Source organism: Prinia subflava, chromosome 17, assembly GCF_021018805.1.
Source record: "Prinia subflava isolate CZ2003 ecotype Zambia chromosome 17, Cam_Psub_1.2, whole genome shotgun sequence".
Taxonomy (NCBI): domain Eukaryota; kingdom Metazoa; phylum Chordata; class Aves; order Passeriformes; family Cisticolidae; genus Prinia; species Prinia subflava.
In genome coordinates this window covers 16,095,194-16,166,130 of record NC_086263.1, presented here as the reverse complement: position 1 = coordinate 16,166,130, position 70,937 = coordinate 16,095,194, and the positions used below count along the sequence as shown (strand labels likewise).

At 52.3% G+C, this 70,937-nt stretch overlaps 1 protein-coding gene across 1 annotated transcript; it reads right to left on the bottom strand.

The window, feature by feature from the left end:
• Positions 1 to 10,334: 10,334 nt before the first annotated feature.
• On the bottom strand, positions 10,335 to 69,508 carry HS3ST4 (heparan sulfate-glucosamine 3-sulfotransferase 4). The gene is made up of 2 exons (XM_063414460.1): positions 68,790 to 69,508; positions 10,335 to 11,784 (listed from the first exon to the last, which is right to left on the bottom strand). The coding sequence occupies exons 1-2, from the start codon at positions 69,428 to 69,430 to the stop codon at positions 11,148 to 11,150; spliced, it is 1,278 nt and encodes a 425-aa protein (XP_063270530.1). The 5' UTR covers positions 69,431 to 69,508; the 3' UTR covers positions 10,335 to 11,147.
• Positions 69,509 to 70,937: the final 1,429 nt, after the last annotated feature.

The window sequence follows — 70,937 nt, the reverse complement described above, 5'->3', positions numbered from 1 at the left end:
GGGGGCATCCCTGGCTCTGCTGCCCGAGGCTGCTCCGAGGGGCGCACCAGGGACGCTGAGGGTCCGGGCAAAGCCGGCTGGCAGGGCCGGTGTCTGTCCTGTCTCTGCTCCGAGTCGGAGCTGGCAGCGCAGTGTCCCCCGGCCTCGCACCAGGCGTGACCCCTACGGCAGTGCCTGAGCTGCTGCCCCTGGGAGATCCAGAGCCGGGATCAGCATTCGGCGTGGTTTTGCTGAAGATTACTGACAACGTGCAAGCTCCGCCTTGATTGGAAAATAGGTATTTTAATCTGTTCAGGGGAGTTTTTTGTGTCTGGTAGCAGTGGCTTGGGGTATTTTCAGGTCCCCACAGGGCTGGTGGTAGCAGCTCCTCTAAGCAGGGGAGTGGGTTCGATGGGGGCTGCCCTGGCCCCAGGGTGTCTCCGCTGCCCAGGGTGATCACACATTATCCCCTCCCCAAAGGTCTGGCCCCAGATGCTGGGAAATCCCTGAGGGGACTACCTTGGCTGTGGGGGGAGGTGACGGGTGACAGAGAATCAGCCAAGAAGCAGAACGGGGGTGACTTCCTCCTGCCTTGCAGTTATTTAAAACAAATTGACTCCTTGCCCTTCGCCTTTCCTCTGTCTCCCGATCAGCAGCTTGTCCCTGAGGATAAGCCTCAGAGCAGCACAATTTCCTGCAGTCCCCTGGAGCTGCAGCCCTCTGCACCAGGATAAGTGAGAAGCCTTTTATTCTGTTTATTTGCTCTATATAATTTTTTCTGCTCTTGCTGACCCTTCTGGGAAGCATTCCACCCTTCAGGCTCTCTGCTGGGTGCCAGAATTACTGAGCTTAGGCTATATTTGCATTTCATATCCTAGTTAAACCAACACCATCAAGGTCAGGACACTCTGCTGAGTTGGAGGAGGCTCCCAGGCAGCAGCCCCTGCTCGGCAGAGGGGCACTGCCAGACCCAGCCCCTGCTCCGGGAGCGCCCGCGCTCCTCCCGCTCCCTCCAGCCGAGGGAAGGGAATTCTGCTGCGGGAGAGGCCCAGCAGGGGCTGCTGCCCTGGGGACATTATTCTGTGTCTGTGTCCTCATTGTGGGAAATTCTCCTCTGGTGTCCAGACGGACTCACCCTGGGAGGAGCAGGTATCTACTTCCCCTTGGCTTTTCCGTGTGACTCCTTGTACAAAGGTGTCTTTTTGGTTATGCCCCATTTCAGGGGCACAGCCTTGCTACCCCCAGTGCAGGGAAAAGTGATGTGCATCTCCATGGATGCCTGTGTCCTACAAACAGGCTGTAACAGGCAGCAGCTGCAGAGAGCACATAGCTGTGCTATAATGATTTTTACATCCGTGAACACTGTCTGTTTTTCCTTTCATTAAGGAACATTTCTTATGAAAAAGTAGCTGGATTTCTGATGTGAAAAAACAATTCTGCTCGAGACTGAGAGCTGTTTAGAATAAACGCCAGACGCTGTGTGATGGAGACATTGCATGGAGACTTAATGCTGGTCACATCCCTTCTCTGCCAGTAAGTCAAGGATGTGTCTTTGCTATTGTATTTGGTGACTCATCTTTCAAATAATCATCTCTGGAAGAATTCTGTGCCAAGATGAAAAAACGCCCGAGTCCCAGAAGCATGTGTGTGTCTTCCTGTGAGCACAGTCCAGGAGGGAGCTGTGGGGCAGCTCTGCTCCTCCTCCTCTCAGGGGCCAGGGCGATGGGACACGGCTGGCATGGTCCCCTGGCTGGGGCAGCCCTGGGCAGAGGACAGGAGGGGAAGGCCAGAGTTTTGGCAGGAGGCAGCGCTGCCTTGTGCATGTCCCATTTTCTGTGGTGTGGCTGGAGAACAGGGTCAGTCAGCTCCCCTTGGCCACTGTCAGACCCACACCTCTGCCCCACACCTGCCCATGCCCACCTGCCTTAGGGCTGCAGCCCCAGGCACCTGAGCTTCTCACCAGCACCTGGAGGTTTTCCTCACCCTCGGAGAAAAATATGTAGATTAGGTGAGTAAGTGAAGTGCTGTATGCTAATGCATTCAACAGAGCCACTGTTCCATAACATCCAACCTACACACAGAGGATGTGCTGGAAGTGGCTTCCCTGGAAAACATTTCCTCACTGCTTCACAAAAAGTTACATGAACTCATTAAACATAAAACAAGATGGTGAATAGCAGAGAAACTGTAGGTGCTGTGTGGACTGGGTCCCAGCAGCTGTGCCCACAGAGGGAGCTGGATTCCTAGGTGGCATGGGGAAGGATCCAGCAGCTGGCGTATGCCTGGTGATGGTGAAACGTGGCAACAGCATCTTATTTGTAGCCCATGGTGTAAATGGCCCCCAGCCTGGCCTAACCAGACTGTCAGGCCACGAGCCAGCCTGGCTGCACCGCACGTGGCCAGTGCCAAGGATCTGTCTCCTTCCCACAAGAAGGTGCAGGTGAGCCTGTGCACTCCCTGTGCAGGAGGAGGAGTCTCCTCTGCAGCAGGGTTTGGGGCACTGAGGGTGCCTGTCTGTTGAGGGCGCTGGTGTGTGCACAGCCCCCTCAGGAATGCCCAACTGCATGGGCACATAGCTCCGAGCTCCTCTTTTCTGGGTTTAAAATAATAACTGAAGGCTACAGTTTTGACAGGACCAAGAGCTGACTGGCTGGTCTGAGAGTTCTGCTGTGCAAAGAGAGCAAAACAGATGGACAAGCCAGTGGCACATGCCATTCCCTCTGAGTTACATTTTCTGTATTAGAATGGGGCAAAACCGCAGTTTTCAGGGCAGTAGACAATTTCTAGCATATGTCTCTGGGAGCACTGCCTTGGGTTTGTTTGGTTTTTTCCTTTCTGAGAGTAATTCTTATACCATAAATCTTACAAATCAACTTTTCCATATAAGTTGTCATATCTGGAAGGAAAACACCAGACTTACGATTTTATTATCAAATCTTGCTAGAAAAAACATAAGTTAAACTATTTTTCTGTATTACAGAGATGCAGAGATAGCCCTGGACCAAATGGATGAGGCAAGTGCTTGCTGCTGTGCCTGCTCTCCAGCTTGGGAGCTGCAGTTCTCCAGGAGCTGTGAAGCCCCTCTCAGCAGGACTCTCCTCTGCTGTGAACTCTGGCAGATTGTGTGAACTGGAAAATGCTCCAATTGCAGCTTCTTTGCACAGTCACTAATGGAGTGTCTGGGCAGCCTGGTCTCATGTCAGGCAGGGCCGTGCTGGTGCCAGTGCTAAGGACTAAGAAATGGCACCATCAGGGGATGCAGTGGTCTTTTAATACAAAGCAAACTTCTGAGCAGTAAACCTTTGCTAGGCAGTAAATATCTGCTGGACAAACAGGCCAGCCCACAGGGCAGTCAAAACCGTCAGCATTTGGGCAAAGCCCACTAAATCATTTGCCCTACTCCAAGGAGATCATCTGCTGTGAATGCCTCACATCACTGGCCAGGTCTGGAATCTTGTTGCTCCAGCAGCACCCACTGTGCCTCTGAAACATGGGACAGGGGGAGCAGACAGCCATAGCATTGATAAAGTAGATTAAATAAACATGAATTAACTGTGATGAGATGCTTCTTCACAGGTAAATTTGGAACACTGAGGAAATGAAGCCCTTCTCCATCCTCTACCACAGCAGTGGGCAGGGAGATGTTTCTGGTGCAGGCACAGCATCCAGCCCTCCAGCTTCACATGTCATGTGAATGTAAAGATTCCCTGGAAAAAGCTGAATTTGACAAAGGACTTGCTCTCAGCTGCTTATTCTCTCAGACAAAAATCCTTCAAGAGGTGAGTGAGGTCACCCCCACGACCTGCCTCTTCCTCACTCTTCATTAACTGCAATTTATCCTGCAGTAGCTTTCTTAGATCAAGGCAAAACCCTGTCATTAGCTTTCCCTTGTTGAACTAGGGCTGAAACCCAGCCAGCTCTACCTGCTCATCACTGCTGGGTGCTGCAGAGGGTCCCCTAGGAGAGGGGAGGCTGTCAGTCCCTGGGGGGGGACACTTGAGCACTGCTGACCTGCCAGGGCTGAGCTGGCAGTGAGCAGTGGCTATGAGAGCACGGCTCAGCTGGCACTTGACAGGATGCTGCTGCTGCTCTGGCAGTGCTGCCAGCTGCACTTGTGGCTTCCCAGGTTCTTCTGTCCCTGGGAAGCGTCTCCCTTTGCCACTGCCAGCCTTTGCTTTGTCTCTGCTAGTGAGGGGCTCCTGGTGGCTCTGCCATACCTGCTGCTCAGGGCCCTAGCTGCAGCACCAGCCCTTGCCACACGCTGGCCCCACAGCCTCTCCACAAAAGCTTTGAAGGATGCTTACACTATTAATGGGGTATATTTATACCTGTTTATCTCTGTCAGTTGGGTGGAAAATTGCCAGATGTACCGTTTGCCTTCCTTACACAGACATCTCCTGTGTCATCTGGATGAGTGCGCTGAGTGGTGTCACTGCCAGGGAAAACCTCATTGCTCCTTCGTGGTCTGGCTGTTTGTGGGATCTGCCTTGGTGACTCCAGAGAGCAACCCCGTGGAGGCAGGTCTCCATATGAGACAGATCTCTGTCCCACACTGCTCTGGATTTAGCCCATGGGAGGCAAAAGGAGCAGTGGAGCCAGGAGCTCCTCCCTGAGGTCCGAGCAGCCAGGGCTGCCATGGTCAGGCAGTGCAGGGGTGCAGAGCAGGACCCTGCCCCTCGGACAGCCAGCACTGCTGGGGCTGACAGCATTCCTGGAGCTGACAGCATTCCTGGGGCTGACAGCATTCCTGGGGCTGACAGCATTCCTGGGGCTGACAGCATTCCTGGGGCTAAGAGCACGAGCCACCCACTGCTGCTCTGCAGGCATCAGGAAAGCCCGACAGCCTCTGCCTGCTGTGAGGGGTGCCCATCCCTGCTGGGGATGCCCCACCAACAGGAGAGTTGCCTCAGAGCCAGCAAATATCCTTTCCAACAGAGAACAAGGCAGAAAGATAAGAATGGCTTAAAAAGAAAGAAATTGCCTCCAAATAAAATGTTTTTCCTCATTTCCCATGATACAGTGAAATTTCTTCATGGGCGGATAGTCAGAGTAGAGTCCATTACACTCCACACTTTTTGCCTTGAAACATAAATAGCTGCATCTCATATAAGTGTTTGTTATGAGGAAAAGCATGTGCCTAGAAAAGTTAGACATTAAAACATTATTTCATGCAGAAAGATATGCTAAAGGGAGAGGATTACTTACTATATTAATTCTGTCTTTCAGCTACCCGTACGTCTCTCTGCACATAATGACTTCAGTCACAAATGAGGTGCTGCAACAAATCCAGTTCCCTCCATTTCCCTTGCCTTGAAGACTGTGTACACAGTGACCCTCCCTCTGGGCCCTGTGGGGGCAATGGGACAGCAGAGGGGAGAGCAGAAATCTGTTAATCTGTAGGTACATCTGTCAGCCTCTGTCTTTGCACAGGGTACATATGGGCAAGTGCTGATATCTGGTATTAGTCCTTATATTGCAGCTAAAAACTTCAAAATATCCCTGTTGGTGGCATAAAGTAATTGTGATGTGACCCTCAAGTATTTCTTCCTGTACCAGAAGTAAGAAGAGCATCTTAAAAGGCACCAAAAATTTTCTAATCATATCTTTTTCTCAGCAAGTGACTCATAGAGGGAGATTTTCAGAGGTTAGCAAAACCAAAAAAACCCCAAGCACAGGGGCCCAGGAAATCTGGGATGTGAAAGATTGTTTAGCTGTTTCTAGGATGCCACAGGCTGTTGGCACAGGGTGCCAATGCCATGGCAGTGCAGGGTCATGAGCACTGGCACTGTGCCAGGGAGGCAGTGGTTGAGGTCAGGGTCATTCCTGCTGACCAAGCTGTAGGAGGTCACTGCAGGGTCACCACCTGCCCAGATAAATACCCCCCACAGCACCATGCCCCTGGGTGCACAGACAAACCCCTGGTCCCACAGGAGCAAAGCTGCTGGAGGATCTCTCACCTGACTGTCCAGGCCCGGTGTTTGCTGGCACTGGTGTGGGAAATGCTCCGAGCTGCATGCAGAAAAGGGAACAGCAGCGAGCAGCAGGGCCTGATATCACCACCCGGTCAATCTTGGGCATAGAGAACCAAAATGATAGTATTTGGGTTTGGGGGAGTTAGGAGGGGTCAGAAGAACTGCATCCTTGGATGGCCAGAGGGCAGGCTGAGCTGTTGAGGAGCCTGGCTGACAGAGTTACTTGGGAGTCTTGAAGGGCACAGAATTCCTCCAGGAACTGCAGGCCTCTCAGCCTGACCTCGGTGTTGAGGAAGCTTAAGGACCAGGTCATCTTGACTACTATCACACAGCACGTACAAGACAACCAAGGGATCAGGCCCAGTTTGGACAGGATATTAGGAAAAAAATTCTCCATGGAAAGGGCTGTCCAGCCCTGGCACAGGCTGCCCAGCACAGTGACAAAATCACTGTCTCTGGAGGGATTTAAAAGCCATGTAGATTTGGCACCTGGGGACATTGCTTGGCAGTAGCCTCGGCAGTGCTGGGGTAATGGTTGGACTTAATGGTTTTGGAGACCTTTTCCAACTTGAACAATTCCATGATTCCATGAGGCTGTGTAGTAAGTCATCCTTATTCAAAGGGCTGTGTTTGAAATCTGGCATCAGCAATACAGAACATGTTGCATCTTTGCTGGTACCTCTTCAATCTGGTTTGCAAGACATCCTGGAGGACATGACCTTGGAGGCAGGCAGCATATCGAACCTGCATAATCCGAGCATCTCTGCACCACTGGCAGCCTGTTGGGTACCGGGCAGTTAATAAATAATGAGGATGTCAAAGATGACAGCAGGAAAGTGGGAGCAGGTAGCAGCTTTGCAGCCAGCTCTCTGACAGCCGCTTGGCAGCCTCCAATTACGCGGCGTGCGCCGGCGCTGATCCCGGCACGGGAGCGGCGGGGCGGCACCGGGGCCGGGGTGTCCCGGGTCATGGGGAGCGGGCAGTGCGGACAGCGAGGGGCCGCAGCCCCGGGGCACGGGGAGCGGGCAGTGCGGACAGCGAGGGGCCGCAGCCCCGGGTCACGGGGAGCGGGCAGTGCGGACAGCAGGGGCCGCAGTCCCGGGGCACGGGGAGCGGGCAGTGCGGACAGCGAGGGGCCGCAGTCCCGGGTCACGGGGAGCGGGCAGTGCGGACAGCGAGGGGCCGCAGCCCCGGGCACGGGGAGCGGGCAGTGCGGACAGCAGGGCCCGCAGCTCTGCCCTGTCCGGCAGGTCCCGGGGCACGGGGAGCGGGCAGCAGCAGCGAGCGCCGCAGGGCAGCGGCCGCCGCAGGAGCCGCGCTCCGCTCTGTGGCGGGGCGTGCCGGGGCTAACCCTGCTGGCAGCAGGGATGGAGGCGTTGCAAGAGAGCTGCATCAGCTGAGTACCAGAGCCGCTTCTCCGGGGCTTGCGGGAGAGGAGGACCCCGGCCCCGCTGCTGGGCTGCTCCGCAGGACATCGGCTCCTTTCACAGGTGTTTCCTTAGAGGGTTGAATTACATCACACGTCAACTCAAAGATTAGGAACCTGAGGAGTAATTGATCTTCTGATGGCTTTTTAAATATCTGGTGAGAGGGGGCTGCTTTCCGAACAGCAGAATCTACACCAAAATGATCTTGATTTGAATAAGTATTCCATCCTTGTTTGGTAAATATACCCACTGTTAATGGTGCTTAATGGTGCCTGTAATTGGTGTCTAAAGTTATTTAAAAGTAAATTTACTAGAAAATAATTAGCAATTTTATAGTTCACTACTTCCTAATTTTGTCGATAAAAGTTTTTCCGTGGTTTTTATCAGATGACACAATAGGACCATGCTGTGAAATAACCTTTTTTTCAAACAAGCAGGAAATTGTGCACACAAAATAAGATAAAAAAAATTTCCTCTTAATTTCTTTAGCTGGCAGCCAGCCCTCTCTCAGCCCTCTCTTTTTACTAGCCACTGATTTATCCTTAATCAAGAGCAAATGAAATCTCCCAGACATTGCTCTGGGATTTGTTCTTTGTGACCTTGGGAGGTGCACCCCAAACTGAGAGGTCAGTGAGAAAAGCTCACCCCCACAGCAGGACCTGCAGGGTGGCCCAGGTGGTCGTGGTCCTTGTCCTCATGCAGATCCTGGTGCAGCATGTGCCCTCCCCAGCCCTTTTGGCCGTGGGGGCCATGGCCTGTGGGGCCAGTGACAGCAGCCACCTGGGCTGGCAGGTCACGGCCAGCCTTGTCCTGTTGTGGCTCCTGCTCACGGGCTGTTGCTGCTGCTGGGGGGCCAAGAGAAATGGAGCCAAGAAGTGCCGCTGCTACAATGATTTATTGTTTAGTGCTGGGGGTTGCAGGGTTCAGTTCAGGACAGTAACATCGTTCAGGTACAGACACTGACGGACAGAGACGCACTGGGGAGGCAGTGACAGCACAGCAAGTAAGGTTCAGAACAGACCTGCTCTCCATTTCCAGTCTCTGAACCAGAAAGTACCAGCTTTTCCAGAACAATGAATCACTCAGTCTGTGTATAAAATTAAATATAATTTATGCTTTGCTAATTGAAACCAAATACAAAATTCAATTTCCTGTGTATTCTAATGCTGACATTTGAATAGTTTTTTTTAAAAAAAGTGTTATTAACCTGACTCTCATTTGGCAGGCCTCTCTCTGGCCAGATAGAAAATAATCCCCCCATCCAGCCCCAGCTGTCATGGGGCATACATGGGGCACATTTCTAAACAACAAAACAAAACAACACCACCCCCCACCCCAGTCCCCATGCCCCCAGCCCACCCCAGGGTGACTGGCATGTCCCTGCTCCCTCCCAGCACTGCAGTGCTGGTAGCACCACAGCTGCACCTGGGGAGAGGCTTGGGGGGCTGGAGGGTCCTGTCCCACCACGCTGAGTGGTTGCTGTCCATGGAGCAGGCACTCAGGGCCGAGGAGCAGGGTCTCTTCTCCCAGTGGGCACCCATCAGCTCCTGCCGAGCTGGAGATGGCATCTGGTATAAAAAATAAACCTCTGAATATATGGCAGAAACAAGGAGAGCGAGTGTGGAGGGGGCACAGGGGGAGCAGCGTGTCCTCAGCCCACCCAGGGGCCACCATCCCCCAGAGCTGATTCCCTCTGTCAGGCAGCCAGAGCTGCCAGTCCCAGCACTCAGCCCGGTGCCCCACGGCCAGCCCCACACCACGCTGGGGGAGGAGCACTCTGGAGACAGGCAGAGATTCCCAGACATCCCTCTGGTGCGGGGGACACTGGGCCTGGAGCCCCTTGTCCTCCATTCAGCATCTTGCACCAAATTATGCAACAACAGGGTTCATGTAGGACCTGTTCTGGTCTTTTAATAATGTGTGAAACTGTAAGATTACTCTTATTATATACTTCAAATTTTCCTGTAGTAATTTGGGAGTTTGTGGGTTTGTGAAAAGTATGTCAGGGGCTGTTTTTAAATCTGACCAGGCTGATGGGAACTGATGTGATGTCAGCAGGGGCCTCGCAGTGCCCCTCCAGCACGGCCACGCAGGCAATGGTCCCAATGGCTTCAGCTCTTCTCATGCAGTCCAAGGCACTGGCATCATTTCACGGCGTAAAGAGCCCCACAACAGGCCCTGGAACCCTGGGCAGGGTCACCTTGTCACCCAGTGAATGCAACAGTGATTCCATCTGGCTAGCCGGAGCTGCAGGGAGCCCTTTCACCTCAATCAGAGCCGAGTCCTGCTCCTCCCGCAGGAGGAGCTCCTCTGCTCCTCTGCTGGGGACCTGCCCAGTGGGAGGGGGCTCTCATGTGGCTACTCCCCTAAGCTGGAGGTAGTCTTAACCCTCATCAGAGCAAAGAGAGCTGCCAGCAATATCTGAGTGCCCTGAGAAATCACCATGCGAGGGAGAGTTTCAGCAGCTCTGCTTTTCACCTCTGCTCCCCCTCCGCCTGGTTTCCACAGCAGTGCAGGTGGAACTGTGCAGTTGTGTGAAAGCGCTGCTCTTGTTGCCTGCTGGGTCCAGCAAACAGCTCTCATGACACTGGGGGATCGAGTGGGGATACAGGTTTATTCTATACTTTCTACCAGGATTTGCAAATTTGGGTGACTTGGTCATTTCCACTAGAAGCGCAGGTTTTGTGCGCTGAGCAGTGCTTGCCTGGGGAATTGCTCCTTTGTAATTCTGAAGAAAGATGAAGGCTGCTTCCCTGTTCTGTGACCATAGCTGTCCACAACAAGCAGCAGGGATTGCATTTCCAAGGTGCAAACGAATGGCAGTGCCAGGGGTCCTGACTGTCAGAGCCCGTGCCAGGGCTGTCCCCAGCCTCCACCCTGCAGCCACCCCCTTGATCCCCCCTGGCAACACCCAGCTCCAAACCACGGAGCAGGACACGGCACAGCCTGGGCAGGAGGTGCTGCCTTGGCAGCCTGGGCAGTGGGAGCCTGGCTCACTCCTGGGGAGCCTGGGAATGTTCTTTCAGCTTCCAGGAGGGTGTGGAGACCTGGGGGGACCCCAGTTCTGATCTCACTGAGCATCTCAGCAAAGAACAAACAACTCTCTTCCATCAGTGGAGATGCACCCTTCAGTCAGAGGAGAATTGAGGCCAGGTGTCTGTGGCACTTGGTAAATTCTAGTTGTAGTGCAAGAAGTAATTGAAACTTTTGGTGCAAATGAAGTTCCTATACATAATTCCTTTGCAGCATAACTGGCTTTATTCCTTCCACACACAAAGACCAGTGTGCATGTGAGTGCACAAGGCCTGAATTTACCAGATCTGATGCTGCTGTTTGGGCAAAACTAAAGTGCAGGGCAGGAGAAATCAAATCTACGGGTTTGTCCCAGTGCTGGGAGCCACCCTCTCGCCCGGCTCGCTGTGGCAGGAGGTCAGTCCTGCCTGCCCAGCTGCAACGGGGACACCAGCAGCGAAACATCAACACAAAGTGCCCCATCACCCTGAGGAGCCCTGCTCCCCTGCCTCCTCCTCCTCCTCCTCCCACCTGCCCCTGCCCCCCAGCGCTGTGGTGGGGACGGCCCGAGTGCAGCCCGAGGTGACAGGCCACTACAGTTCCAGAGGTGGACCTGTGGGGCGGCTTCTGCTGCAGCCCTGACAGCACAAGAGCCTGTTACACACAGGGCTGAGCCTCTGGCTCCAAGAGAGTTTTGGGTCTCAAATGATGATTCACACCCCAAAAACAAAAAATATTTTTTCCTGATTTTGATGTTCTACTTATCACTTTCTTCTTGCTCCCACTGGAAATCTTGGCCTGTCATTTGGTAAAACATGACATTGAAGGGTTTGTAAAACTTCCGCAGTCTGTGGATGACGTCTGGGTCTATTTTGGGGTGAGTTCGACCCTTGGACTTGCCCAAACACCGGGGAGCACTGCTGTCCTCTGGCTTCTTTAGACAGGGAAACCCCTTCGTTTTATTAAAATAAAAATGCTTCTCTGTCACAATCCTCTTGAGGCCTAAGAAGTCCTGGACTTTGGCCATTTCCCCAGCTGGGTCAGTGATGAGCCTCTCACCACTGACAAACAGGATCTGGGAGAGGGGGAAGTACTGGAGCCAGTTTTCCAAGTGCAGGGCATAAATCCCAATGCGGATAGCACTCCAGGAGGCGTCAATCAGCCCCAGGGTCCGGTTCTTGAAGGCCAGCACCTCGAAGGTGGGGATCTCTGGCTTTTTGGAGAGGGTCTGCGTGTAGTCCGAGATGGCGCGGGTGACGGGGTTCCGCACCACCACGATCAGCTTCGTGTCCTTGGCCATGGAGTGAATGCGCCGCGGGGCCTCCGCGGTCACAAAGTAGCTGGGGGTCTTCTCCATGGTGATCTGTCCCTCCAGAGTCTTGGGCATCACGTTCCTGTGCAGAAGCAGAGGAGCAGGTTAGCGAGGGGTGGGCAGGGGTGGGCACCTTGTGCAGGTGTTGGTGGGACACACAGGGGGAGGGATGCTCTCACTCCCGTGTGAGCCCCAGGTCCTTCTGCCTTTATTCCTTCTCAGCCGCTGGCCACGGTGGGCACCCAAAATGTAAAGTCAGCCTTGGTAACACATCATGCAGACAATTTGCCATAGGTGTACGTAGACCAAAGCTAATTGACACTAAACCTGCACAATACCTGCCTGTTCAGAAGCCATCTGCTCCCATTTGCTCAATTAAGCCTATTCACTCCAGAGCCGTGTACGGAGCGGCGCAGTTCAGATTACACAGGACCTTTTTGTTATGATGACATGCTTTTAAATGTCTCAGCTAATAAAACTTAATACAGAATAAGATCCCTTGCTTCTAGTACAATAATTAAATTTATTTACTATCTTGTGTGTGAGAAAGAATGACTTTTCTTTTATCTCTAATTCACATGCTCTGTCAATAATTAATTGCTGCTGGGTTTTGAGCTTCCTGTGCAAGCACTTTTATTAGCCAAAAGGAATTTGCCTACTGGATAAATTAGCATGTAGCAAGATTTTCCTGGATAGCACATTACCATATTGTAAAATGAAACTGCAGTGAGATAGCAGTTATGTCTAAGAAAATGAAGAGGTAAATTCTTGTCCCAGTGCCACCAGTTAAGGATTATCATAGTCAGCCAGAGGGTTTTAAGTGATCACAGAATCACAGAATAAGCTGAATTGGAAGGGACCCACAAGATGTCCCCTGCAAGAGCGTCACAGCCTGGTTCACACCTGTTGTGCTGCCGGGTGGCACTGGGGCTGGAGGCTGTGCCACACCAGGGACCTGCCTGCTGCCCACACCCACCCACACCACGGCCCTGGCTGTGGGCAGCCCCAGCCCTGCCACAGAGCCAAGGACAGGAACGGGGACACTGCCCTGGGGAGGCACTCACGGCCCTGGGCAGATCTCCTGTGTCAGACACGGAGGATGGCAATGCCCACGGCCTTGCAGGATTATCCCTTTGTATTGTGACTGTTTCTAGTACAAACATATGGTGAGGAAATAACGTGAATAGGCTTGAAGTGGCTCTGTGAGAGCACCTTGGGCAGTGACAGCCACAGTAGCGCTGACGTCAAATCCTGGGCCCCGGGAAGACCCATTTCAGGGATAACACAGCTGAAGCCTGGAGCAGAAGCAGAAGAGAGGCACAGCCCGCTAGATGTGCCTGTCAGTGTCACCTCGTGTTTGACTGCTAAAGGCAGCAACTGGCTTTAATGCCCCTGCAATTTCTGTATTCACTGCTGGTGTCATCCAGCCCACCAGGCTTGTCCTGCTGAGGTGCTTCTGGGGTGATGAGAGGTCTCCTGCCAAGGCAAGAGTGAGGGTGGGTTTGGTGCTGGCACAGGGCTGCCAGTGTCCTCAGCATTCTGTGTGAAGAGGCTGGCAGTCCCATGGCTGCCCCTGCCCTGTTGCAGAACCTTTCCTGCTGAGTGCCAGCAATGCAGCCTGCAGGACTCCCTGTCTCAGGGCCAGCATGCTGGTGGCCAGGCTCATCAGGGAAGCCCACCCCTCCGGCATCAGGTCCTGCTGGAGCTGCCTTGCCAGGCAAGGCACCTGCAAGCCTGTCCTCTGCCCAGAGCACTCCGGAGCTTCATGCATGCCTTGCATCAGCCACTTGAGCAGCAGTGACACGAAGGGAGCAAGGATTAGTCAGAACAATGCATCTTGAGGTATTTATTCCTTTAAGACAACCCTGAACAAATTAAGAGGGAAAGGAGCACTTGGGGACTGCAGATGCTGCAGAATTACAGACCAGCTTCCCTGGGGAACCCCGTACCCAGATTTAACAGCCCTGTGGGAAGGAAGCAGCTTTTGTGGCTATGCACATCACAGCTAGACCCAGAGGATGATCAGAGATGAGCCCTGGGGCCGCTGCTGTGCTGCGGGGGGTGGAGGAGTGGGAGGTGCTGCCACCGGCAGCGCTGCTCCTGCCCACCCTCACAGCCCGGGGCATCAGCTGGGAGGGGGCCATGGGGAGAGACCCACCTGCAGCAAGGACAAGAGCCACAACTGTGTCCTCCGTGCCCCCCAGCAGCACCAGCTGCCTCAGGGCATTTGGGTTGGTTTGTATAAAACAAACACACTGGGGGTTTATGAAAGCAGCATGAGCAAACGTTAATTACAACTGCCCCTTCAGACGATGTTACCACAATAAACAGGAGCCAAGAAATTGCAGAGCTAATAATCTGGAAGTATTGCTACATTTAAGGACTGTGTTTAACTCCATGCACAATAAAGATAAATGGATGGATGGGGTGGCCCTGAGGAGAAGATGGGGAAGCAGTGATCAAGGAAAAGAGCAGGAGAAGCAGATTCAGCTTTTAGCTTTTCATATGCTAGCATAAAGCTGGAAGCCACAAAGTGTCCTCAGGACACGCTGGCCCTGCAGAGCCCGGAACAACTGTGGGTGTGGGACATACACACAGAGAGGCTTAACCCAAATTCTGCTGTGTTTGAGAGCCCCTCCCCATGTGCTGCCCCACTGGGGCAGGCCCCAGGCTACACTGTGCAGGTGAAGGAGGCTGCAGCCCTCGGGTCAGGTGCCCTGCGTGCAGCCAGTGGCACACGACAACTGCTGCCAAACAGCGAGCGGCACACAGCACGGCCAGCTCCTGCTGCTGGGAATAACAAGGGTGTTAAAGCTGGAGCAACCGAGCCTCTGGCACGGCAGGAAAGCTCCTCAGAGCAGTTAACCTTCACAGAGCTGCTGCCATGTGCTCTGCCCTAATTGCGTGTGTGCCGATGGAATTCTAACCAGCTCTGTGTGTGCAGGCAGAGCGACGCTCCGCATCACTCTCCTGCAGTGGCTGATGCAGAGCAGTTTGCAGTGTGGGGCTAGGGCTTTGCTCCCTCTGGAACACACTTTGGCTTTCCCTGCAGTGTTTTTGTCCCTCTCGAGGCCAGTCTGGTTGCTGAGGATGCATGGACGCAGTCACTGCACCTGACGTGCCTCCACAGGGCACTGCAGGAGGTGAAGTGCTGGAGTGGGACGTGTCTACTCATGGCTCTGCCACTGGTGTCTCCCCACATGCACTTTTTCTCTCTCCATTGCTGCTCACCTGAAAAAGGGGAGCACTGACAACAATCCACTGGCAGGAGCTCTGCTGACACAGCATGAACAAACGCTCTGCTCCCGTACGGGACAGGCGCCATCCCCTTGTGCTTGTTGGTGCAGCATCACTACTCTGTGCAATGCCAAAACTAAACTGTCATGCTGGCCTTGGACCCAGGAATTACCTCCTCCTCCAAGCAGATCATGCAATATATATTGTTGAGTACTTGCCTGGGCTTTTGATATTTCTCTCCTTTCCTGTCCAGTGCTTGCCCTGAGGCTGAGGAGGGCCAGAGTGCTCTGTGCACCCCTGGCACCCCTGAGCTGCACAGGGGCTTGCTGCTGTCACTCCTTCAGGTTTCTGCTCTGTGCATGGAAGGCCCCCAGCCACTGTGGGTGGCAGGCAGGACAGCTGGCTCCCACCTGCCCTGGCTTGGAGCAGAGGCCAGCTCTAAGCCCTCATTGGGAAAATGTGCTGTTGTAATTGTTCTTAACTGCTGGCTTCAAAAAAGCTCTTTAGTTTCAAAGGATACATTTTATAAATTTGCGAATTTGCATGTTGCCAAAATCCCCTTGTGGTTTATTTAAATCCAGATTATCTTGTTTATTCCTTCAGTCACAGCTGTCATTTATCTCTGTGTAGGCAGCTTGTTCACGATGTTGCAGGTTTCCTGCAATCCCACTCAAAAAGAGTCTTTGTTAACTGTATTTTCATGTTCTCAACAAGAGAAAAAAAGTTCATAGCAACTCCCAGGGCTTGGGGAATTACAGAGGAGGACAAGGATTTGCATGGCTGCCATGGAAAGAGGAAATGGCCAGGTGCTGCAAGTGTCACCTGCCCACAGAGCTCCCCTCTGCTGCTCCTTGGGGTGGAGCAAACAGCTGCTTTTGTCTTCTGAAAAGACAAACATGAATCCTTTCTCTTTTTATTATTAACACATTCCAGTATAATTGCTTGAGCTGTCAGCTGTGACCTGCCAGTAATTCAGCAGGCGTGGGACTTTCAAGGGGAGAGCGGCATTGCAACTGAGCCCGCAGTACGCATTAAAAGCAGAACCCATTTGCTATAAGCCCCCGAGTCAAATCTCTTGTTGAATTTGTTCAAACATAAATTTACAGCTGAATTTACATAGGTTTAATGTTTTATAATCTTTTCGTTCTGTGAATCTATATTCGAGTGAGTGCATTAGCTCAGAAATATTGTGCTTAACGCTGAAAATAATTTTAATCTCTCCAAAGTCCAATCCTTTGCACATCACTAAACCTCAGAAGCCAATCCCTTCTAATAAGAGACAAAAAACTTGCATCTGTCGTTGCCTAATAGATTCACATTGCTCTAATTCAAACAGCTCACATATGTCTGTTAAAGAACACTAAACGCAAATTATAAAGCCCTTTCAGAAAAGCGGGTCTAGTTCAGACTGGGGGCCAAAGGAGCACAAACCATCCCCAGGAAACTCATTGGAAGAGTTTAATGGTTAGGAATCCGGTGGCTGGGAGAAGAGGGTGAACCATCCCCCTCTGTGACTTGTGTTCTGCTTTTGCAGGGCTTATAACCCCAAATTAATGGCTGCCTGTACCACTGGTTTCCCTCTCCAAGAGAAGAAGCTTTACCTCTTCCCAGGGTTGCCGAAGCCATTCACTATGCACACAGAACACTCTCATGAGGGGCAATCTGGGATTGCAAGGACACGTCCTCGCTGTGTGCCAGCCATGACCCTGCGGAGCTTCTCCCCAGAGTCCCCCAGGCTGTGCAGGATGTGGGAGCCCAGGACGCTGCAGCTGGAGTGGGGGCAGCCCCGGTTCCAGTGCGACCAGGAACAAGAAGCAGCTGGGGCTTGGGAGTGTCTCAGTGCCCCTCAGTAGGGCCAGCCCTCCTGCAGCGCTGCCAGGGCTGCTGGAGCCGTCCATCCATCTGTCCGCAGCACGGGCCGGATGGAGCGGGTCCCGGGTTGCCATACCAACGCCGGTGCTAACGCGCGTTGACTAACGGAGAGCTGATCTGATCGGAGAATGGCAGCTCCAAGCTGCCATGGCAACCGAGATGCCAAATTGGAAACCCAGTCAATAGCAAAGGTATCCGAGAGGCGGCAAGTGCGGGCAGGGGCAGTGCCTGGCGGGGCTGCAGGCACCCCAGTGGGGACCTGCCCCAGTGATACCTGTCCCAGTGGTACCTGCCCCAGAGGTACCTGCCCCAGTGATACCTGTCCCAGTGATACCTGCCCCAGTGGGTAACTATCCACACAGGCTGCCCGTGGCTCCTGCTCCTGGGCTGGTGGGATGGCTCAGGGCACCCCACGGCAGCCTGGCTGCATCCCAGGTGCCACCCCCAGCACCTCCATTTCACGGGGCACAGCTCCCCTGCTCCGTCCCTCCCCGTCCCCCTGGTCTGCAGCCGGGGGCTCGGTGCCGCTCATCGCCGCAGTCCGCAGAGGACGTGGCTCCGCAGCCAGGCGGGAGATGCCGCTCAGGAGCACCATTCCTGCCACACCCCCAGACACCGAGGAAAATGCCTCTGGAGCACAGCCTATTTCTAATGTGATTTTTCACAATATCGCCTAGTCTAGAGTCCAACAATCACAATGAAAGGGCTTCTGTGTCTCACAAAATGCAAAATCTTTAACGGCTCATTGGCATGTGCTTAAGTTGGCCTGGATGAGAAGTTACTCCTGAGAACCTGCTATTGATTCTGTCAAGGATTCAAAGGTTTTATAGGCATCGCTCAAGATCTCTTTAGTACTTGTACCTCCTTAATGGCTCTCATCACCGATAGAACTGGAAACATCCCCCAGCACCCTGGGAAGCATCTGTCTCTGTGCCCGGGTAGGACCACGCTGCTGTCCACGAGTGTGGCCACCCTCCCACAGCCGGCCAGGCCTCCTCGGCACCCTGAGGGGACAGTCCTTCTGTGGCTCCTCCGGGGGCTTTCAGGAGGTGGGGCAGATACTGGAGCTAGGGAAAGGGGCGGGGGGCAAATTGCACCCAGGAAGTCTCCTCTCCTCCCACCACTATGCAACAAAATCAGTGGGCAGGTGGCTGAGTAGCAGACAAAAATATAAATATGCTCTGATTTCACTGGGACCATCTGGCTCAGGCATGATAGGTGGGTAGGAATGCTATAATCATGGAGCAGAGTACTAAGCTGATCCATTAAAGTCTTTTAGCAGAAGCAACTATGGAACCTGTATTAATCCTGCAATGCTTTCTGAACAGACATCACAAGGGTAGATCCATTCAGCTGCAATTAAAACCAACCCTCACTGATCAGGCTAGCTGGGAGACCTGCTGCAGCATTGTGTTCCCCAAGGCCCTCATGAGTATAGACTGTTGATACTTGCACAATGTAATCTGAAATTATGATCCTAATGCTAAATCTTGCTTTCTTCTGTTCTTTCCTCAAGTGGATCTCCTCTGGGACGTGGCTGCTGCCTCGTGCTGAAATCCCTTGCCTGCCAGTGCACAGCTCTCACACGAATTGCACAGGCTCAGGTGAGGGCTGTGGGGCTCCGGATGGGGAGGGACCTGAAGTGCTCCCTGATGGGGACGGCCCTTCCCCACCAGCAGCTGTGGGATGTACAGGGGCACGCTTGGGGAGCTCCTGGCAAGGCTGGGACACATCTGTGCCAGCACACACGTCCTCGGGTTCACAAACAACCCTCAGCACCACCTGGCTCTGGCTGTGCAAAGCAGCCTCAGCTCTGTGGATGGAGATGTGTACTCAGTGTGACATTGTTTGACCAGGGATAAATTTGGCCCAATCTCTCCAATTTTAGTGCAAGATTTATTGTTGGTCAGCAATCATCCATGGAACAGGTTGTAAAAAAGGCTGGAAATGCGTATTTTTAACCCCTCTGCTGTCAAAATTATTTTGATGACGTCTCACTACCATTCTCTACAGAAGCACCATGATCCTATTCACTGGGAATCTCTTAGTGTCGTCTACCAGATTTAATGACTATATTATTTAATTACTATATTAGTCACAGTTCTAGCAAAGCAGCCCTAGCCTGAGCTTCTCGCACAGCGCTGGAATGAGGACGCACAGGCAGGCAGGGGTGAGTCCTGCCTCCTCTTACTGAGGGTGTTCAAGTCTAGTCTGCTCCCAGTCCAGATTTCCCTTCAACACAGGAGTTCAAGTCCCCCCTGGTGCCACTTCACTCACTTGCCACCGTTTTGTGGGAAATATGGTTATTTAATTCATGTTTTATAAATAATTATAGATTGGGAACTGTGATATATATTGTATGAATTTCTGTAAAGCACCTCCCTGATCTTCCGGGTTCCAAAAATGGAAGGTGAGAACGACTTGCCCCTGCCTACGTGCAGCTCAACTCATTGGGACTCGCAACAGGTCAAACGCTACGTGCCAGCAAAGACGTGCCAGCGAGGACTTACACCGGTCATCACACACCTCTACGACAGTTACTCAAAGCAAGGACTAACTCTGGACATTAGCATTTGAATGTGCCCGGGGACCCTTTCGGGAATTAATGTAAATAAAGTTAATGGTCGATGATTAGAGAAACAATGGGAGGAAAGTTGCCGAGGGGGAAACTAAGTGTATTTAAGTTGGGTCTTTAGGTGGGCAAGTTTGTGAACCCAGCTAGAGACAAGGCTGCCAGGTCCTGTGTCTCTGGGGTCACCCTTGGCTCTACTTTTCCCGGGAGAACTTCGGTCAAGTAAGTTTGCTGTTCGTGGGGTTCGTATTGTTTTGTTTTTATTGTTTGAAATTGTTATAATTTGATTCTAAATTTTGTGATTTGGATGTTAATAAACCAAACTATTGAATTTGGCAATAAATTTGTCCTGGCGTTTATAACAATTTTGACGCCCAACAGCGGGGCCAGTTTTGAATATTCTACGGATCCCTGCTTCTGACCGGGGGGCGCCCCGCCGTAAAAAGCGGCCTGGCAGAGCGGGTAAGTCCGGAAGAACGAACTGGCTTTACGAACCCAGAACCCACAACAGCAAAGGGATTAGGCATTAGGACAAGCTAGCTTGGGGGGGCTCGGGAACTCAGCAGGGGTTTTCCCCTGGAACCGCGGTATTGTTTCACTCGTAAAAATCTAAGTGCACGAAGAATCCACGCAGGAAAAGGACCGTAAGTATAGCGTGGTTGAGTGGGGGTGACCAAGTGCTTGAGAACGTGTATGTGTGTGTGAGTGTGTGTGTGAATGAGACGTGATTTATCACGAAGCGAGAGCGGACCTTAAGGTCGCGTTTCCGCTGCTCCCGCGAGGGACACAGCCGACCGACGGGGAAGCGATTGGAACGTGTGATATTTCGCTTCGTGTGTGAGTGCTACCCGACGGGGTGGGGGAGGTCACCAGGGGTCCTGAAGGAAAGAGGACGTCCCTTTTTGAGTTCGGGGACGAGTAAGCCTTCTTGACCGCGACCAGGGGGGTCGCTTAATTTTTTCGGTGGCGGTTACAGAGCCCCGCCGTTAACCGAACATCCACGGAACGGTCATCCGCTGGATCATTAAGTTAACGGCATCGAGTTCGGAAACTCGGGATTTAATTTTTGGTATCCCATAACTTCTGTGCCACGGGGAGTATGGGATCAGATCTCAGCAGAGATCGGGAGGATTCTTTAAGGGAAACCTCAGCGAGGGCTGATCTTGAAATTCCTCGGAAAAGTCCATTAGGAAAGTTGTTGCAAGGTTGGCAAGAATGCCCAATTAGGAGAGGAGCATCTAAAGATCGGATGATTTATTTGTGTATGAATGTTTGGGGAGGAAAGGAGATAGGACCTAATATTATATGGCCTGTGTTTGGTACTTTTGACGAATGGGCGTGGGAAGCTCTGTGGGAACATGTAGCGAAGAAGAAAAGGAGAGAATTTGAGGAATTGGCATATGTTCTGTTATGGTATGAGGTACGAGTAAAGCTGTGTTCTGAGGAAAGGGAAACACGGAATGAACTGGACTACGGGATAAACTTCTCTCACGGCTCGGTGGCCCCCGTCCTGCCAGCCCCTACCCCTACCACTTCCTCCTCCCCGGCCTTCTCAGGGGCAGAGTTAACACTGCCATCCGAGACCCATGCGGAGCCCCGAGCTCAGCGGCCACTCCAGAAACCTCCCTCCCGTTCAAGGAGATTCCCGAGAGGGAATCCTGCCCCCGTTTCTGGTCCTGACCCCGCACCTCGGCCACCGACGCTAAAATATGGAGAAAAAGAGAAGAAGGGTAAGGAAAACGAAGGGTGGAAGAATAAACCAGACAGGTATATACCAGTTAGAGCCCTGGCTAAAACCAGGACCCCCGAAGGAGATCTTGAAGAGCCCGGGAGGGATTCGGGGTGGGACAGTTGGTGTGAGAGCAAGAATGGCCCGGGAGGAAAAATGGGGGAAAAGAAGCATTCCCGTAAGAAATTTGACAGTAGAGCAAAACAGAAATTACCAAAGGTGAATTGGAATGCATTAGAGAATAACTAGTGGTGTTGGGAAGCGTGCAAATTAGAAATGCGAAAATTCACGTGAGTCTGCAAAAGGAGAAAAAGATAGAAAAGGGATTAAAAGGAATCTTGCCTACTCTTTTCCTTGGTGGTGGTAGATCTTTTACTTCAGGCTGAATACATTTTGGAGACTCCCTAGAGTTGTGTATTTTGCTTTAAGAGTTTTTTTTCTCCTGGACGAGATCGGCGGAGTTGTTTTTTTTCTTTTTCTTTTCACTAACGTGGGAATGGAACGAAACCCGCCCCTTCCCGCAAGCGGCAGGGCGAGTCAGTCCATGGTTGCCGGGAGACGAAGGAAAGCGGCAGTTTTAAAGTGATTAGACAAGGCTGCCCGGGGCAGAAAACCGCCCTGTAAGGCGAAATAAGAAGCAAAAATAGATAAAAGTATTGAGAGAAGAGACCAAGAATGGGAGCTATACTTATGCGTAGGAAATACCTAGGTGTTTGTTCTTGAAAAGCTGAAAATATATCTTCCTTTTAGTTGTCTGTCTACTGTATGTGAGGATTTTGTGCAAATCAAAAGGTTGATAGTATGGTGGATGTAGCTCGTCTATGTTTGAAACAATTGCTACATTTTGAATTCGGATTGTCAGCTTGAGCAGGAATATGGCATTTGTGTTGGCAGACAGTGTACTGCAAGGGTTTTGTGTGTTTCAGTTTTTCTTTCAAAAGGTTGAAGCATGTGGCCGGTGAAGTCCAAATTAAAGCGGCTGTTGAGAGGCAGGAAACTAAATCTTTCTGTCGAGATAGTGTTGGAATGGTAATTGGAGTCAGGATTCTAGTATTAAGTTGGGAAAGTGGTATAATTCTCTGTGTTGGTAGTTACAGGATTTTTCTTTATTCTTTGCAGTTCCTATTCTGTATGTATTTTATCTAGTTGGGAACCGGGATTCTTAATTTTAGATGGTTTGTGTTGTCCCTTTGATATTATGTCTTCTTACTTGCTCCTCAATTTGGAGGATGTGAACCTTGAGGTTGCCCTGGTGCCTGTGTTTTTCTGGTGGAGAGTAAGTGATGTATGAGAGGCAGCATTTTGTCACCGGTGTTAAGTTTGGTCGGTGTTTGCTTGTGTATTTAAGTTTAATAATACGCAAGAATGTATAGCAAATACAGGAGCTTTACTTTGGGAATTAGGCACAAGTTATCTCGAGTTTGTTTGTTAAGAAAGGCTAAGTTTGTGAAGTTTTTTTGGACTGAAGTAAAAAGCAGTAGTGTTAATGTTCTGATAATTGTACTAGATAAAGCTGTCTGATTACCGGGGCCTGATGTTTACAGTGACTCCTGGCTTTGGAAAACTTCTGGGTTTTAAGTTCCGAATTTAAGTAATGTATGGTTTATTACAGAGTAAGTTCTGCTCTTTGTAATAGTTTCTTCTATTTGGTGTGCTTTGTTTTTTTCTGTCTTGTTAAAATACTCCCCCAGGATTATGGGTGAGGTCTTAAGTTTTTCTCTTAATTTGTACAAATTTTGCTTAAAGTTATCCTTTATTAAGTTGTACTACTCACTGACTGTTTGAATTGGCTCTCTGATGAAGGGAAGAAGTCACTTCAGCTACTGCTGCAGGATTGTATCTTGCCACGCTGAAATAGGGGTCTGCAGCTGATCCTGTCTGTGAGAAATGGTTTGTAGACGGATCTGCACGAGTAGTTGATGGGAACTGCCCCGGTATATTAACCGGGAGTTCCAGCTTTTCGTGGATGTTAGCAATCACACGGCGTATGGAGTTCTTACACAGGAGTGGGCGGGAGCCAGGAAACCGGTGGGGTATGTTTTAAATGGTTTACTGAATCCCGGCTATTGAAATATGAGGCAATTCTGGTAAATTCCCCGGAGTTAGAACTCCGTACTGCTGCTGCTTGAAACCCCGCCCAGTTTCGGTCCTGGGGAGGATCTGAGGAGTGTAGTCACAATTGCTACGAGGCAGTGGAATTACAAACCAAAATAAGAAGTGTCGCCATCAAGCTAACAGCAGAGCTGAAAGGTCCGATAGTGCTTCTGGAATTGTGTTAATTTTGCTGATCATTAGGGGTGGCTGAAGCAAGGGTGAGAAGCAGTTGTGAAGGCAGATGCTTCTTGGAGGCTGAGTGAGAATGGCCATGGCAGGGTGCACATCGAAAATAGGGACAAGGTGGTCTCATTGTCTCACTCAAGTTGCGTCCTTCTTTTGGCTGTGTGTATCTGAGAATGTGCTGAGTAGGGGTCTGGAATATAAATTTGTAGTTCAGTTAATTAGCAGCAGTGCAGACTCATTACACTGAGGCTGTAGAAACTGAGTGAGGATGTGTGTAACCTTAACAGCTGATTGTCCTGGAAACTGCTGTTGTCACCGAGCATTGTAGGATACTGGGTTTTATGAATGTTTGTTTGTATGCCAAATCACTCTGAATGTGCTGAGTTTGATTCTTGAAATAAGCCCAAATTGTTTGTGCTCATCTATGATTTTTTAAACTGAATTTTTCTTTAAAAAGCTAAAACCTGTGTTAATACTATGGGATTTGGAGTAGTCTTAGTGTTTATTGTTTGCTCGCTATATATCCAGTGGACACTGTCAGAAGTATTGGTAGGATGTAAAAAGAATTGTTTGTATGTTTAATAAGAAGTAAAATTTTCTTTCTGATTTTTCCTGTAACAGTACAAAAAAGGGGAAAAATTCTGGATGGTATGGTACATTGGGTGGATAGTGAGGTGAGAATCATAGTGATCCAGGGACAAAATTGTTTTTATGGTAAAGGTGTGAATGTACTATTAGATAACTTGTTCTAATATTCAGATTTTCTGAATGGTAGACATGACAGGGATTCTCTTTATACAATATTCTTGTAGTATTGGGCTGGTTTGGAATTTTGTATTAGGTAAATTCAATCTGAGGAAGTTGCAGGATTTCGATGTATATTCATGAGATACAACCAGGAGGTAAAGTACTGATCAGAGCTTGGAAAGCGGTGTCATTAACCCCTCATTAGGAGGGACCCTTTCTTGTCCTTTTAACTACAGATACAACCATCCGAACAGCTGAAAGAGGCTGGACACACGCCTCCAGGGTTAAGAAACTAACAGCCCCGAGGGAAAACCCCGAATGGAAGGTCATCTCTTCCCCCGGAGATCTGAGGGTCCGGCTGCACCGAGGATGCCAACACCCTGGAAACATTAAGCTGCAGCCTAGAGGAGCCTCAAAGGAAACTTAATAACCACCCGACAAGGAGGACTGAGAGAGGGAAGGGTAACCAGAAGGAAGGTGTTAGAACATCAGGAAGGGTGAATCCGGAGCTCCAGAAATTTAAAGAGAAAGAACTCCAACCCCAGGATATCAGAAACAAATGGCAGAAGAAATATCCATGCGCTGCTCTGAACCTGGATGCCCCCCTGCAATCCATATATCCATTTCAAATACAATTATTGTCTTGAAATTTGGGTGGTGCACTGCAAGTGGGGGTGGGGGGGCCGCTGGGGTTATGCCCCAGGTGTTCTGAGGAAAAACAGACTCTGACTATGCGATTCTTAAACTGTGCCACACGTTTGGGATTGATAGAACCAAAGTATCCCGGGTGGTATTCAATATACGAAAAGGGGTTAAAGGGAAAATTGGATCTAAAGGCCCAAGTGTTAGCCACGGAGTGCCGTCGAACTAATGTAGTGCCGTGGGTGGCAGAGCAAGTAAAGTAATCTCGGTGGGGAATTTTTAAAAAAGGAGGTGTGCCGTCCGAACCACCCCGAGGGTCCGAGCAGAGAGCCCCTGCTGTCGCGAAGAAACTTCCCCGTTGTTCGGTTGCAACCCGACAGACGCTGGGCCAGACAGAGGGAAGCCTCTGCGGATCACTCTAGGGAGTGTGACATAAGGCTCCTCCAAAAAGTTACCCCTGTTAAGACACAAGTAACTAGCTGGCACTCAAAGGCAGTCAGGGACATGGGAATTGGAAAGATAGAAGAAAAGCAGAAAAGGCAAACATGGTTCAGGAATCGCTGGTCAGGTGTTTCTCCAAGGAACGGGAAACTCGAGAGAGGAAAACAATTAAGTTAAATACAAAACATGAATTAAAATTATTGACAAAAGAAAAGAAATGGGGGAGTTGTGGGAAATATGGTTATTTAATTCATGTTTTATAAATAATTATAGATTGGGAACTGTGATATATATTGTATGAATTTCTGTAAAGCACCTCCCTGATCTTCCGGGTTCCAAAAATGGAAGGTGAGAACGACTTGCCCCTGCCTACGTGCAGCTCAACTCATTGGGACTCGCAACAGGTCAAACGCTACGTGCCAGCAAAGACGTGCCAGCGAGGACTTACACCGGTCATCACACACCTCTACGACAGTTACTCAAAGCAAGGACTAACTCTGGACATTAGCATTTGAATGTGCCCGGGGACCCTTTCGGGAATTAATGTAAATAAAGTTAATGGTCGATGATTAGAGAAACAATGGGAGGAAAGTTGCCGAGGGGGAAACTAAGTGTATTTAAGTTGGGTCTTTAGGTGGGCAAGTTTGTGAACCCAGCTAGAGACAAGGCTGCCAGGTCCTGTGTCTCTGGGGTCACCCTTGGCTCTACTTTTCCCGGGAGAACTTCGGTCAAGTAAGTTTGCTGTTCGTGGGGTTCGTATTGTTTTGTTTTTATTGTTTGAAATTGTTATAATTTGATTCTAAATTTTGTGATTTGGATGTTAATAAACCAAACTATTGAATTTGGCAATAAATTTGTCCTGGCGTTTATAACAGTTTTTTGCCTGCCCCATGCCAGTGCTCAGCTACAGGGCAGAGCTTCATGAAATGCTGATGCACATGCCATGTCTGCAGGACAGCAGCCTCTCTGAAACACGCAATCCAGTGCACCTTGGCAGCAGCCATTGCACGCCTCCCTTCCTCCTCTTGGGGTTCCCAGTCTGGGACTCAACACCACCAACACCACCAACACCACCAACACCACCACACAGCAGGACCAGCCCCTGGCACCAGCCGTGTTCTTGCTGCCCCAACAGAGCAAAGGGAGCCCACAGGGACGCCCATGCAGGAGCACTCCCACCCAGCTCAGCCCACGGTTGCTAAGTGATGCCTGTGGAAGGTTCAAGAGTGTCAATAATAGATGCTGTTGGTATTGCAGGCTGCGGTTCCTGGAACAGCCAGTTGGATGTGGGGAAGCTACAACTCATGGGGAGAGCTCTGTGCACACCGTGCAGCTGACAGCTAACACTGATCAGACTCAACTGAGCGGCTCAAACCACTGCAGTTTCCCTAAGATGGGATGGGCCCTTCCCAAAGAAGGCCAGGGAAATAAAATATTAAAATATAGTGGTTTGGAGCTGCATATCCTGAGGAGTCCTTTTTCATCTTCTGGAAAATTTAATTCTACCAGGAAAAACACCCTGGCAATAATGGCTGCCTAAGTGAAAGCACCACGGCTGGATCATACTAAAAGCTTTTCAGGGAAAAGAGTAAATAAATTCCATTCTTCAGATGTATCTGGATGTTATCCTAACGCAGTGCCAGAGTAATAGGTAAGCCATCAACAGCTAAAAGGCTGGGAATTGTTATGGAGGAGCGGTACTGCCAAATAGGCTGAAAACAGCAGTAATCGTTCACATCCTGTGCTGAGCTCCAGCACCGCTGGCAGCGGTGGGAGAGGGACTCCTGCCCTCCTGCCCTCCTGCCACAGGGACCAGCACAAAAAGGCTGGACACAAAACCACCATCAAGGCTGCCAAAGGAGCCCCAGGCTGGTCAGAGGTGGTGGCCAGGAGCACGACCCTCTGCACCTTCACACCTGCAGATACCGTTCCTCTTCGAGCTGTCAGTGAGCTGGATGCATGCAAGCCATCAGTGCTGCAGAGCGGCTGAAGGGGCAGGGGGGAGGTGATGGGCTCTCAGCAGTTACTGGAGGTAGCAAAGCCAGCTCCAAATCCCTTCACAGAGACACTGAGTGGCGAGATCTTCCCAAGTGCATTAGCCTTTCAACTGTCCAAAGCACAATATCCCACTGTTTAATCTACAGTGGACAGTGTTTGCATCCAGTCTGGAGCCCAGCCCGGTGCCCCCCTGCTATTGCAGGCAGCAGTGCACACCAGTGCCCCAGCCTCTCCTCTGCCTGCTCCCCATGCAAGTGGGAACCACGTCAGTCCCAGCACCAGACAAGTCCTGCGGTGGCCAAGGCATCTCCCAAAACAACTGCCAAGGACTAAACAGATCCAAGACTCGTCCGTTCCCACCCAAAACTGCTCCTCTGCCCCTGGAGGGAGTGATGCCAGCCAGGCTGCTGCTGAGGGCACAGCTATTTATTATTTGCCTCTGTTGATTATTTTGGGGTTTAAGTTCATTTATTATGTATGCAGGAATGGTAATACACTGGCATCTGTATGTCTTTTAGGCATACAATATCCTTATTATTCAAAGTGGTTTTTCCTCCATAATTGAATGGTTTACCTTATTATTACACTATGTTAATGACCCAGCATTTCCATTTTTCTATAGGATGCTTAATTGTAAGCAAAGTGCAATCAGAATCAGAGATGCCATCTGTAATTGACGGCATCGTAATAACAGCCAGAACTGCAGGAACTAACTATCAAAATAAATAACAGTGGGGAGAAAGCCGCTCTGAAACCCCCCAGGAAGCTGCTCTGGGCTGGGACAGAGCCCACCCACACAGGATCCTGTCCCCAAACTCTGACAGTTTGGGCATTAACAGAGATAGAGTGCTGTTGATATCAGTTTGTACATTTAATCAGTTTTTTTGCAGTTTTCAGCAAGATGTGAACTATATCCCTGTCCAATGCATTTGGTTCAAATCAGCTGAGACAGAGAATAATCAAGATTTATGATTCTCATTCTGACTCGGATCACACAGTCAGTGCAAACGGTACTGCAGAGCTTCCTCCCTGAGCCCCAGTGACATCCCTCTGCTTGCCCTCACACAGTGATGTCATGTCCATCCCAGGGACTGTCACAATGCTGCTGCAGCTCCACAGAATGGTGCCTCAGGGCTCCCTCACTACCCCCAGGGTGCTGAGGGGCACCACCACCCAGCTTGGGGCTGGTTGGCAGAAATGAGTAAAAGAGCACTTTGCAAAATAAAAGGGAATTCATCTTGCTGTGCCTCCCAGCACAGCCTAGAGCAGCCTGGAGCAGGAGCAGCCTGTGGCACATCTGGCCTCTCTTACCCAAGCATCCCTGCTGGGGACGCCCACCCTGGGTTTTCATGGGTGAATCATGCCTACCCCTGCGAGAGCAAGGGGCCCAGGAGCAAAGTGAGCACTGGGACTGCACAGGGAAGGGCCAGGGATGGCTCAGGAGGCAGCTCCCAGCAGCAGCAAGGGCCATCAGCACATCCTCCAGGCAGCTCCATTTCCAGGGGCTCGGCAGCAGCCGAGGGAGCCAGAGATCTCCAAGAGCTCAGCTGGGAAGTGAATGTTTAGATAAAAATTAAATGATCCAAAACCAACTCTAATAAAACCAGCCAGGTGATGTGAACAGAGCAATGGTGAGGCAATTTTCAAGCCATTTTGAAGGCAGCCATGCTGTGTGTTGCTGGCTGGCCAGAGTGCACTGTGGCTGGCTCCTGGGATGCTCTGGTGGGCTCTTGCCCAGGCATCTGCTCCCATCAGTAGAAGATGGATGTGAGCCCAGGCCAGTCAGTCCAGCCACAACTGTGGAGGAGGCTCCTGGCACAGCCACTCCTCCGGCAGACCTGGGAGCTCCCCTCCCTGGGCAGCACAGCCCCAGCCCACGCAGCCCGCATCCCGCCCCTGCAGGGTGTGGTTCGTGGCAAGGGTGCTGTGACCCTGCTGCCCGGAGCTCAGGGCAGGGTGGGAGATGGAGCCCCTCCTGACACCGGGCTGGCACCGCAGCGCAGCTCTCTGCACTGCCGGCGGGCACGGCGGGCACGGAGGGCTGTGGTGCTGGCACTCGCTGGCACTGCTGCTGTGCAGGGGCCCTGCTGGGCTCTGCCTCACCGGGGTTTGCTCAGAACCTTTCCCACACACGGTGTGCGGCACCACTCGGGGTTAGCCAGGGCTCTCTGCTCATTCACACATGTAGTGTAACATCCAAGAGAGTGAAAAAACAGCCCGACGCCACTCCAGTCAATAGAGTAAACAATTCCTGGTTTGGATAAACAGAATTACCAGTGTTGAAGAGCTCTGGGCAGCACTGCACAGTCTGATTAGTGTAGATGCTAAACACAAACCAATTAACACTCTCTAAGTCTGCTTATCTCATGTCACTTAGTGCTAAAATAAAGGCTAACACTAAATACACACATTGATTTAGCCATTAAATCCAACATCACTCAAAACAGCTCATTATATCACTGAGAAACAAATAAAGTCACCTGAATTTTCAGAAGCTGCTGTATTATGAGCAATGACTCAATTGCTCCATCCAGCACTAGGGAGTCACTGCTTATACTGAGAACAGACTGATACAGCTTCACCCAAAAATCAAACCTGGGCCACAGGCAGAGGTGACAGGTGACATCCCTGCAACACCTCAGGCAGCACTGCTGGGGAAGCAGTTGAGGCTGGCCTGGTGCTCCCGTGCCCGCGTACAAACATCACCATCACTAAGAACATGATTGCTTGGCCAGTGCCAGCCACGAATCCCAGGCATCCACCAGCTCTGCTAAGGAAAAGACTAACCACAGACCCAGCAAACCCCACCAGCTGCCAGCGCACTTTTAGAGAGCACAACCAGCACTGACAGAACACCCACCTTAGTCCCTGAAGAACCAAAGCTACTTTGGGTTTGATTTGGGCTTTATATGCGTCTTCAACTAGAAATTATTGAAAGCTGGTATGTGGGAAGCTGATGATAGGAATAACCTGTCTGGGGGTATCCTGCCCTAACAAGTACTGGGAGCAGGCAGGGAAGGATGTGTGGATGTTAGCAGGCAGTGTGAGATGTTTACATTCCTAATTACAAGGGCTAATTCTTCGCTTTGGCCAGGTATCCCTTCTGCAGACAAGGTTAATGGGATGTGAAAGACCACAGCTGCCACAGCACCGAGTGAGGAGGACAGGCAAGAGACAGTAGCATTAATCAGCAAGGAGCCATGCAAAAATGGTTATCTCAAGCTGTTTGGAGGCACGGAGCAAAAATAAATCTCCCTGAGTTTAATATTCTGCCAGTCAGCTCCTTTTTGTAGGTGGAATCTATTAAAAATTATCTTTCTGCTAAAATGCTAAAGTGTTTCTGACATTTAACAGCTTGCTTCGAGCAAAAAGGTGCAATAAATACATAGGAGAGCTAATTGGCACCAGAACACCCAACATCCACCCAGCACGAGCAAGCACTGCTGTGTCAGCTCCCGGCGCCTCTGGCACCTCTAACCCTAACCCCAGCATCTCCCCTGAGTTTGGTGCCCCTGCTCACCTGGGGGAACTGGGAGGTTCCACCATCATCCAGCAGCTGCAGGTGGAGTGGCTGGAGCCGAGGGTCTGGGGGACACGTGCTGCAATCTGGTCCTACCCAAGGCTCCACTCTGAGGTACTTGGTTGCTGCAAGACGCAGAAGGAGCTGCTTGGCAATGCGGTCTCAATAAAAATTAATGCTTTAACAAGAAGCCAAATAGCTACAGCTAATGTTCTTCTGAATGAGATCTAAATTTTATTCATAAGCATCAATGTCAGGACTAAAATAACAGTTTTATGGACACTATGAGCATAAACAGCTCTGCTGATTCAAAAACAGAAACTGCACTTCTGAATGAATCAACGTGTTCATTTGGAACAAAAGCACTGTTCCAAATACATGCCTCAAAGAGAACGCCAGAGAGTGTTCTCCTGGTGAGCCTGTTTCCAAGGAATGCACTGCAGAGGGGAAGGGAGATGAGGGGAGGTGATTGGGAACGTGCTAGGGAGAAGGAGCAGGGCACACGCGGGGGCTGCCTGGGATATGTCTGGAAGTGGGGTGGGATGGTGTTTCCACCTCATCTGCATTTGGAAAAGAATCACAGGTGAGAAAGAAGAGTGCTACACTCCTGCAGAAATCCCTGCTGAGCTCCAGCATTCAGGACTGGGTGGCTCTGGCAAATGGATGAAATGGCCTTTGTTTATTTGGGGTCAATGCCTTGGAAAAGGGTGAGAGCTGTACGGCTCATAAGTAATTGAGAAGAGATTTTTAGAAAAATACCTTTTTGAGAGTGGGCTCAGACAGATAGAAGTCAGGTAGCCCACAGTGTGGCATGCATGTGTGGGCAGTGGCATGACCACACTGGCCAGAGAGAGACTCCAGACCATGGCTGAAATGGAGTTGGAACACACATTGTATATTCAGTGAGGAGTTTGTCAGGCTGCTAGTGGAGCTTCTGGACAATTTGTTTACTTTACAAGGCCAGTTGAGGGTCATGCAAGAGGGAAGCACCAGCTCCAGCATCCCCATTCCCACACCCCTTCTGCAAATGGGAACAGGATCATCAGGATGAGCACTTCCAGTCAGCACGGAAACACTCCAGATATCATGATCCTTGTCCAGCCCTGAGAGCCCAGGCTCCTGGGATGAGGCAAGCCCAGTCCCCCGCACTGGGCAGCCCCCAGTCTCCCAACAGTCCTGTGGGCTTGAGCTCTACAGAGAGTCTCTCTGGGAGAGCCCAGCTCTGCTGCTGCAGTGCTTCCCATAACTGGGGCAATATATCTGTGGCCACAAATGAAAGATCAATATTTATTTAACAGATACACTACCCTTTAGAGGCCCTTAATTGTAAATTAATCATCATTAACTGGGAGTAATTGAACACGAGGAAAGCTGTGATCACAGCTATCCCCCAAAGCAGGGTCTGGGCAGCAGAGGGGAGTGGGATGGAGGTAAGAGGAGGGAGAGGGACCCACAGTGGGCCCTGCAGGGATGCACAGGGACTGCTGCAGCCACAGGTTTGCTCAGCCCATAGCAACCTAGCACTGGTGGGACAGAGCTCTGTGGACTGTGGACCCTCACAGAACCAGGGGTAAACCCTGGAGCCTCTCTCCCTGCAGCAGCCCCACAGCAGGACACACACTGGTGCTTTGGTCCCAGCTCCAACTGGAAAGGCAGTGTGTGTCCAGCACAGGGGGCTGAGAAGGGAAATGAGAGGGGTGACAGGCAATCAAAGAGAGGGAAGACACGGCTCTGCTCTGCCTGCCCAGGGAAGCACCTGTCCAGCACCCATCAGCACCTGCACAGAATTCTGATGCTGCTCATCTGCTCACTGCATGCTGCCTGCTGGAGGCACAGCTGGTGGCAGACTCTAAGCCCAGGGGATCCCTTCCCTTTGGGCGGGAGAAACTGCAGTTTGTTTCTTTCCAGATTTTACAGGAATACAGATCAGCAGTGCAAGCCCAGCTCTTCCTCCCCGGCTCTCAGATCCATGGGGCATGAGCCTGCCCAGAGGCTGCTGCACCGGGATCCAGGGGGACACAAGAGATGCACAGCCACTGGCACAAGTGTTTAGTGTTTTGGAGAGAGCTGCTTTTCAGACACCCTTGCACATTGGAGGGCTCTGGAGATATTGGTGTGCTCTCCAGTCTGGGGCTCTGGGCAGCTCTACCCTGTTTCTGGTCTCACAGCGATTAAGAAACAAAATCTAATGTCGTCCTTGGTGGGAACACAGGCAAGTGCACAGCCTCAGTGCCAGTGGGCTGTGTGGGGTGAGCTGGCAGAAGGAAATGCAAATTCTCTTTCTGTAAGGACGACGGTGGCACGAATGCTGACTTTATTAAAATGCAGAATTATTTCAGGGCCCTTTGTTTAGCTCAGAGCCCGGAGGTAATTTATGCACAAGGATGGAGCAGCGAGGGCTGTGCTCGGCTGCCTGGAGCTGCCAGCAGTTCTTGGCTGGTGCTCCTGGTGTGAAGGCTTTCCAGCTCTGGAGAGGAGGTCTGAGAACCCACAGTCTCACTGCTTGTTCTTGCTGAAGACTTTTTCTGTCCTCACAGCTCCTGTGCACAGCTGCTAGGACGGAGGCTTTAACACAGACATTAATTAATGCTCGCTGATCAGGGCAGCTGGTCTCCAGTCCAGAGACATTCCCTCTCTGCCTGTCCTCCTCCTGCTCCCCAGGAACAGCCTGACTGCATGGGGGCCTGGGGTCTGCTGCACCCAGCTGCCATCCCTGAGAGCTGCTGGGTGAGAGCATCCCCCGCGCTTCCCCGTGGCTCCCCTGCAAACGAGGCAGGGGCAGAGCCACACTGAAGCCTGGCCAAGGAACCTTCAGAGCCACGGGCAGTGAGGAGGGGCCCCACCCTCTGCCCCACCATGGCTGTGAGCTGCTCCTGTCAGCTGTGGCCACCAAACACAGTTATCACCTCCGCTCTGCCCCAGGTACCCTCAGGCTGGGCACTGCACTGACTTTGCAGCCCATGAATTCTCTTTGGATTTGGAGACTCACAAGGCAATCTGAGCTGCTGCAAATTCTGATCAAAACTTGGGGCTTAACTGGCACTTCCACAGCTTTGGCCTCTGTATCAAAGGGATGCATGCAGGATTTGGTAGAAGAAATTCCAGAACCTGGCACAGAGATGACAATTAGTTTCTTATGAATAAATACTACAACTTGAAGGGGTGAGGTTCAGAACTCCAGCATGGCTGGAGCTGTCCTGGTCCCATGGACAGCTGTGTGGGTCCTGCAAAGGTACAGGGAGAGCATGAAGCAGGGCTTTCCCACAAGCAATGGAAGGTGGACAGAAGAGAGGTCTCAAGGTCCCTGAACAGCAGCAGTAAGCTCATTTGCTCATCACCACAGTCCTGGAGAGGGTCCAGCCACCAGCAGTGGCTCAGTTGGAGCCAGCTGAAGGCTCAGACCACTGCACTTCAGAGAACAGGTTTGACCATGTGCTGGAGTGAAGCAGAACAGCTCAGGGGCATGGAGGGATGCCAGGATCTGTCCTGGCAGCAGCTGGGGGCTGCTGCAGCAGCACAGAGTGCAGGGACCAACGCCAGGCATTCCACCTCTGCTGACCATCACTGTGAAGGCAAACAGAGGCTGCTGGAGCTTGCTGACAGGGAGGTTTACTGAAATTAAACCTTTGCAGCAGGTTATGTACTTCTGTTTTGAGGAGTTTAAACCATGTCCAAGATCAGCTAGATGAAATCCTTGCCTTTCACTACTGCCCAGGAAGCCTCATCTAGGCCTATTGTGTTTTCATCTGCATACTAATGCTGAGCTTTTTAATCAGCAAGGAAACCTTCCAGCACATTGCTTCAAAGGTAAATGTCTGCAGTGGAAGGCAAACAGGGAGGAAGCCCCTGCCAGCTTCTTTCCCCCTGTCCCGTGCCACACACACCAGATTTGCTGTATCTCAGCTGGCAGGACACGCGGGCACTGCTGCCCAGCCCCGTGGGCTGCGTGGCTGGCATTAGGCTGAGCACTGCTGGGGCTGTGCTTGGGGAATATCACCGTGTTTGACACAAAGTCTGGCTTCACTGAGCCAGGTTCACCTGCTAAAGCTGCTGTGCCCAGACATCACAGGCAGAGCAGAGGGCCTGCTATTAACAGGGGAAGGAGCTGGGGAATAAATCCGGGACTTCTGCTTTCGTGCAGGTGGAGTGCAGATTTATGTTGCAGAAGATCTGTGCTGTCTGTGTGACTCCTAAATCCCACCCTGCCCCTCACGCATCGATCCTGGCAGCTGGTCACAGCCCGCAGGTTGACAGGAGGAGGGATGGAGTGCTGGGAGCGCAGGGAGACGAGAGCCTGGAGCCAGCCACCCTTCTGGGGAGAGATACTATTCTTAGGTGGGTATTTGGAGGCAGTTCAGAGGAACCTGCCTTGTCACACTCTTAAATTCCTTTCTTTGCAGTGGCACAGTAACAGAAGCCTTCCCGTATGGTATGGTGGGACGGAAAGCTTCCGCCCGCCGCTGCCTGCGGCGGATGCCAACCGGCGCTGGGCACCTGCCACCGCGCGGGCTGGCACCGCCGGCTGCTCTGCCTGCTCAGGGCACGCAGCCCCAGCCAGGGCAGCACGGGAAGAAGGCTCCCCATACCAGGTGGGTTCCTGCCACAGAGCACTGATTCATGGCACTCAAACACCCTGCCTTGACCCCCAAGTATCCCGCTTCCCTTCTCCTCACTTCTCACTGCTCACATGGTGATCTCCTTGCTACACATGCCACCAATTACTATTCAAAATAATCATGTTAATCCCCACCTGCACTAGCAAATGGACAATGAAATCTCTGGCACTCACCAGCAGCAGGGTCCCAGCATCGGGACCACAGCGTGACCTGCAGAGAGCCTGGGCTGGCAGCACTGGGAGAGCATGGCTGGGAAGCAGCTAAGAAGCCCCAGGTTACGTGGAAGGAAAATGGGCACAGCCTCAGCAGGAAACAGTCCTATACCACGAGTGGCTTGGTCCCAGCTGACAGTGGCACCACGTGCCACCAGCGTGCCGTCCTGTGCCCTGTCCTGCCCCAGGCAGCCTCTGTGGCACACCACATCCCAGTGCCACCCTCGCACTGTCATTGCAGGGCAGCACCACGGCACTGCCCCAGCCCGAGCTCCTGCCTGCCCTGCTTCCTGGCTGCCAGGGAAAACATCAACAGGTCTGCTTCCAACAGCAAGCACTGCATTTCCACTGACTTCCCCAGAGGAGATGTTTCTTCTTTCAGGAAACTTTAAAGTTTCCAGCAAATAGGTGTTGCAGGTAAGCAGGGCTGGGGTCAGCACATTTTGCACCAGAGGCAGCCGTGCAGCCCCACTGCAGCACACAGAGGTGTGAGGACATTAATCACCGCTGCTGAGCTCCTTTCCTGCCACTGTCACAGCCCTAATTGCGCTTGTTAAGTGGAATGTCTTCCTGGCACTTGCTCGGGGCCACAGCTCGTTCAGATAAGACAGACCCGGATCAATGCTGCTTGACAGGCGATGCACTCCCGGCAAATGCTGCACGGCCTGTGCCCCTCAGAGTGCCCCCACCCAAGGGGGAGGGATCCTCCCGGAGCCCAGAGGCCCCAGAGGCCCCAGTGTCACTGATGTCTCTGGCACGGCTGTGTGCTGCGCACCAGCACCGCGGATCTGTGCCGCTCTCCCTGCACAGCCTCTGCCAGCAGGGCACCAGCGTCCCAGGGAAACCTGCTCACATTGCCAGGAACAATAACCCCAGCCTGGTCTCAGCTGCTGCTCCTGTGGGACCCCCCCTTGCCCTCGAGGGGCTCTAGCACACAGGACACTTGGCAGCTCTGCCTTTCATGGTTGTGCTGAGCACAGGACAAAGCTGAAGCACACCCAACACTCTCGGCATCACAAGCAATCCCATTAGATGTCTTTGTGTTATCACAGAGACACAAACACCTCGCCTTAAGGCAGACCCAGCTCCTCTGGCTCCAGCTGGTGATGCCCAGTCCGGATCTATTACCCTGCCCACAGGCAGGTGCTCACACTGCATCCCAGCTCATGGGCTCGAGGGCAGGGAGAGGGCCGAGAGCTGCAGCCAGTCTGGGCACACATGCTGCCTGGGGCCAAGTCATTTTCCCACTGTCACCTGGGGTTTTCCAGACTCTCCATATTTGCTGTGCCTTTTTGCAGCTTCAAGGGACAGGCCATGCTTCTTTGGAGGCAACAGGACAACTTTCTTGCCTGAGACAGAGCTCCGGGCAGCATGGTCTCCATCAGCTCTGATCACCTTAAAAGGCTCAGCCCACGTGGAAGCGTTTCTGACCAAATGCATCTCAGGCTGAGGAGTGCTTGGGGACCAGCAGTGACAGATGAAGGTGGCAGCTGCCCTGAGCAACCTCAGGCTTGTATGGAGAGACATCTCCTTCCTGTCAGGGGAGAAAAAAGCTATAATCCACTCTAACTGACGCTGTGATTTTCTTATCCATCACAGTGGCAGCTTGTTTATCCCTACCCAAGGCCCAGTGCTGCACAGGCAGCAGAGGAGAAGTGGGGCAGCTGCAGCAAAGCAGTGTGAGTGCCTGATGGGCTGGAGCCGCAGGACCAGCAGGATGAGCCTTGCTGATCAAAGCCAAAGGCAGGTGCCCAGGGAGAGGGTGAGCAGCACTAGCCCTGTGCACTCCCAGGGCAGCTGGAGGCCCAGGTGGGTTTTGAGAATGGAAGAGAAGATTTGGAGAGTTGTCACGGCAACAGCATCACTTACTGTCAGGGTATGCCAGAGCAGCATTTACTCTGAATCCAAAACCTTCCTTCAAATTAGCTCCAGAGCATACCATACTGCCTTTGGAAACATGAAATGGGCTCCTGTAAATCTATAAAGCCTAGTTTGTTAAATGGTTGGTGGTTCTTTGCTGCCTGACCAGCATCCTTCAGAGCAGCCCCTGCATGCCAGCCCCTGTGTGCCACAGACCCTGCTGCACACTGAGACCCTTGGCTGGGCAGCAGCACCCAGCCCCGCAGGGCAGCTGTGAGGAGCCTTCTGCCTGCCCAGGGTCTGCCCTGCATGGCCCCGATACTCCTCACGCCTCCTACACATCCCCTCAATATTTACAGACATAAATCCTCAGCATATCACAAGGGCAGGTTCAGCTTTGCCAGTCAGACTTGAAAACAGCCTTGCAGTAGCCCACAACTCTGACACAGACATTTTAATGTGGCACTGTCATGCGCCCAGCAGCTGCCAGGTGAACCTGCTGTTCCAGGGCTGTGGCACGACCACCAGCCCTGCGGGGGCTCGTAGCTCCCAACTCCTCATCCCACCGGACAGACCCCTCGAAAAGCTTCGAGGTTTCAACTGCCCGGGCTCGGGACTCCCAGCCAAGCCTCAGCTAAAGCAATGTCAGGAGGAGGAACCTAGAGCAGCTCATGGGGCTCTTAACAGTCAATTAGCTCCCTGTCAATCAGCTTATGCTGAAGTAAGGTAATTACCTTGTCGCTTACAGAACTCCCACTCTCCTGGAGAAGGCAAACCTTCCTCCTGCCTGTTTGGCACCGACAACCCCAGACTGATCATCCAGTGCCTGTGGGGACGGTGGCCAGTGCTGGTGATTCACTGCTCTGGCCACTGGCTGCCCGGGCACAGCACCAGCACTGGGACAGGTGAGCACAGCCTGTGCTGAGCCCCTGGCTTCCACACCCAGCTCCGTGCTGACACTGGGCTCCCTTTTCTCCTGCTTCTCTCCAGATGCTTCTCCAGGCCCTCCCAAGGACCTCCTGGGTCAGGAGAAGAAGGGATATCCTGGGTGCTCTCAGGTGGAGCAGGATGCAGCACCTTGTCCCAGTCAGCAGTACCTGAGCTCTCCTTTGCTGTTTGGTGAATGCTGCTGTCTCCAGGCTGCTCCCTGCAGCCACGGCTGGGCAGAGCCACCACACGTTCAGGAGCTACATCTCTGGAGACAGATGCTCTCCTCGTGGTACGCTGCCTTGCCTTGCCACGTCTGTGGCCAAGCAGCACCTCGTAGGTGTGTCAGGATAGGAAATCTCCATTAAAAATAAAGCAAAATAAAAAGGTTCCATTGTAATCCTATTAATGCATCTCGACACAGGTCGGTATCTCCTGAAGAACACTTCCCATTAAAGAAATCAATTTAGTATTCGGCTTTCTTCCTGTGGTGCATATTGAAGTGGGATTTGACAATGATGGAAAACAGATTTGTGTTAAATACTGCCAATAATGTCTCATAGCTCAAGGTTACAGCTTCTGGTGAGCGACAGACGCTCGTAATCCAACGCATGGAAAATACCGCACTCCACTATCAATTATCTCGAGTTATTAGGTTTTAAAATAAACTGCACATCCGGACTTAAGGCCACATGTTTATTTTACATTTCCCTTGCAGCTGCTTCAGCCTGTTTGGGGCTTTCTGGTCTGTCTGAGGGCTCTATGCACAGCTGGCTCTGGCTCCAGCTGCAGCCTCAGCCCAGTCTGGAGTCCCAAATCCCCACGGGGTGCAGTGGTGGCATCCTTGTTGCCCAGGATTTTAGACCTGGATGGAGCTCCAGGCTCCAGAGAGGCTTACAGCAGACAGGGAATTTTTTGATCCTCTTCTTTTAACAAATTGGGGTTTTCAGATTCACCAGTTTAGTGGGGAATTTTGAACAAGTGTTTTCCTTCCCCAGGTTCCTCAGGAGCCCACAGTAAAGCAGTTGCTTTGTGTCCTGAATTCCCACTTTGATGCTTGACAAAAGCTTTTTTCTCTTTGATAAACAGAAATGAAGCCAAACATTAATGGATCCTTTCCTTCTACTCCAGAAGGCTGGGGAGCCTTGCAGGGGGTCAGAAGACCTTTTGGAGCCTCTTTTTACTTTGAGGCTGCCAAAGTCTCAGCCGGGAAGGGGAGCTGAGCTCCTGCAAGCTGCTCCACGGAGGAGATGCCTGGGCAGCAGCAGGGAGCCACACTGATCTGCAGGCTCAGGTGCCAGCATTGCTCAGCCAGCACCCTGGGCTGCACAGGGCCTTTGTCTTCAGCAGTACCACAGGAGAACTGGGAAAACTGGGAAATGCACATCGGGCTGGATTTCAGCTGCTGCTCGGGGATGCGCAGCGTTATGTGTCTGTGGAGGAGGAACTGCCACGTGCCAGGGAGTAAAAACAACTGCCAGAGCTGGGAAACAGAGAGAGAACTGACAGATTCAACAACAGGTAGGGAGTGCCAAATGCACACACACACCTGGACAGTGGGGCAAGGAACCTGGACCCCCCAGACACTCACTGTTGGACATCTTCCCTGTGGGTTTTTACCCTAATTTGCAAGTCAGTAAAAACCCACGCAGAAACCCTGTCCCATTTCTGATTGCACTGTGGAAGCAGTATTCCCTGGGACAAGGGGCGTACAGGATACACAATGGTGACCAGAAAGCGGGAGCCAGCCCAGGGGATCATCACCTGCAACACAGTCATACCACAGGAACATTTTCTGGTCCTACAGAACCCAGGGGAACAGAGAATGTTCTTCATCCCTTCATCAAGCAATTAGATCTACAGACATCTCTCCTAAGTGTCCCCGCATCAACGGCATTGGTCTGCAAATATTCTAGTGGCTTAAAAAGAGTTATTAATCAGGAGCTGTAAAGGAAAGAAATTAACATAAGGAAAACACAGACTGAATATTGGAGAAAGTTTTCTGGAAGCAAACCATGTTAAGCACGAAATTGCCATCCTAGGGAAAACTCCACGGCATAAGATGGATCAGAGATCCCTGGCAAATATCCCAGAGGGAATGCACAAATGCTTTCTAGCAAGATGAGCAGGACGACCCAATATGTGACTTGCTCTTCCTGACATCACTGAGTGATTTCTAATGATGATTCACTGCTCTGGGTAAAAGGTGCCTTCATTCACACTGGGCTTTGCCCAGGAGAGTTATTTCTTTGCAGCAGGTTATCCTCCTGCAGCAGTGGAGACTCTGCTGTCCTGCAGCATGATACCGGTACCCCTGGGGAGCCAGAGTCCCCTGCTCCCAGGTGTGCTCTGCCATCGTGGCCACAAAAAAAGCTCTCTCCAGCCATGGCAAAGAAATTAGGATGTATTCAGCTGCTGCCAGCTGCTCCCTCCAAGCTTCTGGAAGGCCATGCCCTACCTGGCTTTATGCTAGAGGCTGAACACAGTGAAAACACTGGCTGGTTTCACAGCACATGCCAGGAACCTGGTGTAGTAACAGGGTTGATGAGCGCAACTTGTGCAGCTGCAGGGATGGCAAGGTTACCTGTACCTGCCATCAAGGGGAGCAGCTGCTGTAGGACGCGCCCCTGCACGCTGACAGATCATTTGCTCTGCGCGTCCCGGTGCAAACAGATGTCTCTGTGCAGCAGAGCAGCCACCCGAATGCTAAAGCAGCTTGTTCTGGCTCTCCATAAAGATGTCATATTTGTTCCCAGAAGTTAATCTTTAAAGATTTTAGAGCGATCAATAACCAGTGGATGTGTGCAGAGCAGGCTGGAGCAGCGGCTGGGGACAGCACCAGTGCAAAAATCAGCCATGCTGAGCTCCATGCCCCACGGTGGTGACTGTCCCCCACAGCTCAGGACTGGGGGGCACCATGGCACTGAAGGGCTCTGGGCACTGGGAGGCTGAGCCCCATGGCACTGGGGGCTCTTGACACTGAGCCCTGGGGCCATCAGAGGACCTGGGCAGAGCTAAACCAGGCCAGCATTGGCCGGGGTTCCCAGGACACACCAAGTCACGCTGCCACAGACTGTGGCTGGGGGCACACAGACCCCACCAGCCACAGGGCTCCTGCATGTCTATTCTGAGCCATAGGCTCTGCCTGCACGCAGATGGCTGCAAGGAGCAAGGGGAAGTCTAGCTTCAAACTGCAGGCAGATGAGCAGGGAGAGGAGTGCTCAAAGCCAAGAAACTGGAAAGCCATTTGCCCTGGGCAAACAGCACGGTGCTGGCTTGCTGCCGGTGGGGACAGTGCGTGCTGAATTGAATGAGCCTGTTTCTGCAGGGCACGGGGTGCACACCAGTCCCACAGTGGCTGCTGGAAAGCTGGGTGTCTGTACACAGGCATGGGAAATGTCTTGTTATCCTCACAGAGCTCCCCCATGCCCTTCCCTGGGCCCCTGGTCCAGTGCTGTGCTGGCTCCAGGAGGCAGGGTGGCTGTTTGCACGGGGGACTGCTTCACACATCACTTCTTGGAGCACATGGTGCTCCTCCAGGATAGGAGCGCTTCAGGAAAGCACCCCAGGTCCCAGCAAACCCCCTTCCCCCATCTGAGAAAAATTTCCATATTCATGAGCCTTATCACTCCCCTCAAGCTGCTGTGCGAATGCAGCAATTCAAAAAGCAGCACCACACAAAGACAGATTTCCAGGCCGTTGGGGAATCAGCAATAGTTTCTCAGACTCCCTTGCTCCGCGCCCGTCCTGTCGGATCTGAGCTGTGTTCCAGCCCCAGCACAGCTCCAGCCGTGTTCCAGCCGGTGCCCAGGCAGTGACTCAGTCCCAGCAAGGCTGGCACAGGTCACAGGTCCCTCCCAGCCCTGTCCATCACCTGGCAGCAGCAGGGGCAGCCCTGGCACTGCCCGTGCAGTGGGCTGCTGCTCCCAGCTGCCGCAGGGTGGGAGTGGGCAGTGGCGAGGTGTTGGAGTCAGCGGGTGCTGCTGGCTGAGGTGCAGCTGGGCAAGCCTCTGGGCTACCAGATCAGTGTTATGGCCAGCTACAAGCCCCTGCCACCAGCCAGCCTGTGTGGCTGCCTCCCGGACTGGGGTGGCCGTGCTCAGGATGGCCATGAAGCCTCTGCTGCCGCTGCTCTCAGCCCTGCCCACTGTTGTGTTTGGCATTTTATTAAGGAGAGCTATTATCATTTGAAAAAACATTCCAGCCTTTGTCAGTGCTTATCCTTGTCTGACTCCACAAAGCTCGCTGAGCTTTTATCTCCTGCAGACTAGATTACAGTAATGCCTCCATGCTTGCCAGGAAGGCTGATTACCAGCCCTCAGCCCCACAGGGAGCACTGAGGGTGCCCGCTGTGCCCACCATCAACCCAGCACCTTGCCTGGGGCTGCTCCCGGTGGGTTCTCCCTCCCGGACACGCCTGGAAAGCAGAGAGCTCTGGACTGCCTGCATGACTGAGTGCTCAGCCCAGCCTGTGCCCCCCATGCCCCCTCTGCCCCAGCTGCAAGGGGCTCAGCAGCCAGCACTGCTGGCACCCAGGCTTTGTCCCTGGCAGAGGAGCCCAGGTGTTCCACGGAGAAGATGTCACAGTCAGCAGGGACATGGGACAAGCCAGCTCAGGGCTTGCAGCTTCTGTTTTGGAGCAAGAGCAGTGATAATAAACACCAAGGACAGCAAGTGAATTTATAGCTAGAGCTGCTTCATGAGCAGGTGTATGCAACAGGCAGGTGCAGCCAGCAGGATCTGCAGAGGCAGCTGTGGGGAAGGGGCTGAAGCACCAGGTAGGATTTACCCTGCCCCTCTGGGTGTTGCAGCTTTATGGTCCCGAGCCCAGGGAGGTGAAGCACAAACCCTTGCAGGCAGCGGGTTCATTCCAGCACGCTGCACTCAGTGTCTGAGCTCTGAGCTCGGCTGGCTCCCCCCACAACTTAACTCTTCCCAGATGGCTTTTATCTTTAAACTACTGTACAGCAATACAAAAAGACAACAATAATTTAAGATCCTCTTTGACTGCAGGCTAATACCAATTCACTCTGCTTACCGAGGGATGGCACTTTCCCTTTTTTATATAGCCTCTGTGATTTTTCTAGCGTATGCAGATAATCTCAAGCTCCTCATAAATGCAGCCATAAACTTTCCTCCCTCTGCCCCCTCGGAAGTGCATAAAACCAGCGGGATAACCAGCATCATCCTGGGAAGCCTCTGAGGAGGCAACAGCTAAAACAGGGCAGATCTCATGGGGAGCTCCCAGAGCTGGCACCATCACTCACCCCAAGCCAGCCTGGGCAGAGAGGAAAGGGCAAGCACAGAGCAAGGGAGCTGCACATGAAGAGTCTCTCCACATCCACAGTGGCTGCCTGGGAAGGTGTCCCTGGGCAAAGCTCCTGGCCCAGGTGTGCTGGGGAGAGGGACTTCTGGGCACAAAGAGCTGCCAGCCTGAAATCAGCTCCTGGTCCCTCTCAGAGCCTGCCTGGCTCACACCAACACCTCCTGGGGCCTGTCTGGAAGGAATTCCTGCTTATGGACAAGCTAGGAATGGTTCTCTTCCCCTGAGGAGATTTTAAAATATAAAATGCTCTTCCTGTGTGGATGAAAGACCAACATCTTATGATTGCTCAATAATTATTTGGTGTCTATGGAAATGTAGCCTTCACAGAATTCAGCCCTATTAGTTTTGGGGTTTTTTACATGCTAGGCCTGAAGTAATTAAGCGTTCACATTCTGACTCATTTTCCAGCCTGTTCAACAGCGCTGCTGAGAGAAGGTGTTCTGTCAACAATGGAACTTTTCCCCCAAACACATTAAAATCCAAAGGTTCATCAAAATCGACTTAAGTTTGCAAACTGTTTAGCTTTTGACTTAGCAGCTTCTTTTTTTTGTGGCAAAAAGAACGGTTAAAAATGCTCCCAGGCATCTCCGCTGCAGATTCTGGGAGAGCAAAGGGGGCTGGCACAGAGCTCTGATTCTCAGCCAATTTCTCCAGCACCAGATTATAAGCATCCTTCTTCCTCTTGCTGGAGTGCAGACAAAAACTGCATGTTCTCATGAAAGCCTCCAGCCATAAAGACAACAAAATGGTGTGTTGTTTGAGAGAGCAGGGCTGTGGCTCTGTGTCCCTGGGGTGTTGCATCGGCAGCTCAGGCCCTTGCTGGCCCCCATCACACTCAGATACCCCCAGTGTGGGGTACATCCCTGGCAGAGCAGTGGGAAGGTGCACCATGGACCACAGGGTGCATCACCCCCAGACAGGAGTAAACCTTCCCAAGGCTTACTTGAAAAGGGGGCAAATTACTGCAAGACCCTTTCCTGGCAGCAGCAACCTCCTGCCTCTCTGCTGGATCCTCTTTCTCAGCTCCTCACTGAGAGTGAGAATGAACACTTGCATTTCCCCTTGGCCTCTGACAGTGAAACCACCTGCAGGAACATCTCATCTTGCTGGAGAGGTGCTGACACACCTGGCTCCAAGGTGCCCAGTCAGGTTGGACAAGGAGACCTCAGGCTTTGTAGGTTCTCTTGCTAAGGCCACACCTGCCCATCCCTGCCCTGGGGCTGCTGGTTCGATGCTGCGTGTGCAGCTCCATCAACAAACCTTTCCCAGTCTGCTCCCCACGGAGAAGCAGCACCGAGTTTTTCCAGGAGTCATCTCATTCCAGGTGCCTCCATCCTGCAGATGACAAATCACTGCCTGAACGGACAGGCTGCACAGCATGTCTGTGGTTGAGTTGAGATTTCACCCAGAACCACATCTCCAGGAGTTATTACCAGTTTCATTAGATTAATGATTGCGGAGCCACCAGCAGCATCGCAGATGAGGCGTTAACGTTTGCATTCCCATACAGTAACATCAGTTGCATGGTTTTGCTTAAATCAGGACAAGAGACCAACTGGAGACTGACACAGAGAGGTGTGATTTCTTGCTGGCTCCAGCAGCAAGAAGACAGATTTATGATGCTTAAAAAGCACCAACTGGACTGGGAGACAGAAATCTTGTTCTGCGCATAATGACACACAGGATTTTAACCCCAATGACACACAGGACTTTAACCCCCTGCATGCTGTAAATGTCCTTGTCTACTCTCACATGAGGCTGGTGGTAGAACCCCCACCAATACAGTGGGGTAAGGAAAAGAAACTAGAAAACATCCATTCACTGCCTAAACTGTCATCTGTGCTGCTAATAGTCATGGGCAAAGCACATGGTGGGCCTGCTGAGATAAAAGGAAGCTAAGAGATTGTTTGTACCGTTAATACATCTCGTGATAAATGATGTGTGAAGTTTTACTGCAAGGTCTTGAGGAGGCTGTGAGCCTGGAACACCAGCTGAGGGGATGCCAGCTTGGGGGAAGGATTGAGATGCAAATCTGGGGAGGCTGGGGAAGGGTCAGGAGCAGCCTGAGCCATCTCTTCGAGCTCCTTGTGATATCCCAAAGGCAGATGCAGGGCACTGAGATTCCAGACCTGATGGAGGCTCGATGAGGGAGACTGAGGCATCAGATCCACACCAAGAAGCTGGAATTGAAGACGCCTGTGACAGCTGAAACATTGAGGCAGTCATGTCCAATCCTGGTGGCTAAATATGCTCCTGGGAGAATTTCTTGCTTTACGTCCTTTAATATTTTTCCTATGCTGTGACCCAGTGCTACAGGCAATAAAACAATTTTTCCACCTGAAAATGATGTTTTGTCCTCAGCCCGAGACTGCTGAGGACTGTGCCCTGGTGCCCAGTGAGCTGGGGTGAGCTGGGCTCTGTGCCTCTGGCCACAGTCCATGTTTGAGCCTCTCAGCACCATTCATGGAACAAATCCCAGGTCCCTGGAAATCTGTACCCACCCACATCTGTTCTCCCTGCTCCATCCATCAGTACCAAACCCTGCTATGTGGATCCTAATGCCAGGGGCAGATCTGTGACTGGGGGCACTCCGAGCCCCTCTTTCTCATCAGGGCTTCGAGATTCCCAAAGAAGAGGATTGATGCCATGACTATCTCAAAAATGCCACATGAAAGTGAAAATTGAGCAAATTATAAAATGCAGATGAATTTTCAGGAGCAGAGAGACCAAATACAAAAAAAACCCAAGGCATCAAACTATGCAGTTTAGGCACAGGAAAGATATATCTTGACAAGAACTAATGTTTTATGTGGAGCAAATAATTCAGTAGTAACAGATTTGCACATTTAAAAATGTGGTATCAGGAAGAAAGTCCTGATTTCCCCTACTTCTCCTCTGAGTCCCTGACATACACAATCTCCTCACCCTGCTCTTAGTGCTGCCTCCAACACCCTCATCTTCCCTGACCCTCTCCTTCCTCCCCACGTGAGCTGCCACATTAGAATGGGCCTGGGGCTCCAGCTCTCCAATGTGGAGAGGGAGCACCTTCTCCCCAAGTGTGATGGACAATGCCATGGGTGGACTTTAGATGCAGAAGAGCCCACCCCACACGCCCCAATCCCCACATCACACCAGGGGCTGCCCCGAGCCCCACTCCCTGTGCCAGGGGCTGTTCTCTCGGCACAGGATCCTCCTCAGCCTTAGTGATTTACACTTCTATGGTTACTGTTCATGGAGACAGTTTGAGACCACCCCAGCGGAAGATGATGTGCTGAGGGAGTGTGAAAACAGTGGCCATGATGGTGGGACCAGCCACAGAGGGATAGGGAGTTGGGACCCCCACATCATCCCAGACTCCGCCACAGAGCCACCAGGAAATCTTCTACCGAGGCTGCCTTAGCAGCTCCCCGTGCTGCCTGTGCCAGACCATCTGTCAGTGCTCCCCATCTCTCCCTGCCACAGCCAGAGATTTGCACAATCAAGCCCATTTAACTGATGCTGGAATCTTCCTACCTGGTGTGAGGCTCTAAGCCTTATCTGCATTTAGGAATTGTGCTAAGCCAGCAGATCTCCTGTGTATTTGCTCTTTGAAAGCCCACTCTGAGGAGCTCTGGCAGGAGGGCCACATAAAGGGAAAGCCCCACAGCTTCAGCCCACAGATAAAGCTCTGCACCATACAAGACGTTTTGATATTTTATGCCAGCATTTGGCATTACTCCAGAAGAGCTCTGAGTTATCTTAAGCTTCATAAATGCAGCGCTAAAGCATTAGCAAGGGAATTGCTCTTAAGTCAAGGGTTAGAGGTGCACAGCAAAATGGGCTCTTAGGGGCTGCTCTCCCCCTGGCTTTGGGGGATAAGTCTGTATTTACCCTGCCTCCCCCCGCCCACCCTGGGCAAACTGTGATGCTTCCCAATGCTAAGCTGAACGGCTTTACTAAAACACTCCAGCAAAACAATTCCTCCTGGCTTCTAAGTACATAAAAGCATCAAAAAGTAAAAATGTATTCTAAACGATGGTGATTAATTAGGATGATGGATGAGGACAAAAATCTGGTTCCATTGTCTCCTTTGCACAGATGCAGGAACTGGTCTGAGTGGAGGAACCCAGGGAGGTCAGAACATGGGGGTCACACTGGTGCACTGCAAAGAATGGCAGGACACAACTGGGGCCACCAAAAACGTGCCAGAGGCTCTTTGCCTACATTGGCATGGGCAAGGCAATCGTATCTACCTCCGTGCCCACCCTGGGCTGCCCATTTTGCAGGAGCGGATGGTGGGAGCTGAGGAGCCAAAATAGATGGTCTTGAAATAATCCTGAAGGAGAGAATCAAGGCAGCTGCTCAAAGGCTTGTGCCAGCCTGGAGCTGAATCTCGCTCCAGGAAAGGTGCTGCAGCAAAGGGGACCCTGCATCTGATCAGGGAGCTCAGTCAAGAGCTGGAACATTGAAACAGCGACAGCAAAGGAACTGGGAAAGAGAAAACAGGAAAGAGCAAATGGCTTCTAAACAGTGGAAATGTTCCGCTATGGAGGAGGATGGGGCCTGGAGAGGGAGGATTAGCCAGCTATAAATACAAGCAGTGCTGAGTTAAAAGGCTAATTAGAATAGCAAAAAGAAATACAGCAGTACATTTCAGAGATGATTCTGACTAACAAAGAGTTTTTCAAATCTGTTTGCAGAAGTGAATATGAAAGAGAAAATTGGATTCCTATGAAATGATTTCAAAAATTGGAGGAGGAAAAAGGCAATGGCAGATCTCTTCAACAGCCAGGCAGGCTCCTGACATCTTCATCTGCTGCAAAGGCAAAGAGAAAGGTGACAGGTCTCAGTTTTCATGTTGTGGGAGGAAAAAGGAGCTGGTGACAAAGAGCAGTTTGTGCAGAGATGGGGCACAAAAGTTGACACCAGACATCCTCTGTGAGGCAGCCTGGAGAGAAGTGACCAGTCCAACTGCTTCAGGCTGAACTCGAGAGGCTGCAGCTCTCCCCTCCCCAAGGGTGGGAACTGTGTGGCCCTGTGACAAAACACATGGAGGGGACATTGCCACCCACCACAGCCCTTACAGCCCGTGGCCAGGGAGGGTGATGGGGCCTGAGGTCACCCTGGCTTCAGATCATGGGATGGAGCCAGCCTCTGGGGTTTGCAGAGCAAACCTCACTCTGTGGCAGCAAACCACTGAGCCCGTGGTGAGTAATCACCCACAGCCTCAGCATATGCCAGAAATGGCTCTAGCTTCCCCCAAAAGCTGGAACAGATGGTCCTCAAGTTCTTAACCCAATAAATGTATACAGACACACAGAGACACATGTACGTACATATAGATATTTATAAATATACCCACCAGTTTGACACCCTCTACCCCACCTCATCCTGCAGGCACGCAAGGCTGGGCTGCGCTGTGCGTTCCCCAGCCACGCTCACCCTGTTCTCCTCCCGTGACAGATTTAATGCTCCACTTTTCCCAAGTCTCTGGGACACAGGAACATTCCAACACTGAAAGAACTTGGATCTAGCCTGAGAGAGAGTGTGTCCCACACATGTGCTGGCCAGAAGCAGCATGAAAAAACAAGACTGGCACCAGAGCAGAGGGTAGTTTGGATTCACATCCTTCATCTGGGCTCCCAGTAGTTCCGGCTGTAGTGTGGGGGTGTCATCAGAGACCTTTGTAGCTGGAGGAGAGGGACTGACATCACCAGAGCTCATGGCGAGGTAAACAGCTGAGGATAAACGGGATGATTTTTATTCTTCATTTGTTCGTGACAGCACTGGTGGCTACTGTGACCAGAGCCACAGGTCACAATGACATCAGGCCATTAATAGGACAAAGAGTGACAACTGGGATGATTTAAGAAGCTGGGATGGGGCAGAGGGGAAGAGGTGCTCAGGAGGAGCAGACAAAGAGTGCTGCTGTCTCCTCCCTGGCAGACAGCACGAGCTGACTCTGAACCTGTCTGTGGCAGTGGGCAAACAGGGACAGCACAGTGGCTGTGGAAAGGCTTGGCTGGCTGGTAACTCTCTGAAATGAAACTAATTGCATTGCCTAGTAAATCCTAACAGCTACAATACCTTTGCTCTTCTCCAAAGATGCTGAGTTGCTTTATGAGCATTAATTAACTCCGACTCACACAACAAGCCTGTGAGGCAGGTACAATTAGATCCGTGGAGAGGGAAGTCCATAGCCCCAGGTCCTGGCAGTGTGCAGGGGGTCCCTACAGAACCGGCTCCCTCCCCAGGGTGTGATTACAGCCCAGGAGATCCCACTCCCAGGACTCCACTCTAATTAACCATCCCATCTCCCTGTGCACTCACAATCCATATTTATCATGACTTTCTATGACAGACAAAAGGCAAAACCATGAGAAGTTTTGCTAATAAACAGCCACCAGCAGCAGTCCTTCATCCTGGCCAGATCCAGAAGAGTCCATCTGTCCTCATCCCATGACCCTGCACTTCTCGGCTCCCACCCAACACACCCATCCCGTGCAGCCCATGGGGCTCTGTGGCTCCACATCAGTCTGGGTGTGCTGGGCAGGAGGCAGCCCTGGAGGCATGGGACACAGCATGCAGCTTCCAGACACAGCATGGGCTTGGCTCTGCACGGCTCGGTGTCCCTGTCCTCTCCCCCCTGAGATCTACAAGAGCCCATTCAGTACAGTGCCTGCACTCCAGAGAGTGCTCCCTGGGGTGTTGAGCAAGGGGAGAAGCAGAAAAATCCACAGACACACACCTAAATAAAATATTTTAAAGTGAATTTCCCATGAGGTGTCAGCAGCTCTTTCATATGGTGCTGCTTTTCCTGGCCGATCAAGTTGTCTCTCCAGCTGGTGGGAGACTGACTGCCAGCTGCCTATGGGAAAAGGATGACAGGAATGTCTCCTCGTGCCTGGAGACCTGCACTGGCTCATCCTCCCGCTCCACTCTTGACTCCACAAACAAATGGCTTCTTGCAGTAGGAGCAGAGAGGCAGCAAGAGGGTCAGCAGCCACCCTGGATCCCTGCTCTATGCCCAACGGGGAATGGAGTGGCAGGTCCCAGCAGGAGGTACATGGGGTTTTGCTCAGGAATGAGGAGCTCTGCTGCTCCCATGAGTGTGGAACAGAATGGAGCCATTTGCACCCACTCAACCCTGACCCACTGGCCAGCTGGGCCACTGCCCCAGCACTGGAGGTCTTGCTCTCCCTCCAGCAGCCCGTGGGATGCAAAGCCGTACAGCTTTATCCTTTGCCAGTCCCCACTGCGTGCCTGGCTGGCCTCTGTCCCTGTCCTCAGGCTGAGGGCATCTGAGATTGGTGAAATACTGTAGGAATTAGGGAGCAATGTCCTGTATCCCTGACCCATGGTCCCTGTGCGATGGCATGACCCTGGGCTAGGTGCTCTGCCCTCTCCACAGTCACTGGCACGACCCCAGAGGCAGAGGCTGTGCTATGGAGTGGGGCCAGCTGCTGTGGATGTCCCTGTAACAGCAGGCGTCACCTCCACTGGATACAAAGAGCTCTGTGCCCCCTGGCAAAGCCAATGCAGCTGAGCTGCACAAACTCACTAGGTCAAAGCTGGCCAGCTGCACCTTGCAACTTCTGTGAATGGGGAAGAAATAGTTATTTCCCCTAATTACAACTTCAATGCCAAATAAATGCCTGTCCACTATGGTAATTGCAATGTCACTGGGTGATTAATGCCTGCTCTGCACTCCAAAAACCTGCACCACATCTGCAAACCACAAGAAGCTGCACGCTGAGTGCCCCAGCTCCAGGCAGCTGTTCTGCCCCTGGCTCGTGCTGGGCCAGAGCACGGCTGCAGTGGGCACTGGCTGACAGAGCTGCTCTGCACCCTTGCCAGGAGCTGTGGCCATACCCAGGTCACAGCCCAGCCCCCGAGGCAGCTCTGTGTCCCCAGGGTGTGCAGGGCCCGGACCTGTCCCATCCCAGAGGCTCCTTGAAGCTGCTCTTGTCCCAGCCAAGTGACCCATCACAGCATTGATCAATGCCAGGCTGAACATCCACATCCATCCTCCAGCTCATCTCAGGTCCCAGTGGCAGCACTGCGCTCCTCCCAGGGGCTCCTGTGGACTTGCCATTGTTACCTGTACCCCAAAACAGCAACAGCACGGGAAGGGGGGCTGGCCCCACCCCCAGGTAGCCACAGGGCCAGCTGCAGGGAGCCGGGGCTGAGCTGCACATCCCTGGCTGCTGCCACTCCTGAGGGGCAGCCACTGGGGAGAGGAAGAGGCTTTTAGGTTTAGCTTTAAATGTATAGGAGGGTCTCAAACTGTGAGACTTGCTAACTACAGTTTAGAAAACAACAAAAGGAAATTCTAGAGAAAAACTCAGCATTTAGTCTCACCCCCACCCTCATTGTTTTTTTTCCTTATTCAAAAGAAATAATCATTTAAGCATTAAAAAACTCCCCAGTGCTGCTGATACAAAATGCAGTGTAACCTTGAATTATATGTAGCAGGGCTAGCTTTCATTATTTATTAGCAAGATCAATTAGAATATTCTGTTTGCAGAAGAATATAATCCAATATGTACTTCAAGCACTAACAGCTAAATATATGCTTATTTAAAAATCAATCTAAAAGTCAAGGTTTCCTTTGTAAATCCTTACTACAGATTAAAAAAAAAAAGCTTTGAGTGTTACCACCTGCTGAACGCTGTCGTCTCAAGGAGACAGTTATACATTTTAAAACATCTCATATGGGAATTGATTGCAACGGGCAAACAATTGCTGAACCCGCAGCGTGGAGGGCTCACAGCCTGCGTGCCGGCTGAGCAGCTCCCAGGGGTGAGCAGCTCCCAGGGGTGAGCATCTCCCAGGGGTGAGCATCTCCCAGGGGTGAGCACCCCAGGCACAGACCAGCCCTGCCCAGGCCGTGGAACCTGCCCGAGCCGGGCAGTGCCAGCGCCAGCGCTGCCCGCCCAGCGCCAGCCGCGCCGAGTGACTCACGCCGGCTCGCAGCATCCCAGCACAGCCTTGTTTTTCACTGACTTCCCCGAGCTGACATGGAGCCAAGGCATCCTCCTGCCAGCCCAGCTCAGGATCCGCAGTGTCCTCGCCTTTCTCCCCCGAATCACAGGTTTCTAAGATTAATGGTCATGTATAATTTATTGACCTCAGCCATGACCTTGGCCCAGCGTGCCGTCCTTTCTCTGCCCCGTGGCAACGGCGGCAGTGGGCTCTGGCAGGGCAAGGGCGCACGGGCAGTGCAGGGTGGGCAGTCCTGGCGGCAGAGGCGCCGAGGGGCTGCCCCACAGCCCTGCACATGCCCCGGCCCCTCTGCTTCTACTCCTTCCCCACCCTGCAGAGCCCTTTCCCCAGCCGTGCCTGCGCCCGCTTTAATCTCCCCCTGCTGCCAGCCAGGTGCGGGCTGCTCAGCCAGCTTCCCGCCTCTCCTTCTTCCTTAAGCCCTTTCTCTTTCGTCTTCCATTTTTAAATCTTATCTCCAGGTAAAGAGGGTATTTGATGCGATCAAAAAGTGACCTTTAACAAGGGTAGCAGAGCTTCAAACAACATCCCTGCAAGTTCATGCACACTCAAGTGTTAAAGGGAACAGTTCTCTGATCTCCTGTTCCTCAGTGGAAAAGTCGTTTCACAAAGATTTCTGCCAAAAGCTGGTGCAGCAGACTGAGGAAACTTTCTTAAAACCCAGCACCTAGAACTTGGCACAGGCTGTCCTTAGCTTCTGATAAACCAATCCTTCAAAATTTTTCAGTCTCAGTTTTTGCCAGCAAGCACTCCAGCCACACCACCCGGCACCTGGGTGGAAGGAGGGTTGGAACTGCGTGATCTTCCACGTCTTTTCCAACCCAAATCATTCTGTGAATCTCTGGAGCGTTTGTTTCTCTGCTCAAGTTCCCTATCTGTTGCCAGTTTCCTGCGTCTGACAGATTCCCGACTCTTCCCCCATCTTTCACTCAGCTGAATAAAATCCCTGAAATGACTCTTGTAAAGCATCCCAGCCATGGAGGGAGGTCAGACAGAAGCAATCAGAGGGATCAGTCAGTGATTAGTGGGCTGAAAATACAGAGCACATAGAGCACAGTGGACAGAAACCCCGAGGCTCCCCAAAGCCTCCTCAACAGCACCGTGTCCTGCTCCAGCCTGAGGTGCTCCCAGCCGTGCTGGGTGAGATGCAGGGAGGCACCAGCAGCATGAGCTCATGCATGCCATGTCTCTTCCTGAGAAAACCAGGCTGTTTGATCCACGAGCTGGGGGTCACTCCAGTCCTGGTTGAGACCAAGACCTACAGACTTCCCCTAAGCACCTTGCAGAGAAATTCCAAGTAGGAAAAGAGCAGCCAGAGCTAAGGGATGATGTGGGCACACAACAGTTTGCCTCCTGAGCTTCCGCTGTGCCATGAGGTCAATGGGTTGCAGTGCCGTGTCTCCCTGGGTCCTTGGCAGGCCAGAAGGGAGCAGGGGAGGGCAGAGGCCATGTTATACCAGATCAGGCAGCCCTGAGCCAGCACTGGCAGTGACACGACCCCCATGGCACCAGGAGGGCAGGGGGACACACATGGGGTCCCCCATCTGTAGCAGATGGTGCTGGTGCCTCCACAAGTGGCAGGGTGCCCGGAGTGGACAGACGGGAGCGGTGGGTGGGTGGCAATGACAGCAGTGTTCATCATTTCCGTGGCACTGTGCATGAAGGCAGCCGGCACAGCCTGCTGAGGGCACAGCCTGCAAAGGGCACAGCCTGGTGAGGGCACAGCCCGCTGAGGGCACAGCCTGCTGAGGGCACAGCCTGCAAAGGGCACAGCCTGGTGAGGGCACAGCCTGTTGAGGGCACAGCCCGCTGAGGGCACAGCCTGCTGAGGGCACAGCCCATGGAGGGCACAGCCCGCTGAGGGCACAGCCTGCTGAGGGCACAGCCCATGGAGGGCACAGCCTGCTGAGGGCACAGTCTGCAAAGGGCACAGCCTGCTGAGGGCACAGCCTGCTGAGGGCACAGCCCGCTGAGGGCACAGCCTGCTGAGGGCACAGCCTGCTGAGGGCACAGCCCGCTGAGGGCACAGCCTGCTGAGGGCACAGCCCGTGGAGGGCACAGCCTGCTGAGGGCACAGCTCGTGGAGGGCACAGCCTGCTGAGGGCACGGCCTGCAAAGGGCACAGCCCGCGGAGGGCACAGCCCGCTGAGGGCACAGCCCGCTGAGGGCACAGCCTGCTGAGGGCACAGCCCGTGGAGGGCACGGCCTGCTGAGGGCACAGCCTGCAAAGAGCACAGCCCGTGGAGGGCACGGCCTGCTGAGGGCACAGCCTGCAAAGAGCACAGCCCGTGGAGGGCACGGCCTGCTGAGGGCACAGCCTGCAAAGAGCACAGCCCGTGGAGGGCATGGCCTGCGCCACCCCGCTGCCAGGTGCTGCACCCAGAGCAGGGGCACAGGTGACCCTCTCCTGCCTGCTCAGCACAGCCAACCCCAGCGGCTCTGCTGGCCGACAGCGGGTCCCCTCCCTGTCCCCTGCTTCCCACCGTGCCCTCTGGGGACAGGGGCGAGAGGTGCCAGCTCTGGGTGCTCCTGGATGGGATAGACAGAGCTGCGCTCCCACCTCCAGCTGCCCACACACTCATCCCTACAGCACCTCGCCACGGGGATGGTGGCCCCCCCCCAAGCCAGCAGCCAAGGGGTTAAAGTGCCTCGTTACTGCTTCTGTAGCCGGGTTTCACTTATTTGCAGCCGGAATTCCCCAGGAGCCAGGGCTTTTACTAGTGGCTCTGCTGTAGAACCATGTCATTATAGATTGCAAGTTCCTTAAAGGTCAGATAACACAACACAATTGAATCATATTAGTGAGCATAGCGAGCTGATATTTTCCTAGGAAAACCCATAAAGCAGATTGTTTGCTGCAGAGAAACACACTGTTGTATAGCAAAGCCGGTGTAATTGTCTGCACAAACAAACAAGTGGTTTATGAGGAAACCCTCCCATGCTGCAGATCCTTGGGGCGGGAGCCAGCAGGACCAAGCGCTGGGCACCTCAGGCAGTTTGGATTTCAGCTGGGGTTACAGCACTGAAATACATCACAAAAGACAAATAGGGAAATAAAAAATTTCCAAGTTTATTGTTGAGAGACAAATACTCAATACTTCGTTTAATGTCTGGATGCAGGTAGTGGTTAGTCCAAGACAGTGCTATTAAAGAAACGCAGAATTGATTGTAAGGATGATTGAAGATTTCTGAAGAGCACAATTTTCAAGGCTGTGATGACCCCGCCTGTTTTTTTTTTTTTTTCTAATTTGCCTGTAATCTATTCCGACAAATCCTTTTATCACATTTATTTCCTTTCCAAGCTCCAAAAGTGTGATTAATTACAGAACTTTGCAGTCCTACTTACCCTACTGTATGCTCTAATTGTGCTTCCTTTTAAAATGGTTTTCCATCCCTAACAGACACCTTTCCTTGTTTAGCTCCTTTACTTTGTCCCTCTGACACCTGCTGTCCCTAACCCATTGCAGTGGCAGCCACCCATCCTGCCTGTATCCGCAGTTCCATCTGGAGGCAGCCAGCACCAGTGGCCTTTCTGTGGGGACAGGAAAGACACAAACCTCTTCTTCCAAAAATTTGTGTGCTTGTCAGACCCTAGGGTCTGCAGCCCCTCTGCCAGCCTGGAAATTCTCATTTGGTTCTAGATGTAACTTCAGAATGAAAAAGCAACTGGAATCAGCACAACTGCTTTAACCTTCCCCAGTCATAGAAGGAGGAGGAAAAGTAATTAAAAAAAATTTGAATAGACAAAGCCACATCTCCTCTCGTTGTCCTTCAACACCTGTGTCAGCTGTCCAGGGCAGCAGAGCAGGAACACCACTGGCTCCCACTCCCACCTGTGTCAGCTCTCCTCCACTGCATTTCATCATGTCCCAGCCAAACTGTGGTGAAACACAGGCAGAAAAACAATTAGATTTAAATCTCGTTTCCTCTTTCTATCTTGCCTTTTTCTTTTCTCTATTTAGATGCTCCTCAGTGCACTAATAGGATTTGTGTTTAGCACAGTGCGAAACGAATGATTTATGGGTCTGTCCACACTGCACTCTCCCAATGCCATTGCAGCCCCTTGAAAGGGCACTCCAAGAGTAGCCAGATGAGAGTGTTCTGGCACTATGTGTAATTCTTTGTACACACTGCCCACACGATCACTGCCATCCTGGCTCTCACAGTGCCTCTGTGCTTTCTTCACACTACACTTGGCTCTGCTTAGGGAGGAAATGGGACCAAGACCCTTGACCAGCTTCAGCCCCTGCTGCCATGCACCAGCCACGCTGCTTCCACAAACCCATCTGCTGGTTTAAATGATGTTTCAGCTCAGATTGACTTCTGCCTCATCTAAGCCAACCAGGGGCTCAGTCCCTGCATTTCATTACCAACTCGTAATGCAAAGGCTGTGTGAGAACTGACCAGACCCAACAACTCGAGCATGGTCAGGAGCACAGCGCTCTGAAGGCTGCAGCGACTCAGGTGCCAAAGTCCTACCAAAAGTCTCTGGGACTGGTCACATTTTCCTGGTGGCTCTGACTGTGGCTCTGTCAGCACAGCTCCTGCAGCTCTGCGACAGCAATGCCCTTCATTAATTCCTAATGCTGCCCCAAGTACATCTCATGTCCTCCAGGGTTTGGCAGCCCCTGTGAGCTGGGGCACAGAGCACAGCTCCCTACCTTCCTTCTACATAGAACAAGAAGCCAAATGAAATAATGAAAGAAACTCATTTTAATGCCACAGAGGGAATTGTTTTATTGCTAAAGCAGCAAATAGAACTAATTGAATCCACTGGAAAAAAAAAAAAAGGAGCAAAGGAATGGAAAGGGTAGGTGTGGAGCACAGACAAAAAGGGCGAGCTGGAGCCTGAATATTCATGGACCTAGAAACCGCAAATCCTTGAATGCAAAATATCTTCATAACTGATCGTACTGCCAATGGCAATGCACGCACAGCTTGGAGACAGGCTTGGAATGTTTGCATTTACAAGATTTTTTTGAAGTAATATTATGGAACAAATTCTCTGGTTCATTAAGCTGCTTTGCACCTCCCTGGTAAAAGAGAACATCCTGGGAGGGAGCACCAGGACTGGCACAGGTTCCCAGCGATGCTGAGCGCAGGGCAGGTGCAGGGCACAGCCCTGGGACAGTTGTGGTGTCCCCAGCACCAGGCAGTGGGGCAGGCAGCTGCCTGCCTGCTGTGGGGAGCTATCAAGGCAGCTCTGACCTCAGCCCCTGCCACGGGCTGAGAAAGGTACTGTGTGGCTGGGCTGCGAGTTCAAGCACTTCACCCCAAACCACCTCCCCCTGCACATGCCAGTTACACCTGCCACAAGCTTTTAAGTTCAGTTTTCAGTGAATTTCAATTTTCAGTGGCAACATATATATTAATATGGGGGTTACATTTTAATTAAGGCAGCACTCATGTTCTTCATTACAATACTTAAAATACTAAGTCATCCAGCAAGGAACATGAAGGATATAAATCCCATTAATGAAGAAGGAGATACATAACCTGCACTGTATGCTCCAGCACAGAGGCACCAGTACAAGATGACTCTCATATGAAGTGCAAGATGAGAAAGCTGGATTAGAAATGCAGTTTATACTCTCAAGGGCCATACAATGTTCATTTGGACCCACAAGCCCTGAACCTGCACCCCAAGGGCACCCAAAACACCAGTCCTACATCAATCTATTTTCCCCAACCTGAGGAAGAGCCTGAGGCACAATGCTGGCTGCTGGGTGTGCTGGTGGGGGTATTCCTGGGTCCCTCCTGGATGCTGATGGCCACATGTGCAAGGGGAAGGGCTGCAGTTGAGACCCTCCCCAACAAGAGCAGCAGTGCTGCAGGATGAGGGTGTCTCCCCAGCCTTGGGGTAACTGGGGGCTCAGCTCTCCACAGGCTCACTGGAAGACAGAAGTACAGGTGAAATCCACCTCTCTGCAGAGCCCTCCCTTCCTCCCTACACCAGCATCCCAAATCTTACCCTCCAGGCACAGCAAAGAGCTTCAGGCTCACCTCTGCCTGCAACACACTCCAAGCGTTAGAAGAAGTTAATAGGGGTCATGGGCAGAGCCGCAGAGGGCACTGCCCTGCCAGAGCACCCCGGGGAAGGACCCTGAACTGGGCAGCAGGAGATGGACCCGTCACGGTGCCATGGGGCAGAGCCAGCCAGAGCCCCGCTCCCGCATCCATCACCCCCTGACAGCCAGCAGCTCGGAACTTGCACACTAATAAACAAGCTCCTTACACAGCCTGGCCATGGGAAAGCACTTCTTCACCGCCACCTATGGAAAAAAATGGCTGAGGAGTTCCTGATAAGGTTTTCCAAAGGAACCCATCTGCAGCAGAGACATGGATCGCCTCCCACTGAGACGACCATATCCCAAGACAAGAGTGCTTCAGAGTATTATGTGGGAACAGAGCAATAATAAAACACCTTGCTGTAACTTTTGCAGCAGTGGCTCTAGCAGAAAAGCCTGTAATGATCTAATAACACATTTCCCTTGCTGCCATTGCAGCCTTGTGAAATCCACGGTAGTTTAAGCCGTAAATCCATCCCAGCTCTTCCTTTGTCATTAATTGTTAGGCTATTTGTATCACACGTTTCACATACCAAATAGACTCCAATTTCATGGTGGGCTAGACTGCAGAAACGCTTCTTTTAATCTTTTTTAATTTTAAAGTGATACCAAACTTTAATATTTTCTAATGCAGTGTATATTTTACTCACATCTAATAGTATCACTACAATTTAGGAGCAATAAAAGTCAAGCTCCCGTCTGTACAATAAGCTTGCAGCTCTATTTCCAAAGTTCAATCAGTTAACCTAGGAGAGCAATAACTTCCCTACAATGAGTAACGGTGCAGAATAATATTTAGATAGAGATAAACCCTTTTTGCATAGGAAATTGCATTAGATTTGCTGGGTCTATGAAATTCTCAGCAAGATGCTTTAGTTTACCAATGAAGTTGTTGCCTCAGGCATTTTTCCACACTGTTTTGATTTTTGGGGGGGGGGGGTGGTTCTAGATGATTTTGAGCTGAGTAAGGAGCCGTTATCATTCCAGATCCCAGCATGTGAAGGAGACCCAGCAACAGAGCTGGGGCAGCCTCTTCCCCACATTGGCAGTGCAGGATGAGCAGCCCAAACAACAGCTGCCCCATCTCAGGGGTTGTGCAGCTCTGGGGTCCCGCCCCTCCACGCTGCACCAGCCCCTCTGGGCTTTGCCCTCCCAGCTCCAGCTCCCGGGGGTCACGCACACGGTCACAACAGCAGCAGTGCCTGGGAGCTGCCAAATGTGCTCATTTGGCCACATACCCATTTCTCTGGGGGAGCCATTAACACAGACCGAGAGCAGCGACACTGCTGAGTGCCGTCCCTTCACAGCCAGGCTCTGGGCAGATGTAATGTCCTCTTTTCTGTGGCACAGCTCAGCACCAGCACCACCCATGGCCCAAACATCCTCCCTCATGCTGTGAAATCACCGTCCCCACCAAACGGCCTGGACCAGAGCCCCTCTAGTTCACACCTGACTGTGGATTTGCCTTTCTGTGCAACAGCTCGTGTAGAGGAGGCAAAGCCCTTTCTCAGGGTACCCAGAGCTCTTTCCTGATGTACCAGAGTCTCTCAGTGCACCCTCTGGCTCTGCAGGCCCCAGTGCCACAGAGCATGAAGCAAAGGTGATTGGTAATTCAGGAATTAAAAGGGTACAAATAGAGAGCCCTAAAATGAGCTTGAAAGTTGTGAGTGCTGACAGTGCAGGGGAATGGCACTGTGGGATCAATGCTGGCGCTCCCCAGGGAACAGACCAAGGAGGGATGAAGCAACAGCCAGTTAAAGACCTCCAGGAGCAACGACTTTAGGATCCATGGTCTGCCACCAGCATTTCCTCAGTCAGCACTTTGGATGGAAAACAATCAGTTTGTTGTTGAAAAAGCAGGAGCAGAGGCGAGTAATTGACAGTTTGTCACCTGCACAGGTGATGCAGCACCTTCCACCCAGAGCTGAGTTGGGAGGTGACCCCTTCCCACATGTCTGGGGCTCAGGGGTGGGCAGCAGTTGAGCCTCCCTGGGCACAGAAGCACCTGGAGGAGCCTCAGAGCCTCTGTGGCTGGTGCACCCCCCATGTCATCTTCAAACAGGCTGGGGGGTTTGTCTCTCCCCTGGCTGGGAGCTGCAGAATCCAGCCACGGTTTAACACCCAGCCCCGATGCTGACGTTGGCTTCCCGCGCCCACAGCTCGGCTCATTGTATGAGCGTCCATCAAGAACAAAACCAGAAAGGGCAGAGCTGGGGCTGAAATAAAGTTATTTGCAGATGTGGATGAACACTAATACTAAATATATCAGTGCATCCATCTCAATGCAAGATGAAAGGAAATACACTCTAAAACAAAGGAGAACTGCGGATCTGGGCTATCACAGCAGCGCTGCTCTGCTCGGATCCAAAATGATTACTGCTAATAAAGGAGGGGGCCAAGTTCAGTCCAGCCTGGCTCTGAAGGGAATGGAAATCAGATTTTGGCTTGAAATGTGTTACAGCAATCTCTGTAATACAAAATAAAGTCTGGCAGATGGAGTTATTTTTATCCAAAGCTAGTTCTTTTTAGTAGGTCGGTGGCTATAACTGATGTCCCTTTGCTATTTCCTCTTCCCCCAGGTCTGCCTGCCTCAGTTTCTCCAGGCCCTGACAAGATTGGAGGAGACAACTCCAGTATATTTTGGGAGGATCCTACTTAGCTGTAGAAATCAATTGTGAATTTTGCATCCACCCCCAGCATTTGGCCTGTTTATATTGCCAAATATATTCTGTAAAGAAGTACTGTACTTCACAGGAGAGCTTGTCAAGGTAAATACCTTCATTTACATAAAATGTGACTAGCAATTGAAATGTTAAAGCCATAAAGAGCAAGTTTATGATCCATCCTTGATGCCTGGATGTATAATATGACAAGGGGGGAAATACTGTGCCTTGTGACATTTACTAAATTGGTGTGTTGACACTGGGGAGGGAAATGGGAAACTTTGAAAAAAAAGGTTGGAAGGTTTTTTTGAGGGCTGTTTTTTTGCTTTTTTCTTCTTCCTTTTCCTAAGTATGCATCTTCTCCCCAGCCTTCTACAGTCAGCTTTCAACACTCTCCTTCAGCTTGGAAACTGCAGCTACCTAAACAACAACTGTGGAGAGCAATGCCCGTGTGCCATCATGGAGCAGAGTTGGGGCAACAGCTTGGCCATGCCCTGGGAGAGGAGCTGCCCTTGGCAAGGTCAGGGCCCAGTCCTGCCCAGCCACTCCCCCCATGCCCCCAACAGGTACAGAATTCCAACAGGAATTTCTCACTGTGATTGAAAAGACTCTTGTAATTCTGGGGTTTCCTTTAGACTTTCTCAAATATAGGGGAAACCAATTTAAACCTCATACAACCCAAAATAATACTTATTGAGAAGTGGATTAAAAGGCTAAAATGAACTGCTGCTCACATGCACACAGCAGTGAAATTACAATATCTACACTGGATGCTCTGGAAAGTTTGATTGTGCAGGTTCTTCACTTAGACTCCATACAAATGCTTCAACCATTCATTCATGCTCATACCCTCTGCAATTCATTGAAACCACTTCAAGCAAAAATCATTTGAAAGAAATTACCTCTGTGTATCACACTCTGAGCAGTGAGAAATGTCCCACATGAACCAGCCCAACCCCCAAAGCAATAAAATTTCGGCTGAAGTGCATGAAATTATGACTCAGAGAAAAGAAGTCCCCATGACAAGAAGAGGTAAAAGAAACCCATGAAAAGAAAGACTCTGACCTTTGTCAATACCAGGTGTCACAAATTTGTGTTGGAATTTTGACTTTGAAAGTCTAAAGCCTTTGCCCATAACTTTCTTTGAGAAGCTGTTCCTTCTCTGCCAGTCTGGGGCTAGGTGCAGAGCAGAGTGAGCCTTGCTGAGGCAGGGAGCAGGCAGGGGTCAGGTGTGTCACCTAACCCAGAGAAAGTGAGCACCCAACACTTCCCCTTTTGCTTCGCCAAGGGGCTATTTTTCCCCGGGCCTATTTTTGAGTTTTCTGTAACTCTACATGCACGAGCAGCACTGCATTTACAAAGAGAGCTAAGCTCACAAAATTTCACATCACAGGTAACACTCAAACTGTTAGCAGCAAAGCACCAGTGTTTACAAAGTGGGTTATTGAGCAAAATCCTAGAGAAAGGATGTTCTTGAGACTGCAGTACAACAGGTCAATGATTTCAGGGCTGGTGACATGTGCCCGTTTCCTACATGCTCCAAGGGAGGTTTCAGCAGTCATTGGAAGAGGCGTCCCCACCGTGTGTGGCTGGTGTGCTGAGCCCTGTGTCCATAACCCTGCCAAGGGAGCTGTGTGGCTGCTCCTGTTCACAGGCTCCCCACACACGGGATCAGAGTGGGAGCAGGGCAGGGCCCCAGCTGGGCATGGTGGTGGGATCTCACCCCAGTCACTCCTCTCCACTCGTCTGAGGGGATGGGGCCGGACACCTCCCTGCCGAGGCAGAGGGGGCCTGGGGGCTGCCAAGGGGCACAGAGAGCACACTGCTGCCTCCCAGTCTTGCTCCCACCTTTCAGCACTTTGTGCCCTCAGTCAGCTACAAATACACTTCACATGGAGGCAGAAGCAGGGACAAGCCCTGCTGCCAGTGTGTTGGTCCTGGCACTTCTCTCACTCTCTTTGCAGGAGGAGCCAGAGCAGCACATAGGGGCTGCAGGTGCTGAGAGCAGCTGCCATTCCCATGGCTACAACTGAGCAGCATGTGGATAACCATCATCAGGTGATAAAACACTGCAAAGAGACACAATCCATTCCTTCATCCCATTCCTTGAGCTAAAACAGAGCAGAAAGGAGGGAGACAACTGCTGCCCAGGAAGGGTGCAGGGTGGGTTCCCCTGGCCCAGCACACAAGGCAGGGGCAGACCCTGGAGACCCCCAGCTCTGGCACAGAGCAGATTCACCGCAGTAGTTGCAGGATGCAGAAGAAAATCCATGCCTGCTGCTGGAGGCCTCTCGTCAGCCCCCAGATGAGTAAAACATCGGGGCAAAGCCTGACCCCTGCTCACAGCCCCCAGCCCAGAGCCGAGCCAGTGTCAGCAAAGTCCAATACACTGGATCCACCGAGGGGAGAGGCAGCTGAGTCACTACATTTCAGCGAAAGCCAACTCTCAGCAGGGCCCAGAAACAAAATCAATACACTTTCCCTAAGTTACCAGAAGTGCAATGGGTACAAAACTCTGGGAAGGTCTTTTGCAGAGAAACACAGCAGTTCCCAGGCTCTGCAGCAGTGCCTGTGGGCAACAGCAGACCCCAATCCATCCGCCCATTGTAGGTGTTCCCACAGTGCCATCAGCACAGGCTCACCGTGCTGATGGAAAGGGTTTGATTTCCTGAATGCCCTGAGCCGATCAGAACAGCACAGGCATTACCCAGCAACACAATTACAGCTCACAGCGAGCTACAGCTCACAGCGAGGTGACACTGTGTGGGATGAGGCTGAAATGGCCCCAAGCTATTGCTGCCCAGCAGCTGCTAGGGGATGTTGAAGAAGGGTCCCCCCACATATCCCTGGACACAAATCCAGCCAGCAGCCATGGCAGAAAAGCCAGGTGCTCCAGGATCACCCCTGGGCACGCAGGGCTGGCCCCACTGCCCGAGCCACTAGGTCAGCAGCACAGGAAGGAAGGGGAGATGGCCCATGGGGAGCAGAGCCCATGGCAGAAATAATGCACAACAGCCACCTCCCCATGCACACGAACTCAGTGTCCACAGGGATGTCACAGGGAGTGCCAGCCCTGGAGCCACAGCCAGCGGCTGGGGGAACCGCTGACTCGTGAGCACGTGTTCATTACTGAGAGAAGAGCTCCCTGTCATGGCATTATTCATTACTTGTATGAGGGCAGCAGCTCACCAAATAACACACAGGCCCGACTGCTTGGGAGAACACTCCAAAAAACCCAGACAGGCGGTGCAAATAACATTAGACATGCAAGCCATTCCACTGCCTGTCATGGTGACTGCTCCTGCAGCGGGGCCACTCCACACACACAGCTACACCCTGTCTGAGTGCTCAGCACTGGGGGCCCAGGGCAGAGAGGGGAATGTGATCTAATCACAGATAGTGCTGCAGCCTCTGCATGAGGAGAAGCAAGGAGTAAAGCAATGTGCATGTACACACAGAATTTAACTCTTCCAATCAGCGAATCTTAAAACTCGATTTCAACTCACCACTATCAGGTGTTCTCTTTGTGTTATGGAAATCATATTCATGTTAAAACTGCAAGTTTGTTTTCAAAATGCTGTTACAAATCCCCAGTTTTTCTGCTGAAGGCAGTATGTCAAGATAGCCTTGAAAGCGTAATGTGACAGACTGAACCTCGCCCCGTGCTGAGGTTGCAGGCAGCTGGGGATGGTGCCTGGGAGCCCTGGGCTGTTTCACTCAGCTCAGAAAACCCCAGGGGTACCCAAGTGATGAGGTCTCCTGTGCTCGTCATTTGCACCAGCAGAAAGTCACAACTAAAGCCCCGCATGGTGGGGCTCAGAGCTCCCACTCCCTTCACACCTAAAGCATTTCTCTTCTGAATTCCCAGACCTGTCACCAGCAGCATGTGAGCATCCCGAGGTACTGGTACCTGCACAGGTGACCCCGGTGCACCACCCACAGTGCCAGGGCAGGGCAGCGTGGCCACTGCCCAGTGCCAGACAGGATCACCTCCCCCTCCTTCTCCAGGCACACAAAGCCACTGGGACCACACCGACTCCAGGGCTCCCCTGCAGACCCCTGCCCCCCTCCCTGGGTTCTCTCCTCTCTAAGATCAAACCAAAGTCTCTAACACCACAAGGGGACAAAACCTGTCCAGGTGTTGGACACTGCAGGCAATTTGCAGTTCCCATTATCCACAACATCCCTACACAACTGTGTGCCCTTGATCCAACTCAGACATGTCCCGAATGCTGTGCCTGTGCTTGTAATGAGCATTTGTGGCTGTAATCTCCATTCCTTGGCCTCAGAGGCCTCTCTGTCATTCTTCCATCCTTTTTGTGCTCTGAGAAAGGCTCTTAGTGCTTTTCCAAATGCAGGGTAGCTCAGGGCATAGCTCATGGCATGGGACATGCCCACTGAGGCATGAGCACCACACTGGAGAGAGCAAATGCCTGCAGGCCAGCCCGGCCACGGGGGACATGCAGACATCACTGTGTGCCTGGGCATGTGAGACAGCAGGGGACACTTGGACACTGCCTAAAGATCAGCAGCAGCTCTTGCAGGAAGGATGGCATATCCTGGGGAAGGAAGGAGCAAGTTAAAGTCAATGGCTTACAAAGGAACAGCAGAGGAAGACTGGATGTCATTTAAGGAAAGCTGTACCATGGAACTTGTCCTTCAGACAGCACAGCATTAGGACGGACAGAATCATAAACTGCAAGCACGCAAACAGTTCTGGCAGTATAACAGAAACTAACCAAAACTAATCTTGGCCCAGTTTGCACCAGTTTGTGTGTGGGAAGACCTCTGTTTGCAATTGCCACATGAACTGAGCTAAAGACATCAGAGACAACATACAAACCTTCAGCTTTCCCTACAGGTTCCCAGGAAAAAACAGAGCAGGCAGTGTGGAACTGCCATCCTGACATGCCACCCTGCCCCAGCAGCACAGACCTGGTCTCCCCTAGCCCAGTGTTTGCAGCAGTTCCAGCCACTGAGAGATCCTGAGCCAGACACCCAAAGCGTTCAGGGCTTGCCAGTCTCAAGGCAGCAAAGACACAGGTAATGCAGCATGGAGTACACACAAAGAAATGGCAATGCCCTGATGCCGTTTCCATTTCACACAAGAAACCAAGGTGGAGAAAGCATTTCCCTTTCTTCCAGCTCCTCAAGGCTGGGAGATAATCTTGTGACTGAATGGCAAAGCAAGGAACCCTGAAGGTCTGCCATTCCCTTATTTCACTATGTAAGAAAAAACCTGACCATGTTAAAAGCTCACAGTGTGTAATGCAGAAGTCACCGTAAGGAGATACTAGTAAAAACTTCAGTAGTCGTTTCTTTGCTAAAAAAATTGACATTTCTGTGGGTAGGAAAAAGCTCTCCAATTACTCTACCTGGGACACATCTGTGAGCTGTCAGCCTCCCTGGTGCACTCAACCAGGTAATCTCAGGGACGGTCAGGAAAAAACAGCTGCTGGGACGGATGGCGATCTTACCCCATATTCTGCTTTTGGTTTGTGTTTGATGGCACTAAAAGCCAGACCATGATGACGGCCTGGCACCACTACAGCACCAGGGAAGTTGTGGCTGCTGCTGAGGCATGGACCACCAGCAGTGTCCTGCTCCTGCAAGGCTGAACATTCTTGGAAGGACAGGGGACAAGCACATGTTTGGGTTGGGCAGGTGTGAAGACAGCTGTAGGTCAGGCAGCCAGGGCTGCAATGGCACAGAGCACCAGAGTCATTTCTTTACCCTGTGCCCAGAGCATCCATCCTGCAGCCTGCTCTGCCCAGACCCTCACACACCAAGGGTGCCCCAACCTGTTCTCCCACCTCTCCCACCCGAGCAGCAGAGCTCCAGGGCTTGAAATGAGCGGCACACACCAGAGAGCTGCTGCAGGGATGGAAAATACCAAACTGCATCTGCAACTGAAAACCTGTGTGTGTGCCTCTGACTCCACGAGAGGAGTTACACCCACTCACTAGCCCTTTTCTAGTAGCATAACTTTAAAGATGAAAAACCAGCTGCTCATCATATTCAGTGCTTGATCTTCTGCCTGTTTTGAAGAAAAACAAACTTTTTTTATACGCCACTTTCTATCCTCTTCTAGCCAGTTTTCTAAACTTATTTTTCAAGGTAAGACTTTCCTCCAGGAAAATTCAGTACAATAAAATACTGTGTTGGAAATGATATCTATAAACACAAAACCATAGCCAGTCCTTTAGCTCTTCCCCCCATCAGAGCAGCACACTGAAAATACTCCCAGGGATAAGCTCACTTTTTCAGTGCTGATGTCCACTTCCTTGAAATCCCCCCAGAAAATCCCAGCATTTCACCAGAGCCAAGCGGATGCCACACCAGGTGTTGTGAAGACTTTGCTTCCACAATCCCCACAGAAAACCGCCTGGAGTTTATCACTTTTAAATACCTCTGACATGTAAACCATGTACTTCATTTTAATAAAGAGTGACCAGATAATCCAGGCACTAACTAGCCCGCTGCCTCTCATTTTTAGCTTCATTTTCAGAGCAACTAGGCAGCTGCCATACTAACCACAACAAGAACTTCACCAGTTCAGCCACAGACCACTTCTTATCAAGGACCAGTATGATTTGCTTTGAACAGTGCTACTGGGAATTTAAGTTCTACTGATGTGCTGCATTCTGCTCAGAAATTTGTAAGCGAGAGAGAAAAAACACTGAACCGTCATAATCCATTGGTTTGCTAAACCTGTTAAGACATTTAACACTTCCTTACCGCAGTCCAGTGTTTTCTAATCACCAGGACTTTTAGCATAAAATTCCTTTAAAATATTACCCAACGTCAGACAACAGTATTTAGAGACTTCTTCACGAACAGAATTAGATTTTGTCAATGGAAAAAAAAAACTTCCAGGCGTGGAACTTGTTGAATAAAGAGTAAACCTCATTTGTGAAGCAAAGCCTGTGCTGGCATGAAGGCAGCATCCTCCAACCCTAGCAGCACCTGGAATAACTTGCGATCTTGTTTATTTCAGTAATTATTAATTACCGACCTATTTAGGCGTATTTTTCACCAAGTACAGCTGAACTGCTACGGTCTGCTCACACACTCTGAGCCACCGAGAAGGATGTTATTAGCGATTTCCTGCTTTCCCACCAGAACAGCGCGTTTTCAATCACCGCCGCTGCCAGGCGCGGTCCCCGGCGACCTCCCCGCCTGCCCCGGCCCCGCGGCTCGGCTCTGCGGCTCCGCGCCCGCCGCGCCCCCGCGGACACACGCGGCGCTCCCGGAGCTCGCACCTGGGCGCCGGGTGCCACCGGGGGGCAACACGGGATCCCCGGGAGCACCCGGGAGCTTCCCCAGCCCCGCACGGACACGCATTCCTCCCTCCCCCCACCGCCGCGGATCGCGCCCGCAGTCCCCGGCCCTCACCTGTACCACTCCAGCCCCTTCTCGTAGTTCCTGTCGAAGAAGTGGGGCTCGGTACCCACGGCCCGCACGTCGGGGTGCGCCCGGATGGCCTCCAGCAGCGCCCGCGTCCCCCCCTTCTTCACCCCGATGATGAGGGCTTGCGGCAGCCGCTTCTCCCCGTAGTCCGGCGTGGTGCTGCTGCTGCCGCCGCGGCTGCCCGGGCTGCCGGCCCGGCTCAGCTCCTCGTCCGTGGTGCTCGACTCCTGCGGGTCCCTCTCGAAGGCTCCGCTCTGCGCCGTGATCACCTCCCCGGGGGCCAGCTCCGTCCGCAGCCAGGTGCCCGCCGCCCCTTCCCGGCTGCCGTTGGAGGCCCGCGGCGGAGCGGCCGAGGGCGCCGGGGCGCCGGGGCTGCCCGGGGGGCTGGCGGGGGAGCGCGGGGCCGCCGTGCCGGGGAAGGCGGTGGGGGAGCGCGGGGCCCCGGAGGCCGCCGAGCCGGGGAGCGCGGCGGGGGAGCGCAGGGCGGCGGGACCGGTGCCCCCCATCAGGCTGTAGCACAAGTAGGTGAGGCACAGGGAGAGGCTGCACATGCAGAGGAGCTTCCGCGCCGGGGGCCCCTTAGAGCCGCGCCCGCCCGGCACCCCCGGCTGGGCGGGGGGGGACATGGCTGCTCCCCGCTCCTCGCCCCGGGCACCGGGCGCACATGGTGTCAGCCGCCGCCCGGCCGCCCCAGCCGCATGGGGCGCCGCTGCCTGCCCGCCCCGCCGCCGCCGGTGGGGGGGGGGCCCGCATGGCACGGTCGCCGCCGGCCCCCGCCGGGCACCGGGGCGCTTGGGCTCCGCGCGGCCGCGCTCCGGTGCCACCGGCTCCGCACTGTTGCCGCCCGAGTTCCTGCCGCGAAACTTTGTGCCGGGTGGGAGGCGGGAGCGCGTTCCCGGCGCGGGGAGGGCCCGGCCCGCCCCCGCCCCCGCCGCCGCCGCCGCCGCCGAGAGCGCGGGGAGCGCGGGGAGCGCGCCGGGCCGGGCGGCGGCAGCGCGGGGCAGCGGCCGGGCAGCACCGCGGACAGCGGCGGGCGGCGGCGCGGGAGCCCGGAGACCCCCGGCCCCGGCAGGCCCAGCTGCCGCAGTCCGCTGGCCCGCCCGGCTCGCCGGGGCCGGCCCTCCGCTGCCCCACGGCCCGCCTGGCACACCTGCTGCCCGGAGCCACCCGCCGGGCCGCAGCCGCTCGTGGCAGCGCTCACGGCACAGGGCCTCAGAAACATGGCCAGCGTCAGCTGTACCCTACACATCCTCCTCCTTTTCCCCTGCAAAAATCACCGCGCCACAAGTCCTTGGCCATTGTTCTGGCCTGCTCCCCTCCAGCTCCCCCGAAGCCCGTTCTGCCCCAGCCCACGGCCCCTGCACAGAGCCTCCAGCTGCTGAGACAGGTCCTCTGGGACAGTCCCGTGCAGCAGGGCCAGGTCCCTTGATTCTGGCCCTAAGGGGACCTGGGACAGTTTCTTAGGGCAGCCTTCTCCTGGGATCCCGAGGAGAGGTGGCAGACTGTGGGCAGGGGCAGGCAGGAACTTAATTTGGAGCACGGAAGTTCATAGTTTAGGTGCCAGGAGCTGCACCAGTAGATGAGGCCAATTACACCCTCGCACGATGCTCTTCCAGGAACTCTGTCCCCAGCCTTGGTGGAGCAGGCTGACAGCCTCCCTCCTCACAGCTTTCTGGAGCAGCCATCACCTCTTTCCAACTCCACGTTCTGTCACTTCCCACCTCCAGTTCTCAGGTTTGGCTTTAGGATGTATTTTGTGAAGGGAAGGAATGTGTTATTGTCTCTCAGGTTTTTCCTATACCTCATGTGGGGTCTCCAGGAGTTTCTCCATCATGAGTGTTGCCCTGGGATATTGGGGCATGTCACAGCCCTTGGCATCCTGCCCACAGCAGAACAGTGCTGGCAGTGCTGTGTTCAGAGATGAATTGAGGAACACAGCCATGTGCTAAAACCCTCCCAGGTGAACGAGCAGCAATCGAACCTTGTGCACCTGCACTGCCAGCACTGCCTGAGGGCAGCAGATCTCAGAAAGAGCCAGCACCTGACCCCAGTGGCAAAAGCTGCAGAGCAGCTACATATGAGGGCCACAGCTGCACTTCTGAGCCAGCAGTTGGAAAATGTAGCCCATGTCTC

Excerpts from the sequence above, each read along its gene's own strand:
- HS3ST4 (XM_063414460.1), bottom strand. The coding sequence starts at position 69,430 with ATGTCCCCCCCCGCCCAGCCGGGGGTGCCGGGCGGGCGCGGCTCTAAG. Across the intron at positions 11,785-68,789 it reads AAGGGGCTGGAGTGGTACAG|GAACGTGATGCCCAAGACTC; the intron begins GTGAGGGCCGGG and ends GCTTCTGCACAG.